Source organism: Glycine soja, chromosome 12 (genome assembly GCF_004193775.1).
Source record: "Glycine soja cultivar W05 chromosome 12, ASM419377v2, whole genome shotgun sequence".
Classification (NCBI taxonomy): domain Eukaryota; kingdom Viridiplantae; phylum Streptophyta; class Magnoliopsida; order Fabales; family Fabaceae; genus Glycine; species Glycine soja.
In genome coordinates, this window is record NC_041013.1 from 38105693 (window position 1) to 38176775 (window position 71083).

The 71083-nt window shown below is 32.0% G+C and overlaps 2 protein-coding genes, 1 long non-coding RNA gene and 1 pseudogene across 3 annotated transcripts; 1 reads left to right on the plus strand and 3 right to left on the minus strand.

Annotated features, from left to right (window-relative positions):
- Positions 1-15570: 15570 nt before the first annotated feature.
- Positions 15571-17634, minus strand: LOC114379150 (transcription factor RAX2-like). The gene is made up of 3 exons (XM_028337748.1): positions 17353-17634; positions 17030-17159; positions 15571-16657 (listed from the first exon to the last, which is right to left on the minus strand). The coding sequence occupies exons 1-3, from the start codon at positions 17486-17488 to the stop codon at positions 15901-15903; spliced, it is 1023 nt and encodes a 340-aa protein (XP_028193549.1). The 5' UTR covers positions 17489-17634; the 3' UTR covers positions 15571-15900.
- Positions 17635-26689: 9055 nt separating this feature from the next.
- LOC114378991 lies at positions 26690-30766 on the plus strand (annotated as a pseudogene).
- A 1724-nt stretch (positions 30767-32490) lies between these two features.
- LOC114377891 (serine carboxypeptidase-like) lies at positions 32491-36153 on the minus strand. The gene is made up of 9 exons (XM_028336356.1): positions 35759-36153; positions 34899-35067; positions 34502-34621; positions 34133-34276; positions 33888-34038; positions 33679-33767; positions 33331-33589; positions 32951-33084; positions 32491-32865 (listed from the first exon to the last, which is right to left on the minus strand). The coding sequence occupies exons 1-9, from the start codon at positions 36082-36084 to the stop codon at positions 32743-32745; spliced, it is 1515 nt and encodes a 504-aa protein (XP_028192157.1). The 5' UTR covers positions 36085-36153; the 3' UTR covers positions 32491-32742.
- A 7428-nt stretch (positions 36154-43581) lies between these two features.
- Positions 43582-45817, minus strand: LOC114378617. Its single transcript, XR_003659382.1, has 3 exons — positions 45687-45817; positions 45520-45588; positions 43582-43942 (listed from the first exon to the last, which is right to left on the minus strand). It is a non-coding gene; the product is annotated as an uncharacterized LOC114378617 (long non-coding RNA).
- Between the last annotated feature and the right edge of the window lie 25266 nt (positions 45818-71083).

A 71083-nucleotide genomic window follows, 5' to 3' on the forward strand; every position in this document is an offset into this window, starting at 1 on the left:
TATTGTATATAATACAATAAAAGGAAAATGGAATACAAAGACTCACTACCTAACACTGGCCCGCTAACAAAAAAAAAGTACATAGAGTCATTGCCCATTAAGGGCAATGAGGAGGAAAAGATGGCCCTCCATTGCCAACAGGGCCACCAAACCCGCCACATTCACGACCAAAGCCACGACCACGTCCACATCGAAGAAACAAACCCCCATAATCACGAGCATCACTAGTCCTATGTGGAATCACATATGGGGGTATGTCCAAGAGTACGCATCATTTCCTCGAATGTCACGATAATTCAAGGGGATGGGTCATCACAACAGTACCATCGGGAACATAACGTATCAAAAGTAACTCGTCATAACAAAAGCCGACACATCAAGAAGAAACATCCATCCTTGCTTAGGGCCTTGGATGGTAGGGCGTAGCTCCACAGAGAAAAGTTCCCGCCATCTGCTCATGTGAACGCCACAATCATTGTAGTCACACACACATACAAACAATGCAAGGATAAGCTAACCAATAGATAAAACATATATATATATAAGAAAAATTCATGCAACATATTAATTTAAGAAATTCTCATATTAAAGAAATAAGAAAACATATTTTTACAAGTCAAACAACAAATACAAGCTTAGTTTTGAAATTCAATAATTATTTAACACCTTTTAATTTTTCCCTCTCACACCAACTTAAATCATTATTGTTTATGGTGGTTAAAGATTTTAACTCTTTCTCTCTCAGAGGAACTTATAAATTATTACATCTTTCATTATAACTTTTTATAAGGACATAAAACAAAGCTTACCCTTTCATAGGGTCAATAGGCAATATTGTACAGTTTTATCCAAAGAAAAACATGTCCTCTCAGGAGGACTTTGTGGATATGCCAAATCAATGGTACCATCGGAGAACGACATGTTCTTTCACAAAACTAGCTCCACTCATCAGGACTCTACGAAGCATCCAGAAAAATGGTTGTTCTGAAGGGCAGCATGTCCTTTGACCAGACAAGGTCTACTCAATAGGACTCTACGAAACACCGACAAGAATTTTGGAGAGCGACATGTCCTTTCATTGTACAAGATCCTCTCACTGGAACTCTACGAAATCCCTAAATGAATTTTCAGAGGGTGACAAGTCCTTTCATAGGACAAGGTCCTCTCAACAAGACTATAGGGAAACCCCACGTCTCTTCAATATCTTAAAATCTTAAAGTTTCAATTTTCACTTCTTCTTATTTATAAGATAATAACATCATCATATACTCATCAAATTCATAACCCATCAACAACATCATAACTTTCATACAATTTACACAATTATTAAGTCAATGATGTATTTTATTCATAAGGACTTATAGTTATGTTAAGTTTATTATGATATCTATTATATTCAGCAAGAACACATTTCAATTTACTCACATACATATATAAATCAAGTTTGAAAATCATTTACATCAAAATACTCAATTCTATTTATAGAACTATGCAAATTCATTTTGAAATTTACTTTGCAATAACAGCTGAAAGGTATTAACATTTTATACCTTAAATAATTTTCATTTAGATCCTGCTATACCTTGATGGAAATATAATTAAGCCTATTTTCAGAATAGAAAAATTTACTTATCAAACAAAAATCTACAAAAATTAGATAGTTTCACAATATTGACAAACAAAAGTTAGATTGTTTCACAATATTGACAAACAAAACAACCAACAAGATTAGTGTATAATTCTAATTCTTTGAAATATTTATGCAACTAATTTTATATCACACTAAAGATAAATGAGTCTAGGTTTTAAATTCTTTGGAATCACTCAAAAACATAAGATACACTATTTTAAACCATTTTTCTTTTATAAATAGTTTGAGAAGTCAATGCAAGCTAAAATCATTTCACATCAAGCATATAAAAATTATATACAATTTAAAACTTATTGAAAATAATCATATTTTATATTTAAAGAAATCTTAAGATGTGTAGTTTTTAAATATAATCAAACTCGTTCCAAAATGCAAATCATGCAACATAACTCAGTCAACATTTTTCCAGCAACAGGACCAACTTGCACAGAGTATAAATCACTCATTTCTCAGTGTTTTAACATGAATATTGAGTCCTTTCAATATTGTTTTGAGTCAACTTTCCAATGAGACAAAAATCAACAAAAAAAGATAACTAGAACTCAAGTTATGCATATTTCTTCAACACATGTTCAGTATGAAAATGCTCAAGTAGCATCACTAGTTATCAACAAGCTTTTGTATCAACTCAAAACTCACCAAAATCACAACTTTTCAGCAAAACTCTAATTTACACAATCATTATCATTCAATCCCAATATAGAACATGACATAAACACAAGAAAAAAAATAGATTTCCTTACCAATCTTTAGCACAACCACAAACAATGAGGTTTTTGAGAACTTTTTCTTCCAAGCTTACACCTTTACCATTTTCCACCACCAAAAATAAATTTTGAACCCACCAAGATTACAAAGTGAGAATAAATTGAAACGAAGAAATGAAAGAAAAAATGAAAAAAATAAAGAAGGAAGGAAAAGTGAAGAAGAAATGGAAAAATAAAAAATGAACCACTTTGACCTTTGCTATGAGTTTTTCTTCCAAAAACTTAGGAAACAAGTAGGAAATGAAAAAAAAAATGAGAGAGGCTTAGACATTACAATGGTTATGAAGTAGCTAATTAGTGTGTGAGTTTTTTTATTATTATTTGACTTGGGTAAGACTTGTAATAGTAAAATAAAAAGATAAGGATAAGTGTAAATACTTTTGTAGGAAAAAGAAAAATAAGTTAGCTTTTCTTCCAAGGAAATGTGATGTACAAGACCAAGCATAAAAAGGAAAATCAGATCCGAATTTGTGGCTTCATATATTTGTGTACTTGCAAAGTCATCATTTACAATTACACTAACATTCGTGATTTTTTAAATGCAATAAATTTTTAGAACGAGAATTGACATTTATTCAACCGTAGGTTTAGAGATCAATGGGCTATAGAATCTGTGAAAGACAATTTCATAGGCCTAAATTTGAAGAAAGTTAAGAAGACCTTTAGTCTGAAGCCCACAAGTAACTTATCGATACTATATATAAATAGATCTAAGGGTTATTCTTCCTGCACCCAACATAACTTCTTCTACTCCCAGCAAATGTAGTGAAAAGATCAAATTACCCTCCAATTAAAAATCAATTAAACCATCCCTCCCCTCACCAATCACTCACGCCATTGGCACCTTCTTCTCCTCTCTATTGCGCTACGACACCAAACACCATTAACGTCTCCTTCCCCTCCCTGCTGTGCCGCAAGTTCATCCCTCCACCCATCGTAATCAACCTACATTCTTCCATTCTATCGTGTGTCCTCACCATGAGTATCCCTGTCCATACATCTTTGTTTTTTATTGCGTTAAATCATACGGATTACCAATCTGTATTTTTGTTAATTTTAAATAATTTTTTTATTTAATAAATTTATTTATTTAAAAGTCAACGTTTAAATTTTTTTGTTATTTAATTATTTTATAAATAACTATTGTTGTTAATTTTAAATATTTTTTATTTAATTAACTATTTTTGTTTATATCAAATAGTTTTTTTATTTAATAATTTTGTTTATTTAAAAATCAATGTATAATTTTTTTTGTTGTTTAATTATTTTATAAATAACAATTTTAATACTTTTATATATTTAAAATATTTATTTATAAAATATTTAAATAACAAAAATTCCAAATTTTTATAATGTATATATTTTAAATTTTAGTTAAAAAAGGTAATATTGTATATGAAATTTTTTTTATTGATATATTTGTGTAATAAATTGATTTATAAATATATAAAATTATTAAAATAATTATTCATAAAATAATTAAAAAATTTATTTATGAATTATTAAATAGTATTTTATAACATTTTTAAAATAAAATTGTAGTTTGATTTTGATGATATATTTTAGTTTGCTAGATTGATCATTTAATGTTAATTGAAATTTTTGTAATTACGTTTGTTAAAATATACTACATTTAATAATATAGTAGGATTTTAGAAGATTTATTTGTGAATTTGTTAGTTAGTTTTTGAGTAATAGTGAAAAAAAAATTGTTATGAAATATGAAACTCAACTATTATTGAACGATCACATTAATTGATATCAATGTGCAAATTTGTAGATTATAGTTAGAATCAGAGGATTGTGTCGGATTTTAGGTAGAGTTTTAGGAAGAGCCTTAGGAAGACATGTTGCTGGTGATAAGGAAGAAGCCCATCAGCGTTGAAGGCCGAGAACATCGGCACGTAGACAATGGGTAGCTACAACTGTTGTTGTGGATGTTGAGCATGTGGATCATGCTGCTGACGAGGTTCATGAGGAGCCTCGGGAGCCAGTTACGAATCATGTAGGTGCTGATACAAAGGGTTTTCTAGGCGGATCCCATGATACATCAATGTTGACGTCATATGTTGATCATGTAATAGCCAAGTTTGGGCACGAGAGATAATTATTTGTTTAATTATATCATATTTGAACAACTATTTATCATTTTAATTTACCTAATTAATTTTAATTATTTGCATAAATGTATTGAGTTGAATTTGACCTTTTATGGGAGGAAGGTAAAGAAATTTGGAAGGTTTGCACCTGAGATTGAAGGAATAATGGCTACTACAGGATTAAGTTATCTGATTACATGTTCGTTGGAGAATGGTGACAAGGGACTTTTATCTACTTTTGTTGAGAGGTGGCACAAGGAAATTAGTAGTTTCCATCTACCGATAGGAGAGCTGACTATAACCCTCGATGATGTGACATCCTTATTATATCTTCCCATTACAAGTGCCTTCCATACCTTTTATGGTATTGATGTAGAGGAAGTTATTGACTTGTTAGTTGAGTTGCTTGAAGTCAGTAGACAAAAAGAAAAAGATGAGATTGAGCAATGTAGAGGGGCATATGTTCGCCTAGCCTGGCTGCGAGACGTTTATCGTAGCAAATGTGACACAAGACAGTGAACCCTAGTATATTTATTGCATCTAGTAGGTTACACACTCTTTGCTAACAAGAGTGTCATACACATCAATGTGGTATTCTTGGACGCATTGCGTGACCTCAGCCAATTTGAAGGCTATTCATGGGGAGTGGCTGCACTAGTCCATATGTATGACAATCTGAATGTTGCGTTCAAGCATATGATAAAACATATTGCAGGATATATCACTCTGTTATAGGTAATTATAATGATTTTTATCATTGTTATATGTTTTAAACTTTTTATGTACTATTGATTAGAATTTTTATTTGTGTGCAGTCTTGGATCTACAAACAGTTCCCTACAATTGTGTCTATTATTTATGATTAGAATTACCATGAGAGGAAATCACGTGTTTGTCACTAGAAGGGTGGAAAGGCATTACCAATGACGACCTATCGTAAGCGCTTGGATAGGTTGACTCCAGATGTTATGTGTTGGATACCTTATGGCGACCATCATGCATTCAGAGAATTTGAGTTCATTTTATTATTTTCTGGACATTGTTTAATCTTTTTTTTTTATTGGATTGACTATGTATATCATCACTATGGTTTTCATTTTCATTTATGTAGTATTTCAATATTATGTTCTTCGGCTAAATAGATTATGTTAAACCCTAAACCCCTAAACCATAAACCCTAAACCCTAAAATAAGTAATTAAAATATTAACTTATAAATTAAAAGTTGTTTAATGTCCTGTATCTATGAATCCTTAATCATACTAGAAAAATACAAATACATTGTTATTTGCTTTTGCTTTGTCTATAAGTCTATTTCTTTATCATACTTTTTTATTAAAAAAAATTGGTACACGTACCATACTTGGTAAGTGATAAAATTGTATTAGTTTTTGCTTGAAAACTTAGAGCACTTACTCTTTCTTTTATCTTTGGTAAACCTTCCTTTTTTTTTTAATATGAATATTTCAACAACTCAATGATACTTCAAAATTAATTATATGAACGTCCATTCAAAGACACATTAATTACCACATTACATGCATTATCCATGTTGTCACAACTATGTAAGTTACAAACATTGTCCAAACAAAAACAAAAGGTTTAATCTTCTCCTAAATCAAGATATTGTGTGGTCAACCTCATGTAATTAGTATACTAGTGCAGACTAATATAAGGAGTAGGCCACTGTTTTGCTTGATAATGACTATGTGTTGACCATAACAAAGCTGTTGGCAGCAATGAACAACCATCTCTTAGAAATACTTGTTAGAAAGATAAATACACATTCAAATCTTCATAACACATGTTATAATAAAAATTTTAACAAATAGGATGGTCATTGTTATACCTAAACAAAATGATTGTCATACACATGACCAATACATGTAATGCGATGAACAAAACTATCCTTGGTGGTTGACTTTTAAGAGAGAAAAACGTCATGCTTTGTTGGAGAGAAAAAGAAACAAGGATGACGTTATACCTTGATGCAATCACATAACCCATATTGGTAATATTCATCCATGGTTACCTACATGTAATAATTTCAATCAGTATTATTAAAAAAAATATTTATCCATGAATATGTAACAAAAAACTTATATACCATGGATAATCCATCAACAAGTAGCAATTGCTTTAACTCCTTTTATTCGTCTATGCCACCAAGCAAGTGTATATACTCATCAGACCATTGTGCAAATTCTTTCAGCAAATGATTACGAACCAAAGACCATGAATCTTTGCCTATACCTAATAAGGCAACAATTACACAATATCCACAATTAGCATCAGTTTTGACATCGACAATGTTTTTAATGAAATCATAAATACATGGATGAAATTGATCCAACATTGGCATCTTCCTCTTCGGTTTTGTTTGTTCAGATGATGATGCAGAATATTTTAGTGTGGAATTGCTATTTTGCATCGAATGTAATGCATCCACATACTCTTAGTATGACAGATCACACTTCGTTGATCTTTGTTGTTTGGTCATATGTTTCTTTTGAGCACCTTTTTCATTTACCTTTTTAGGAGGAGCACACATAGAATTTAGATTAGGGTAGACAATTTCTCGAAGTTTACTCTTTAAAGTCACTTTTCCACATACATCAAGCTATTCAAACCACTTGGATATGACTTCCATCTCTTCAATTATGCAAACTTCGAACTCAGATAAACCTTGGTCTGAAAAACTTAGCCTCCACCAAAACATATGGATTGTGTCAAGTGGTATGCTACCAAGAACATATCTAGCTAGCTCATATACACATGGAAGACCATGAGTAATTCTCATTATACATGCATAACGAGAACTGTTAATGCCAACATGATTCACTCGCACATACTTAACAACAATTTGGTTTAACGTATACTTTGATACCATGCCAATTAGTCTCTTGTATAAGGTGACTTTAAAAATATGTTCGACCACATGTGTGCTTGTCCCAAAAGATGCCTCAATTTCAGTGTGTTGCAGAGTAATCATGTTGTTCATGACTTTCCAAACACTACATAGGTCTTCAAGGCTATTCTGCAGTAGCCTCTTTAAGGGCCAATGCGCAAACTCAACCCTACATTTCAAAAACACAAACAAATATTTTTATCCATTGATGTGTTGTTATTAAAACCAATATACATTTATAATTTTCATACCTGTTAGTTGTTATGCTTCCTAGATGCATCACCTTATTCCCAAGCTTTAACAAATTTTTGCTTATTGGGAATCAATCATGTTTGTTTGACATAATCAACAAATATTGGTCATGGTGAGCAAACAATTTCAAACTTCATAAGCCAGTTATCGAACTCTAGCTCAGAAGGACAATCCACCAAACTATGTCATGCTTCCATGACATAATCTCATGCACTATTTTAACCCACAAGAGTTTTACATTTTGCCTTCACATTTTTATCAATATGAAATCGACACAAGAAGTTAGTTTCCTCAAGGAAAACAATTTTCACTAAATTCATTAATGTTGAATCTTTGTCTGTAACAATAACTTGAGGGATTACATCATGTCTCAGAAAATACCTTGAAACTGTTCTAGAGTCCAAACAACATTATTTATACGTTCTCCATCCAAATAGGCAAATGCAGTTGAAAATGTCATCTCAGTAGGTGTCATACCCATAATGTCAAGTAAAGGCAGTTTGTATTTATTTGTTTTGTAGATACTATTTATGAGAAATACCAAATTACAAGCATTGCTTAATTTCACTGCATCTCGATGAGTTCAAAATGTATCACATACAACATCTTCATCCTTCAGTCTATACCAATGAATATACTGATCGTGTTTAAGAAGTTTCATTAGTTGTTGCATTTCACTATTACTATCTCTTGTAGAAGAACGATATGCATATCTTGCATTGTATACTTGTTTCATTGTTGTAAAACTGTTGACATTGTGCTCCTTCAAAGTGAGAAGAATATTCTTTGGTTTGATCATTGACTTTGTCATATCACCAATAATAATCTTCTCATCTCAGTCAATTGACCAACATATGCATGTCCAATGAATGACTTAACCAATGCATGATTATGAGTCTCACATATTAACGTCACCATCCACCTTTCACCTCCCAAGATTGGTTTCGCTTGCAACTTAAAGGGACACCCACATTTTTTACTATCAGCCATCGTTCGTACTAAACCTTTCTTGTATGCTTTATATTTTTCACTCCTCTCACAACCAATTAAAACAAAGGAGGTCCTTCCTCTCTTTCTAGTATTTGTGTCTGACCTCATTATCACAACCACAAAACCAATATTATACGCAACAAAGTGAGCCTAATGCAAAATATTATCACGGGTAGCAAACACCTACAAAAAGGATAATACATGTTTAGTCTTCAAGGAACATTCATTTACTTTAACTAAATACAAAATCATATCAATACCTGAGAAGCATTGAAGACATTAGAACAATCAATATTTTCAAACACACCAGGTTCCTCTCTACTGTCTTTATTCATATTAACTTCTTCAGACATTATGTTTTCATATATCCACTAATCTTTGTCCATTTTAACAAAACATTAAAAAAAATTCAATGACAAACTAATGACACCAAACATAATTCTAATTATTCATAAATAAATCTATTTATTTTAAAAAACTTCCATGTTAAAATTTATTTTAAAATCTTCTACACTAGATAATTATGTAGATATATCAATAAATATGTTTTTTAACATATACTATCACACAATTTTTTTTTTTACTGCATATACTAATATATTATATTGAAAGTGATAAGCATATATATGAAAATTTATATCTAAATTTTCATATTTTATACACTTGCATAAACTAGTTAATGTAATAATATTCATACAAATATATTAAAAAATATAACTAAATTTATAAAAAAAAACATTAAAAATAGATTTATTTAATTTTTAAAAGTTTTTTAGGTTATACGAATTGACAATTTGTATGTTTATTACGAATTGTCAATCTGTATGTTTATTACAGATTGTCAATCCATAGGTTTATTACGGATTCACACAGATCAAAGTTGAAGTTGTAGGCGAAAAAAACTAACCTCTTTTGCCATTATACTGCAACACACACAGCGACAACCATGAATTACGAACGAACCACTGTGACAGTTCACCTCAACCAAACCGGCCACAACACAGAAGGAGGAGCTCAACCAAAAGGAAATGAAAATGAATGATGTATGAAGAAAAAAAAGAACCAACAAGCGAAGAAGAAGTAACAGGGGTAACTTTAGAATTTTTAAAAAATATTGGGTGTAAAAGAATTATGTATGATGTAAGAAGAAAATCCCTAAATCTGAAACTAGACGAAGAAAAAGGCCCAAAACAAGACCCATAACAATATAGGCTATTGCTTCTTGCACTTCTCAATTGCTTCCTGCACTCTCTTTTTTCCTTTCAGAATAATCAATTTAAAATGTAAAATTATATTTTGGAATGTATTTCCTTTTTGTCTTCCAGAATGATCAATCAGGAAGATAAAAAAAATATTTTTAGAAAGAATGTTGGAAGGAACTTGAGAAGTGAAGGAAACAATAACCAACAATATAACATTAAAGTCACGACCTTAGATTGAAAAATTAAATATCAAAAGAAAAGAAAAAAAAAATAAAAATGAATCAGGCTCAAAATAAAAATTAAAAAGGTCGACCATTGATTGAAAATACTTATTGGAGATTTACCCTTGATTTGTTTGTGTTCAAATTATAAAAAAATAAGAAAAAAATTTCAAAATTTTATGTAAATCTCACACCTTTATTATATTATTTTAATTCGAGAGAATTTTTTTTCCTTTTATTTTATTTCACATGATCAAACTCATTCTTAAAAGGAATTTTTAAAGTGGAATGTTTACACGACTTTTAATGAACAATATGTTTACGGGTTATTTGGAGGTTAAAATAGGATACAACAATTATATTATCTTACTTTATTAAGTTATTTAGTGTATTAACATATAATTACTTTATTTTATAAGTTCTCTTATTATGTTGTGTTAGTGTAATTTTTATACCATGAGAAAAGTTTATTAAGAAGTCACTCATAAAGAGTGCATCAGGTGAGAGTTTTTATTAGAAAGAGTTAGAAGAGCGAGTCATGACTATGAAATTAAGTCATGAAACATTAAGGTTAAAACATAAAAGTTACGTACTTTTTTAAGTGACCATGTGAGTATTAAATATTTTTAATTCTAATTATATCTTGTTAATCAATTTTACTTACGAGTTAGTCCTTGACTCGAGTTAGCTCCACAACAAGATACTATTATATTAACGTTTGCCTAAAACCTAGAGGCTACAGGTTGTGCATTAATTATAGTTTTTGCAATCTCAGGGCAGATCGAATGTGTCTTCTTCTGCATGTTAATCAAAGGAGTCAAGCTAGGTTTTCATTCAACAATACCAACAACAACAGAAAAATAAAAGAGTCGATCAAGGTTTTGTGAGGTGCAGCCAGTCCCGAGAAAAATGATTATGAGAGGTGACAAGTTGAAAATCAAAAGGAACCTTTTGCTCTCAGCTGTGCAGAATCAAAGTCAATCCAACAGCAGCTTGACCAAAAGTTTAATGCTCATAGTTTTTAATATTTTAGATACAGTTTATTGGAATAAATTTTGTCTTTTTGAACAATTTTTTTCCTATAAACATTACTAAAAATCAAACCTCTATTAATATACTAAAAAACCTCAATTATTTAATATGCTGAACTTGTTAATCGTTAAGTGTTCATAATAGTGACAACCTTAAACGAATAATATTACCTAGCTACGTACATTATATACATTTTTATACTTTTTATACACTTAATTATATAATCGTCAATGTTAATCAATATATAGTACTAATTAAGGAATTAACAGTAATTTTTATTAATCATTTCACTGTGATTTTTAAATATGAACACCTAAACATTTTTTTTAATAAAAAAAGTTATTTAATAAATTCTTAATCAGTATTACAAAGCCATTAATTAAAAAGATCTTATATTTTTTAATTTATAGGGAGTGTTTTTTTTATATAAATTTTAATTTTTTTTTGCATATTTTTAAATGTAAGAAATTTAATGTTGTTACAGACTTTCAAATACGAGAGATGTAAAACATAAAACTATACCGTACCTCTTTTCAAAGTCTTATATCTGTCTAATTGATAACTTAACCCTGATATAATATATTTCATTTTTTTATAATTAATCTATTTGTTTTATGCAAATTGGTATATTTAATTAAGCTGACGAAGAAGTTTCTGCAGGCAATATGTGGGCAAATCTGCACAAGCTTAGAAATGTGGTCTAACCTGTCGGCAATAAAACTTTCACAGTAAAAGAAATTAATAAATAAAAGATTAATAATTAGTGAACTGTGAAAGTGAAATTGTTGTGGCTAGCTTTTTTCACCTTTGCGTGTGAACGTAATCAACTTATGAGAATCAAAATACTTAATGCTTTGGTTTACTTTATGCTCAAACTTCTTTTTTATTAATTTTCAATTTATATCGTCAATCAATTCAATGTAAGTGAATGTTTTCCACGAGCAATATGAAAGATGACTAGAATAACCACATGATGATGACTATTCCATGGGTCGCAGACAATGGTCAAAATCAGAAACAGAAGACTCCAACAGCTGGATGGTTATGGCCTAAAATTGTAATTAACATAGAATAGATTCTTAAGATGTCAATCCGTTTAGAAAGAAAAGAAGAAAGTAAAAATAATACTTATATATTTCTTGGCAAAATTCTAATTATATTGGCTCTATCCGTTGATAATTGTTACTTTTTTTGTTAATTATCAAGTGAATCAAATTAATTTGAACAATATTTTAAATAATTATTAGTTTCAACTTTAAATAAATAAAATTAAGATTAAATTCTATTATATTAAAATAAATAAAATAAACTACATTTAAGTAAATAATAAGAGTAACAATCAAAATAAAAAACCCATCATATATGTAAATAACAATGTAACTATAATATTAAAATAAAACTACAATATAAAATAAATAAAATCTAAACTCCTAACTCTTGATTGTAATCCTAATCGTGATGAGGTGATGGTGGTAACTGTAGTTGTTGTACTGCAATTGTTCTTGCATCAAGTGTAATATTTCTAACATTTATTGCTCTCATTAATTGCTCGCTCAACTCTTATGAGTCCTCAACTCAACAATCTTTAAAAGATGATATGGCTAGACCTTGTTATTGATAGAAGGATGATATTCTTAGGTAAAATGATTGGTTTGGCCCAATAGGGGACTACGCTTTATTAAACTGACTAACTCATCATTCGGCTCGCTCCATTTTAACTAGCTAAAAAAAGGCTTGCAACAAGTTAGGGTGGAGGGCAAACTTTTATTTTTTTATGGGTAATTATTAATTGTTAATTTGTTAGTTTTTATTAGTAAGTTAAAATTTATGATGGTCTTTTTCTTCTTCTTTTTTTCTTCTTAATCATCTAACTAATTTTATATCTTCTAGGGTAAAGGGCAAACTAGCTTGCTGAGTTAGATTTTTTTTTCATATATAAAAAATAAACTACATTAAAACAATAGAAAATTAGTGATGATTTTCGTTCCTATATTTCATTTTGATGTAAAAGTGGTTTTATATTCGAGACTTGAAATTTTAAATTAGAAGATGATCAATAAACATAATTGTGTTTCTCTAATAGTTTTTTTTTGTTAATATTTAGACAAATTTATTTAAGGAGTTAGATGGAATAATAACGATTTTTGTAGTGCTTTTACCTCAAATTAACATTATTCAAATATATATATATATATATATATATATATATATATATATATATATATATATATATATATATATGTTGTTAGCTGAGCTTATTTTTATTTATTAGCTCTTTAAAAGAAAATTATTGAGCTGACTTTCATTTAAGCAAAATTTGTTTTTGTGAAGAAATATTGCCTGCTGAAAAGTGAAAACTTTCTAAAAAATACACCTTGTAGTACTTAGTATACAACTTATGGCGTCCGAGAAGGATTATTTTTTTTTTTAATACAGTAAAGGATTATTAGTTCATATAATAATGCAAAAGATGAAGTTTGTAAAAGTATATTGAACATATTGATATTGTATTGGCTGGTATGAATGTGGGGTAGAAATTTATGTCATGCCCACATATATAATGCGTCAATACAATTTTTCCAATCCTGTGTACACTACCACCATGCCATGTTGCCAAGTCCTCCTTGTTTGTTGACAAACTAATAATACCTTCTGAATAAATCCATTTAAAACGTCGGGGTGTTCATATAGAGCCAAACCTTTTGACCTTTACATTTTACTAGAAAAGTAGGCATTTTTCTGATATCATGTCAAAAGAAATTAAAATTTTAGGTTTAGAGTTTATGAAATGTACCATAATTTAACGACTGCCCGGAGGATTGCAATTAATTTTAAAATCAAATACGTTTAAATGAGATATAAGTAAATCAATTTTCCAGTAAAAATATTTTATTTTAATGCTAATTGGAAATTTATGAGAGATATTAAATGATAGCAAATAAATATGAAGAATGTATCTATATATCTTAGAAAGAAAGAGAAATTTCAACTAACGAAGGAATTTTAAAACCAGGTACATGAAGTATCTGTAATTTTTTAAGTTGATCATATATATCTTAAGACTTTTTTCTTTATTGGAGATAAAAATTTGTTATTCTTATTAGGTTAACTTTGAATCTATGCATTTAATATGAATATAGTACACTGTTTCTAATTTCTCTGTAGAAAAGTTGTTTAGCATCCTATTCTAGCATATATTTTGGCGTTTTCTAATGTTTATAGATGAAACTTTTATTTATTTATTTTGAATAATTACTTCTATTAAAAGTCTATATCTTGTTATATTTTTGTTTTATTTTGTACTTATTGACTAGATTAATAATTATTTTTATTAAATATTTTTAATTCAATATATATTAATTAAAACTAACTTCTCGTCTTAGCTTTTAGTTAATTGTCAATTTTCAGTTAACTTATTTTTAAATTTTGTTGCTTTTAAGTTAATTTCTAATTTTTTTTAATTTAAAATTTCTACTTAATTTAATTAATTATTTTGATAAAAATTATTTCAATAACTTACAGTATTTTAATTTTTTTTTTTGAAACGCTGCTTATAACAGTATATCATGATTCTACATGACAAAGAAGCAAATCTACACGCAATATTTTCCAACTAATTCACGTATATATATGTGTTTGTTTGTTCATCCGTTATAATTATCAACAATAGCATATGTTTCCCACAAACTTATATATAAAAGATTCAAGATAAGTTAGATGGTTTTTCCCTTCTTAAAATGATTTAAAAAATGTTGTAAATTAAAATATATGACTGAGATTGTGTTTAATAATTTATGTTATTCTTCCACAGCTTGAATTCTAACTCTTTCACACAAAACAACAAAATTTCGCCACCATCATACTCTTTCTTTTTAGGCCATGATTGCTTTTTTGTTTATTAGTTTAAGATAATGGAGGTTTGTTGTAAACAAGCTTCCATTTTGACTTCCGACCTAGCTAGTATATATACAAAAGATTCTTCATCTGGGTGCTTAACTAAATATATATGTATTTCTGACAAATCACACATTAGTATCAAAATCAATGATAGTGGTACAGAAGTTCGAGTACAACAGTTGAAATTTAATAAGAGGTTTGCAAATTCATAACTCAAAATTAGAGAAAACAAAAATCTTATCAAAAGGGACAATCTCATTCAGTCATTCGAGTCAGTCCAAAACGAATATTAATTTTCACCTTTAACTAATACACAGAACAGAATAGGAATAATAGCATATACTAGTATCAATTAATTTACTTTCAAGTTCAAGAAGTTTGTAATCAATAATGCATGCAAATATCCCCTGGATTGGTACCTTATTATTTTTATTTTTTTTACTTAGTGCTTTGTTAATAAGATGTGTAAACGTAGAGTTTCAATACGAATTCAAATAAAAATTAAGTATTTAATGTTTTAAAAATATTCAAAATAATATTTGAACAAAGTTCTTTTTGAATTTAAATTAAAGCCTTGTTTTCTGGTGTTGATAACATTGATGTCTGATTGGGGGATTGCACTTGCACCGAGAGAATACTTAGAAAAAATCTAACATCATCGTCATCAAATCATCACTTCCTAGGGGATATACACAAAAATATAAAGAAGCTTTTACCATGTACTGTCAAAATAAGAATTATCTCATTTCATTAAAGAACACAACACAGAACTCCACACAACCTCAAAGTCTTTTCTGAATCTTCCCAATCCCATGCTTCTCACTGATCATATCTCTCTGATATCACTTGCAGTAGTCAGTTCATTCATCAGTTGCACTCAGTTCAGTTGCAGTAGTTGTAGTACACACCCTTCTCCTCCGTCTTGTTTTCATCAACACTCAAGTACCCATTATTACTATTACTACTGCTGTTGCTACAAATTAGGTTCTTAATGACCTCAAGATCATAATCCAATGCTGTTTGTTGAGTCTGAAAAATGTACCCGTTTGGCCTCTGTGTCCATTGGTTCACATATTCTTCACCTCCATCATGATTAATGTTCATGAATTTGTTCATGTTCTGATGATCTCCAAACATGAAATTCTGAAACCCCATGTCTTCTTGTTTGATCTCTCTGCCAAGGCTAACCTGACTGCAGCTTCCATCAGAGGAGCTGCAACTTGTTTCACTACCAAACACAAGCATGGAACTGTCTGTGATGGGGTAATACTGCCTGGGACTAACACTGACCAAGGGCTCTTGGTGTTGGTAAAAAGAGAGAGAGTTGGAGGTTGTTGTTGTGTTTGTGTAATTACTTGAAGGAGCAGAAATTGGTTCAAGGCATGTGAAAGATGAGGTTGGTGCTGGGATGTAATAATGATGAGAGGAGTTGTAGTAGTAGTCCCTATATTGTGAAGAGGATAGCGATGAGTGAGAAGGAAATGATGAAGGGTTTTGAGAGGAGAATTGTTGATAGGGTGCTATTCTTTGATGAGATGAAGGAAGCAACCCCATGAGTTTCCTCTTAAGTTTGGTGTTCCAATAGTTCTTGATATCATTGTCAGTCCTGCCTGGCAACTGAGCAGCTATAATTGACCACCTACAATATCATCATGAAAAAAAAATGATTTATAAATCAATGCCTTCATTTACCCAACAACATCTATGAGTGCATGTTGTGGCTAGATCTAAACTTGGCATCCAAGATGAAGACCAGCTTCCCAAATCTAGACAAATTCTAGATGACTACAGAGTTTTCTCAAATTGTCAAATCCCTAATTGTGTGTGTTTTTTTATTTCCTATTTTACTTACCCCTTTTGTGATTGTAGAAACAAGGCAAAAAAGAATGTCCAATATATCTCAATATTCTGGATCTGGAAGGGAATAATTATTTTTAGATTTGTTAAGTACAGTTTCGTGGGTCTAGCTATGCATATATAGTGCACAAAAATGGGTAGCAATAACTAGTACCTGCTTCCAATATTAGCATAAAGGCTGCAAATGATTCTGTCTTCCTCATCGGAGAATTCCCCGTGCTTAATGTTAGGCCTTAGATAGTTCAGCCATCTCAATCTGCAACTTTTTCCACATCTCTTTAGACCTATAATCATATATCAGAGTCAGAGCATAGAGAGAGAGAGAGAGAGAGAGAGAGAGAGAGAGAGAGAGAGAGAGAAGAATACATGCATATATATGAAAGGAAGCCTAGGTTTAAAGTCTAAAATTTCTAGCATTTTTCATAACATGGTATCTTCTTACGTTGAAGGACGAAGACATGTGAATATATTTCTTACCAGCTTTCTGAGGAAGAGCAATCCAATTCCCTCCAGTGCCATGCTTCTCTATGTAATCCTTCAGCTTTGAGTCTTCTTCTGGTGACCATGGTCCTCTCTTCACATTTGCCTTGTCACAACAAGGAGCTCTTCCCATTTTCTCTCTTTCTCTATCAAACAACAACTCTAGAAAACTTCTTAACCTCTCTCACGATCCGAATGAAACTTCTTAACCCTCTCACTTTTCTAATGAAACTCTGGTGGGGACTGCTTGGCCTTATAACAAGAGACCTAGCTTTTCAACAGTTGAAATATTGTTATTTTATTATGTATCAGAGAGAAACAAAACTGAAATGAAAAAGCATGGATAGGACGTTTTGATATGTACGAAATAATTTAATTTATTACTATTATTCTAATGTGGATTCATTCTGATTTCTGAGGGAGAACTTTCTAATCTTCAATCCAGGCCAAGCCATATAACACTACCACTCGTCACAAATTTAATTTCTTCATTTTTCTTCTAAAATAATTAATCACAATTCACAAGACAAAAGTGTCCAAAGTTTATCATATAGAAAGAAACATAACCCAACAGGCTTATTTGTAAGTGATGGTTACAGCTACCAGATTTGTGACTCTATCCAAACAAAAGGACCAAAATGGGGAATTAATTGGCCTGATTTTCTTCGTTATAGTGCGGTGGCTTAATATTTAATTGTTACTTCTTAATTAATGCATTGACACTCTGCCAAAAGTAAAACATTACGAGTATAAAAGACAGGAAGAAAAAACTTGAAAAGGTGCACGCAATTTATAAAAATACTTTGCACTATAGTAGTAGTTTAATTAAATCTCCATCTAACTGGCGGACATGTGTGATAAGGGAGCACCTGAATATTCAAGATATTAATGGACTTAATTATATAGTATCAATGTATTATTTATGTTGTCAGAAAATCATTGTGTAGCAGTAGGTGTATCTTTTGGAACTGCACACGACCACGTCGTTAAACTTTACAGCTAAAGAACCAAAAAAAAAATGAAATATAGCTGGATGTTCATTTGTAGATGCTAAATTACATAACTCTGTTATACATAAGTAGTTGTCTCTGCTTACACTCTTTCCCTAGCTAACAAACATTTGTAGATGCTAAATTAAATAACTTTGTGATGCATAACTGCTGAGGAACTAGTTAGCAATACACTTTTTGAACGCATTTTCTACTTTTAATTGAAATTTGTTAGAAATTAATTATATATTTTGTCAGTTTCATTTCTTTATTTAAAAAGTCGTTTTCTTAATTTTTTTGTTTCTTATAAATTTTAATTAATAATAGCATGTTAAATATTGGTAGTCATTTTCTTATCCACTATGCAAAATTATATCTATAATGGTGAGTGATGAGAATATTGATGACTATGTTTCATATCTGATAGGGTCCTATATATGGATCAGATTCGTTGCCCTTAAATTCATCTGGTCGTGTGTTGTGTTTAGAATGACTAATTAATTAAATCAGTGCAATTGTATAGCTTTTCCAAATTTAATGCTGATACATGATAGTTGTTACCGGCAGCATATATAGTGAAAAATAATTCTCACGAATCTGTGTTGTCACACTATAATAACATTCCTACTATAGGGAGTCTTGTGTTGCTTGACGACATATAAGAATGGAGAAGAGACCTAGGTCTCTCTGCAAAGGTCCTATTCGATTTCGTAGATCATACATGATGATATTCCCATATAGTATATATAGTACTCTTGGTTCTTTTCCTTTTATTTATTACTTCTTCCGATATCTTTTTCTTCGATCTATATCGTAGATGAACATCCCTATATATATGTACTTCGAGGGAGGAAGGAAGCTATTCAATGGCTTTACAATTCGGCTAGCTCTACTTGATATTTGAAAGATTTTGACTTTCGTAATAATATGCGATGAGATTTGTCCTTCCTCAATTTTCAAACGATCAGTGTATGCGAAATTAAATCGTAGTCCTTAAATTTAATATGAGAGAAGTTTAATTATATATGCAAATGGAATTTTATCACATTAATTATGAGTTTTAAGGCTAACAATTTTTTTAATTTTCATCTTATATTTTGAAAACAATTTAAACAAAGCCTACCTATTAATGCTGTTACATAGTTTGATTTATTTAATTAATTCAGTTGTCATTGCTAACGTATGCATGCTTTTGCTGCCAGCTAACTACACAGTATTCGGTTCTCATCATCTCCTTATGGTAATTTTAATATACGGTATTAGCAGCATTAAATAGGTGATGCACCAGTTTTTTTTTTTTTTAAGCACAGGTGATGCACGTGTTTAAGTATTCAATCTGGTTCTATAGATAAATAAGCATAATGATTTCTGTACATGTCTTCTTTTACAACTCTTTATCTCCTCTAATTTTATTTTTTCTTCTATTATCATCATATATTACTCATCTCTCGTGTTTTTGCATCTCTCTCCGTAAGGTTAATAGAGCTTTACAACCATCAATATTTTATATATATAAAAATAACTTAATAAAATGAGTGTTTAAGGCTTATTCTTTAAATACGTATCCAGAGACATGCGTGCCGACTTTTAGTTCTTGATCTCGTTGTCACAGTCTGATTGGTGAGAAAATGAGACATAGAGACCAATTTCTGCTAATTAAAAATCATATATGAGTTAGAAGATTTTTTTACGGTGTATGTGCAGAAGATTTTTTTTTATTGTAATTAAATTTATCTCATTGAGAAAACAAGATTTCAATCATGAATTAAAGTAATGTTAATAGTAATTGTTTCCTCATATATGGGTTTACGTTGTCCCTTTGTGTTAAATTGTTTTAGTTGAACCAATGAATGGAGACAAGGAAAGTCTCTTCGTGTAAAAGAAGAAAATATGTAGTGGCAGCAATAAAGTAAACTTTATACTTTATATTGATTAAAACAAACTAATCTTCGTCGGTAGGCAGGGATCTAGGAAGATACGTTGGCTTTAGTTTATAGTCCACGCTTTTTGTAATTTGCTATAGCTATATATAATACCTGGATCTTTGTTCTCATCACTTTCTGGTTGGATCAATGTACCACTGTATATAGTGCTTAAAACAGTATCACTAATCTTTGACCATTATCTCCATGCGAAAGAAACGTTCCACCATCCAAATAATCAACAACATATACAAAATCCAAAGTCACTCCATTCCCGCGCACACTCAACCCTTTTTCTCTTTTCACTTTTGTTTAACTATTTACTTTTGCACTTGGGCTAAAAAGTTTATCCAATTTTTAAAATGAAAATGTTAAGAAAGAGGGTGATATATATACTTTTATACATAATAGTAATAGACTTATTGATCAGGAAAACATATGTATAGCTATGTCTATGAGATTTAGGGGCTACATGAATATGAATCCGACTAAATCTCTTGCTTGTGTACCCAAAATATTTCAGTAGTCCTGTGATATAATAATGTGATGGTGATGCTGTATAAAGTTGTGACATGCAGTTCCAAAAGCAGCAGCATCAATCTGGTGGCAGGATATGAGACAGAGTAGTATATAGAATAAATATTCTTGAATAAGGTAGCATCGGAACGTTGGATGCATAAGATGATGTGACGAAAAGCCAAGATAGTCAAATTTTATAGTTGCTAATTGTACTTGTAATTTCAAATATTAACTCAAGCTTCAAATTAAAGATTGTATATTTTCAAATGACTGAATGATCAGAATCCGAAATTGTGAATGGAAGGTTTTCTTAGGCAACCGAATATATAGATCTACATGTTTAACATTCGCGGACCAACAGCATTAATAGCTTAGTCTTGGGTAAATAGAGGTAGAAAACTTGCCATAATTAACCACAGCAATTTTAAAAGTTGAACATATTTTCTTGACATGGTATTCAAATCTATTCTTCCACATACCCTTTTGAATTTATCTTTAGACATGAAAATGCAAGCAATTAATTTGCTTCAACAATGCAATGTAATGCTAAACTTCATTGTGCAGTATTCCAGATTGGACCTTTTTCCAGACTCAATCGACCCATGAGTACAAACCCTTAGGTTAATAGGTTATTGATCCGACAAGCTCTAATGACATTTGATCTCGTCAGAGAACCTTTGTGTCGCTAAAGTCATTAAGATCTAGCCTATATATCTTAGACTGCGGTTGATATATATCCTCAACTTTCACTTTGGTTCGCCAAATAAATCTCACGTAAACAAACATTATATATGATTTATGAGAACAATTTAATTGCCTTTAAGAAGTAATTTCTTCTAAGAAATTTCTAAGCATTTTACTCATCACATCTTGCTGAGCCTTATCACACCAAGTATTAGTATTTTAAGATGATAAAATCAATCAGAGTGATTAATCTTGGAATATAGTACTGTATTAGACATCTTACGACTTCCACCAATATATTTTAAACTAATTATGGTTGAAAATGACGGCCAACACATTAAGGTTTGTAATTACCGCAAATCTTAGCCTATAAATATTAGGACTTTCTTCTCATATAAACAAAAATTGACAGTGTCTAATATCATGGTAAAATAATATCATTTACAAGCTGGTACATAAAAGTTGAAGTGTTAGGATTACTTACATTAATATAATCTTTATCCAACAAAAGTTAAACTGTACTGTTACTATAAATTTTGAAGGTCTATAATAACAATATACTCCACATATACTAGCATTTAATATATTCATAGTATATGTATCAATAGTTTGCGCTAGCTGACAGAATTATTTATCAGTGTTTCTTTTGGATCGGCCAAAATATATTATATAAGTAGAAATAAAACTCAGTACAAGTAATACTGATGAGAGAGATCAGAGAACAAAAGGAGATCACCCAACCACTCTGGTTAATCCCTATTTAGTTCAGAACAAAGAAAATATGGATTAACCAGAGCAACAACAAGGCCATCTCCAATCAACAAGTAAATAATATACAAGCTAGTCCCATTAACAGTGTAATATACAGTATTTTTAGTATAAATTCACAATATTAATAGTTCATTTTTCGTTTAAGAAAGACTAGACTAACGTAGACTAATTAAATTTCAAATCATTAATTAGTAAATGATAACTATTTTGTAATCCTCCGATTTAGGGTATTAATTAATTCTATTCTCATGTTAGTATTTTACTAACTCAACGCTTCAATCGTGAAAATGTCTTTTGTATTATTTTATTTTCCACTTTCGAGTTGAAAAACACAATGGGCCATCATCGGTCGAAATCGTTAATGATCAATTAATGATATTGATAAAAAAAAAAATTCAAGCTAATTATTTGAATAATTAAAGGACTGGTGTCATATATATAGTAGTCATTGACTCTCAAATAGCAGATATGCACACCAACTTTTCTCAATGCTTGGCAAACTAAGCTGGGAAAAGGATTTACAGCCTGTGAATTGTGATCGCCTAAATGCATTAATATAGTAATATTAATTAATACCAATTAATGTACAAAATTTAAGTATAACATTTTAGATATATATGACCCTTCAATCAAAATTAGTAGAATTTTTCTTGGTCGATACGAAATTAACATTAAAAGTTAATTAGAATGATTTCAAAAGTTTGCTTTATATTGCGCATACATAATTTGTTCTCAACTAAAAGCATTAATAATGAAACGAAATTAACATTAAAAGTTAATTAGAATGATTTCAAAAGCTAATTACTTGTCTAACTTTTCGTCCACTTGTATCCTCTTGTTGTGTGTCTTTAATTTAAAATACAATGCTGATTGATATTACATTAATTACATAAAGTTAAGGGAATAATATATAGTTAAACATGTGATCTAATTATAAAATTCATTAAATTGAATTTTGTCGGAGGATTTGCATCTTAGCGGCGAAATTTTCGTTTCTATTTATTTGTTATTTTAAAATCTTATTATATCCTTAAAAAAAGTATATGAAATGTCAAAATAATAAATAAGAGAGATAAAAACATATACTAAAAATTACAAATAGATTTTTTTTATAACAGATGAAAGTAAAAAACCAAATACAAAAGTCAAGGATGGAATTCTCAATAAATAAATAAAATTCTTGTAGTTAAAATTAATTTATGAATAATAATTTTTTACTTCTTCCGTTTAATTTTTTAACAAATACCTATAATATTAAGAAATTTTTTGAGAATCTCTCAACATTTTTGTCCTGACAATATAAGTTTATAATTAAAGAAATTTGCAAGCTAAAATCTAAATTAAATTCGCGGCGTAAATGTGTTGAATGATTGAAAAGGATAGAAGAGAAGGGTTTTTCAGAGAAAGAAAAAGACAGAAGAGAAAAGTCAAAACAAGTTCTCCTAAATTAAACTAAACTAAACTAATAAAGATTGAGGGACAGATATGTATATCCCTGCTGGCCCGTGATGATATTAAAACGAAAAAGAGAAATTATTGAACGTATCTATCTATCTATGTCACTTTCACTTTTTGGTTCAAGAGTTTCAAGGCTCGTAATTTTACTGGTAGCTTGAAACGTGGCCATGCCCATAGTGCTGACCCCTGAGGCTGTGGTCCCCACGATATGACACTTCCCCGCACGTGCATGCACGCTCTCAACACATCAATGTCCCAGAGCAATCAATAGTAGAATAGCATAGCTGCGACTGTAGTGTATGGCATTGGCATATATATCATCATAATATATGTGTATGATTGTTGGCACTTGGCTCTGGCTAGTAATGAGTAATGAGTAATGAGTAATGTGTAATGAGCAATGACCATGTTAGTAAAAAGTTAATATTCGTGTGTTGGTCAAACACTCAAACATCAAACATGCGTGTGTGTCCCATGACCTTCTATATATCTGCGTACACCTTTCAGGTGAAGCTAGCCAGTATTGCTTTGCTTCTCTTTCAATTCAATTCTTGTTTGATTTGTTTTATTTTATCTCTGAAGTAACTAATAATATATATATATGACTATGACATGCATAGAGGTTGATAAATAAAGGAGGGGTTGGTTGGTTGGTCATTAGTTGAGACTGAAGAAGAGAGCTTAGACTGGGAGCTATATATAGCTAGTGGTCGTGTGAATTCCCTGAGGCTGTGGCTGTGGCTGTGGCAATGGTCTAAGATATAGGGAAAGGAAAAAAGGACCAATCAATCAGTCACCTCATGCATATCTACAACAATTTGCAAATTGCTAAGATAGTTTCAAACCTCATTATCTATTCTCTTGACATATATTTCTTTACTAGTTTCCCTGTTTGACCTACAGTATTATTATAACTTGTGATAGATAGATTAAAGTTAATTAATTAACAAAGCTACCATGCATTTTACTGCTTGATTATAAAGATTTCCATTTGTTTGATGAGGTTGGTAAAGATGGGTTATGCAACATTGAATTTGAAACTAGCTTGCGAGCTAGCTACCCGGTGGTTAAGCATATAAGTGATGGATTAATTGGTTAATTAATTTAATAAGCACCATGGCTAACAAACACATACATAGTAGTCACATTAATGTAATAATTAGAGTTGTACAGCAATTTCGTGGTCATCAAATCAGTTTCCTGTTCGCTCTCTCTCGTTGTTCTCGTGACCTGACGTCATTCATCTTCTATGGGCACATTCAGCAATTTCATGATTATACATCAGTGTCTCTAATTTGCATTAGAGTTAGGTACTTTGGCGTTTCCCAGAAGCACAGTCCAATGAAAAGAGTCAAATTTTTATATGCTGTATTAATTAATGAGTATACAGTTAAACAATTAGAAGTAATCTTAAAATATTCAGCAAACAAAAAAAAAAGTAATCTTAAAATGTGATTTTTTAAAATAATTATTATAAAACTTAATAAATTTATAATGACAATCTATATGATTGAAGTTGGACTTACTAAGGACGTAGAAAATTATTTGTAATTATATTTTTTTTATAGATGATATAATTTGGATTGAAGAAATAAGAATCGGTTAACTCTAATTTTGGAGATAGACTTCAGAAAGAAACAAGGAGTTTTTTTTTTTTTTTCATTTGAGAAGAAATAAGATATCAGTTTTTTTAATCAAACACATCACAGTTTAAAAGAAAAGAAAAATAACTTAAAAATAAAGATGGAAGAAGATGTTGTATCATAAGTTTCATATATTAAATATCCGAGATTAATATTACAAAATAACGGAAAAATTAAAAAAGATGCTATACACATACAAATAAGGAGGTTAAAATTGAGGAGAGAAAAAACATAAAAAGATATTTGTAATCACAAAGTATTTATCAAATTCAAACAATTTTTTTTATTATATTGTTATATGTCTATCCTAGTAAATGTTTGAACTTTAAAGGGACTTCAAGAGAATAGAATGAGAGTGAAAAGAAAAGAAAAATATTTAAATAGATATATGACTACACAATATAAAGGACAAACCAAAAATAATTATATAAGAAGATATATTAATTTGATACGAAAAAAGGTAAGCAGTTATTTTGGACATTTACAATGAATGTCACTCAAATCACAAATGAGAAGTTCAGGTTGCATGATTTTTAATTTTGTGCAAAAGGAGAGAGAGAAAGAGAGATTATTAGAAGAAATTGTTAAAAAAAGATCTCACGGTGTATAATATTTATAAGTATCTCACCTAATAGATCAGAATTTTGTTGTTGTATGATTGAGTGAGTATTAAATATTTTTTATCCAATTTTTTTCCCAATTAAATTTTATAAAAAAAATTCCATTTTTGTTATTCTTAATTTTATTAAATGAAATTTCATCTAAAGATGTGGTATGGAGTATGGACTAATTGGATCTAGTCGGTAAATTTATTCAAAAGAGATTTTTTTTTTCAATTTTTTTATTATTTCATAATACCAAAATGTAAAAATTTCATTAAAAGAGAAGTAAACTTATCTCTATTCATCAAATCATAGTAAAAATCACGTTTTCGAGCAAGGATACAGGCCCAAGTCTGACAACCCTTGATCTGGAAAGTTAAGGTCCTGTGGCCGTTGGACTGTTGTTAGCTGCTAACAAAAAATTGTGTTTCCTAGTCGGTATTTTGTTGGCCCAGTCAACAACTTACAGCATGTTTGGATACCACCAAAATCATACACGACCCAATGAAACCGCGGTGAGGCAACGTGGTTTTACAATCGAATTTGATTCACCGCACGGCAAATTTACGTGGGAGGGTTGGTTTTAGAAACTTTTTACTGAATAGGGTCTGATTTATAAGAAATTAGGGGGGGTTTGTTTTCTACGTGGGTGCCGCCATTGACACCGGCGGGAAGCTTGAACCGTCAGTGGCAATGGCGGGATAGGGGCTGACTAGGAGAGAGGGGGAGGGGTGCCGCCAGCAGCAATGGCGGGATGGGGTAAAACAGGAGAGAGAGAGGTCCCGCCCTTGGAGCTGGCGGGACAGGTGAGAGCGGTACTGCCAACAGTGGTTGCGGGACAGGGGGAGAGAGGATCCCGCCAACAGTGGTTGCGGGATAGGCTTGGTCTGCACAAAACCAGCTATCTTCACGTGATATTTGAAGATACTATGATATTTGAAGATTCAAAAGACTTATTAACTCACTCTTTTCACTTTTAAATAGTAAAGACAACCTCTCTCTCCCCCTGATATTTACACACGTATACTATGATATTTTGCATCTTTACTATTTAAAAGTGAAAAGAGTGAGTTAATAAGTCTTTTGAATATTCAAATATCATAGTATCTTCAAATATCACGTGAAGATAGCTGGTTTTGTGCAGACCAAGCCTATCCCGCAACCACTGTTGGCGGGATCCTCTCTCCCCCTGTCCCGCAACCACTGTTGGCGGTACCGCTCTCACCTGTCCCGCCAGCTCCAAGGGCGGGACCTCTCTCTCTCCGGTTTTACCCCATCCCGCCATTGCTGCTGGCGGCACCCCTCCCCCTCTCTCCTAGTCAGCCCCTATCCCGCCATTGCCACTGGCGGTTCAAGCTTCCCGCCGGTGTCAATGACGGCACCCACGTAGAAAACAAACCCCCCCCGTAATTTCTTATAAATCAGACCCTATTCAGTAAAAAGTTTCTAAAACCAACCCTCCCACGTAAATTTGCCTCACCGCACCGCCGTTCCAAACATACCATTAATTTGCGTAGTCCAACCACAAAACACAACCAACCAACCAGAACAATTACTGTACAACAAGAGTTTGAGATTTTGGTGCAAATCCAACAATCCCGGGACCAAAATCTCAACTTGCACGCTACCCAATTTCCCAATTCAAATTCTCCTTCTGGGTCCCTGCATCTTGTCCCCAGAAGCCCCCACCTCTTCCAATTTTACCCCTCCCAACGACCTTCCAGCTCCAATGGCAACTGGGTGGCATGGCCCTCTTCTTCCACTTCGGCACCAACACCTTCACCGACTCAGAGTGGGGCACCGGCCACTCCAACCCCACTAAGCTCAACGCATCGCAGTGGATAAGGGTCGCAAAAGATTCAGGCTTTTCGCTAGTGATCCTCACTGTGAAACATCACGATGGGTTTTTCTTGTGGCCCTTGATTACACCAATTATTCGGTGCGTTCCAGCAACTGGAGGAACGGGAATGGCGGCGTCGTCGCCGAGCTCGCCTCCGCCGCCAAGGACGCCGGCGTTGGCCTCGGATTTTACCTTTCGCGGTGGGATCGCCACGAAGCATGCTATGGTGACACTTTGCGCTATAACGAGTTCTACTTGGCCCAAATGACTGAGCTACTCACTAGGTAACTAAATGAAGTAATTGTACCAACATGGCCTGACATGGTTGGTGGATAACTTTGTTTCATGACGTGCCATGGTTGGTAGATAATTTTGTTCCTTAAACATGGGATAATGGTTCAGTCCTTGGTCTGTGAATATGGAAAAACAAATGTTGGGAAAGTTCAACCCCTCAAATGGATCTTAGTAGCTCGGGGATTAGTCCTTAGCTTTCGGCTGAAGGATAACCTGATTCACCACAAAAATTAATTAGTTGTTGTTTTTATAATGTAAGGGGAAATGGGTTAAGAGTTTAATTTAATGTAAACTATCTTATAATTATTATTATAAAAGTTAATAAATTTAATATAGAAGTCAATCTCTGATCGAATAACATTGTAAAATGCCTTCACATTGTTAGTACATGGAGTATTTATTGATGTTAAATTGTTTTTGTACATATCCTAATTATGCTGGACTGGACAGCTTATAAGCTATTTTGATAAGCTTTTTCAAGCGTTTACATAACTGCATAAAATATGTTTAAATAAGCTCTTCCAAACATATCTTATTATGGCTTTGTGGTTTATCTTTCTATGTTAATAAGAATTTGAAATGGGTCTTCTCTGATTGTTGCAGTTACTGAATCTTATTTTCTTGAGTTCAAAGCTTCCACCTTATGTCCATAGTTAGGTTTGTTAATGTTCTACTATCTAGTTTGTTATGCAATGCACCTGTGATGGGTTAGCTGTTGATCTTACAACTAAAATTTATTGCAAACCTGTAATTTCTAGATTTTATAGGAAACAAACACACCTTCTGTAAAGTAAGATTGTATCTAAAGGGGATTAGGATCCTCTGCAGTTTGAAAATAAACTGCAGAGGGTGGGTGCAATTCTTGATCTTACCTGAGATCTCATGCAGTTTTTGGAAAACTGCAGAAGATCCATTTCTGTTGTTTCTCTACAGTATGAAGTTTAGTGTGTATCCAGTATGCACCCGTAATTTAATCTATGCTATAATCTTTATATCGTAACGTTTACTTGTTGATTGTTTCAAGGTTGGATTATCCTTGCACTCTTTAGAACCAAGCTTACTTCAGCAGAGCCTTTTTTTTCTCCTTAACACAAACAACTTGATCATTTTTTTTACTATCAAGAGTTTGATATTTATGAAGGATTTGAATAATTTTTTTGTTTTGCAATTAGCTGCCAATATTCATTTCATTTTTTATTTAATAATTAGTGCATTCAAACCAGATATGGAGAGATAAAGGACATTTTTCTGGATGGCACAAAAGGAGACGGAGAGACAGAAATGAATTATCTCTTTGATAGCTGGATTTCTCTGATTCATCAGCTCCAACCAGGGGCCACTAATTTTTCTGATTTGGGTCCGGACACAAGGTGGATCGGTAATGAATATGGTGCTGCTGGATCCACCTGCTGGTCTCTATACAACAAGACGGGCTGTGAAATTGGTTATATTGATAGCCAGTGAGTTCTATTTCGTACAAACACTACTATAGTTTCCCTTTTGAATGATGTTTGGTTTAAATGTTTATTTTATTGTCACCCAGCATCGCATAGATTATAATTACTGCTAATTGCATGGTGTATGAGCAGTGCTAAGCTTTTTTATAGAGCAATTTTGGAAGTCATGGAATTGGGTCTTTCTATTATTCATAGATGGGTATTCAGAGGATTGAGCTTACTCTGATTCAGCTGATTGATTGGTTTTAAATGAAGTTGAAGAATGTAAATTTCAGTCATTAGTTGTTTGTTGCATGTATCCATGGCAAGGCTTGAAAGTGTGGATGATCATGTAATGTAGACGTTTACCATTTTTTTGGTCATCTGACAGATACAATAGCGAGGGAGACCAATTTTGTCCTGATTGGATACCTGCTACATGTGATGTCTCTATAAGACCCAGTTGGTTTTGGCACGCATCAGAACAACCAAAGTCTGCAAGGAGTTTACTTGAGATATAGTAAAAATCAGTTGGAAGAAACTGTCAGCTGTTATTGAATGTGACACCAAACTCCTCAGGTCTTATTTCAGATGAGGATATTCAAATTCTTCAAGAGTTCACCGAACTTAGGAGGTCCATATTTTCTCACAATTTGGCTATAAATTCTGTTATTAATGGCAGAGCATAAGAGGGGGAATTCAAGAGACTCACTTTAGTCCCTACAATGTTCTTGAAGAAGGTATATACACATATTGGGCTCCCGGGGAGAACCAAACTAAGTGGATATTGTACATAGATCTCCAAGAACTAGTATCCTTCAATATTTTGCAATTACAAGAGCCTATTAACATGGGACAGAGGGTGATAGAGTTTCATCTTGAGGCTTTGAGCCTAGATGGTGTGTGGATGAGAGTTGTATATGGCACCACCATTGGATATCAGAGGCTGTTGCGGTTTCCAAAACTGAAGTCTCAGTATTTGAAGCTAGTTGTGGACAAGTTGCGCAGACCCGTTGATATCTTTGGAATCTACATGGATCCTGTTACCGTTTTGAGTGACCTTTCTGATAGAAAATCAGGAGCCTGTTTCAATGGAGGTCAAGTTCTTCAAACCACTAGAAACAGCAGTTACCTAAGTGCTACAATGTAAACTGTTTGTAATTGTAAAATTTGAAAACACTTTACATGGAAAATATACGTTTAATTTTCTTAGTTCCTTTGTAATTCATGAAATGTTGAGATTTTTTTTATCAGTCATGATGTTTTGAGATAAGCAGAAGAGAGATCTATCTCAATGAATTTGTATCTTCTTTTGCACTTTCCCCCTCTTTCTCCTTTTTCCTGAGTAGACATACCAAACAATACTGAGAAATGTTGAATTTATTTTCTAATACACTTATTATTATTGAGTGAAATTAATATGAAATGATATAGGTCGCATCTTCGCATAGCGAAGAGTCTCTGGGCAATATAGGTCGCATCTTTTATTCAATGAGTTTCATTTATTATTTAATAGGTTTCACATAAATTTTACTCAATAGCCTTTAGAAAGATTGTGATAAGAAGTGTATTTATTATTACCTTCTTTTATAAGGAGAATGCGAAAAAAATATGAAGTGCAAAATTTAATATTATCCTTGTATTTTCATTATTTAAAAGGAATTATATCTTAATTCATTTCTTTACAGCACTGCTGAACACAACCTTAATATTTTTTATATTTTTTAATTTAATTTATTTTAAAATGGTTTGTAACGGTATAAAACAACCAAAATATGTAAAAAGTTATGAAAATTTCACATCTAACTTTTTATTTTCCTTCTTTAAAACCAGTAGAATATGTAAAAAAAAAAAAAAGACCACCCAACCATATAAGTCAAAATATTTTGGTGGTTTAGAATAATAAGAAACCGTTTTTTCAAAAAAAAAATAAAAATTAACCATTAAAAATCATTACAAATTAATAAAATCATGAACACATTGAACAAAGAGAAACTAAAAATAATTTTTTGAAAATTTAAGGAACTAGTAAATACATTATTTTTTTAAAAATTAAAAATATGTTTAAGTAAAAAAAAAATCAAAACCTGTGTATTATGATTTAATGACGATATTTAACCCCAAAAATAAAAGAAAACTTAAATTTTAACTTATAATTTTTTTAGTTTTTATAATTTTCTTTTAATTTCTATAATTTAGTTATAGATTACCTTTTAGTCTTTACTAAAAAAAATATAAAAATAATTAATTATAAATTAGTTATAAATTATCAATTATTTTTTTTATTATAAATTATCTTGCAAAAAATTAGTTTTGTTAATATTTGTGTAGTTAATTTTAATTGATAATATTACTCATATTTTAATAATAAGAACTAAAAGAAAAATAAAATATAAAATATAATAACTAAAAACATCATGTTCAAGAATTAAAAGAAAATTAAAATATAAATTATAAAAACTAAAAAAATTACTTTCAAATTATAAAAAAAATTAAAATATAAAACTAAAAAATCGTACAGGAATAATTAGACCTAAGAAATAATTGAAAAGAAAGAAGGGATTATCTTCTTTCCATTCCCGCGAATTTTGAAGTGCGAGATGGGAGAAGAAGGAAGCCCACGAAGAGTAACGTGCTCGATTTTATCCATAGACCACACCGATATGTTTTACAGAGTCTGCGCCGTTTGCGAGAGAACTATTTCCAGCCCCACTTTCATCTGCCACCTATGCTCTTTTTCTTCTTTTTCTTTCTTCTGTAGATGTCTGTTACCACAGACACACAGCTCCTGCAATTCACCTTTTGAAACAAATGCTACGAAACACCAAATCGTTCCAAGTTTAGTCACCACATGTCTTTACTTTGGTTTAATTGTCTCCATATTGATGTTTCCTTTTTTCATTATTGTAATTTGTAATCGAACCTCATTTTCTAAGGTCATTGTTTTTTTTTTTTTTTTTGCCAATAGTGCTGCATATACTTGTTCAAGAATTGAAATTTGCTTTGATTGAAATCAGGTTACAAGTGTAAAGTTGTGCGTGATTTGGTGACAATGATAGATGATTAGTTCCAAATCCCTCAATGGTCAGGGATAAGAGAAACTAGAGAAAGAAAAAAAAAAGAAAAAAGAAAAAGAATTACATTCCACCCTCCCAGTATACACAAGGAAATGACATCAATATCTATGCAGCAATAGAGGGATGGTTTTGGTTTTTGTGCTGTGAGTGCATCATTTAGGAGAGACATTATCTCCACTCTTTGTCATTGTCAGTTTCCCTTGCATCCAGCTTCTTAGCATCTCAAGTGCAGCTTTTGGTTGATCCATAGGGACCATGTGACCAGCCTCGTATACCTGTTTTGTTTAGTCAAAAAATAATGTCACCAAAAAGTGAATTTAACAATGTCAGGATTAGCAATAGATGCCCTTGAACACACACCTTGAGGAAAGAGAGAGGTCCATGGCTTTTCAGCGTTCCTGCTTCTGCACCATCAACTAAAAATGGGACTGTACCAGACGCCCCAAATTGTTTTTGACCAGACCACTCCATTGCATTAACCCACCTTGAATTCCCTGCCCAATCACAAACACATTAAGAATGCTAAATGACCTCTCACTCTCAATCTTTGATGAAAACTTATTACATGGTCTTAAACTATCATGTCTCAGTCAATCTTCACGTAACATTCAAGTCTTATGTCATGTGAAAATTGACTGAGATCATGACTACTTGATGATCTAGAACTATGTAATAATTTCTCTTCTTTGACATGTCATTTTGGTTCCAATTCCAAATTAATTGAGTAGCTGCTGGTTTACCGAGCCAGTTGCATATGAGATCTTCTTCTCCAGCATACACAAGCACCTTGATTCCTTCCTCAAGGAGTGTGGGAATACCAACTTCCAGATTTCTCATCCAGTCTTGCATCATAGCACTATACACTGTGCTACTGCATGAAACGAAGTCCAAGTCCCCAACACCTAAAGCATCTCTCACTGTCTTCTTGTTTAAGAAATCCTCCATCACAGAGAAGTCATAACACAGATCTCCCACACATTTCTTTCTAATGTCATAGTACTGCAGTTAGAATAACAAAATGTGTTAGTAAACTCAAACTGCATTATTTTCATTCATCTTGGTCATACTAATGTTTTTCTATATCTTACATTTACATCGTCAGCGATGGTCATGATCCGATTGAATATCTTATTGCAAACATATAATGAAGATACGCATGTTTCTCCACCTTCAGTGCCTGACAAATGGAATGCAAATTAAGAGTGTCAGTGAACACAATTAATATCTGTCTAGCGCAATAAATTGGTAAATTTTTGTCCTGGTGAAAAGGGAAAAGAATTGAGGAAGTTATTCATACCGCAAGCTTCTATGGCCTGCTTGCATGGTGGGATCAACTTGTTGATGCTGTCATAATCAGCCTTTTTAATTAGTCCCCTGTCTAATGCGTAATCTGTATATGCCTGGTACTGAATTTCAGGATTGGTTAACCCATTGCCAATAGCAAAACCCTGTTTATATATGGGATCAACGGAATCAATACAATGAAGAAAAAAAACAATTAACCTTTCATAGTTATACTAAAAGTTATGAGATAGTAAAGACCTTTAGATTTATATGAATTCCTTCTTTTGCTTTGTTTCCTTGGTGAACCCTGGATGCAAGAGCTGGAATGTAGTGTCCAGCATATGACTCTCCAGTAATATAAAAGTCATTCTTAGTGAGCTGAGGGTGCTCCTTGAAAAATGCCTGTCATTATTGTAAAATTAAATGGATCCTATGATGCACAACGGCAGAGTCTAACATATAACTTGAAATTTAGATAGTATGTACACCATCCTGCATTTTTAATAACTAACCAAAGGTGAATCAAGTTTAACCACTCAATATGAGTAATTATATAACATACATAAATGAATGAGTTTGATTTTATTATGAAATACTTTTATTTTATCAGTTATCAAATAGAATTACCTGCAAGAAGTCATACAAATCATTGCTAACACCCTCTTCATCATGGCGAATGTCACTCTCATCAGAAGTATAGCTGAAACCCGTCCCAGTGGGTTGGTCTACAAATATAATATTTGATGCCTACAAAATGAGAAAACACCGTATTGATGCCAACAAGAAAACAAGCAGTGTATCAACTTTATTCTTTGAGCTAGTTAAAGTCTATAGTATAAGAGTAGACAGGAATATACATAATATCAGTTTGTTTGTTTGTGTTTTTTCCTTGTAGACACTCTGCATGGAATGAGCATAGCGAAGCACAAAAAATTTGACAGGATTTGTCACATGATTGTTATATGTGACTATGTGAGTGAGAAGTAAAGTGAGAAAAGGACAAGGGGAATTAATAGCTACGTACCTTGTCCCAGCCATAGTCATTCCACACAAGAGACAAGTTCTTGGTAAGCTGAAAAGGACCATTTTCGTAAAACAAAGCTAGTTCACTGCTGCATCCTGGTCCTCCAGTCAGCCATATGACAACAGGATCATTCTTACTGCTTCGAGATTCAAAGAAGAAGTAGAACATCCTGCAGATGATAAAGAGAAAAAAAAAAAAAGATTATTCAATTCAAAGTAGGACCACACATTAGCTATCTCCTAATTAATTATTTACTAAAAGATAAACATTTACTAATAAGCAACCTAAGAGGCTTCTGCATTATTAACTAACCTAAACCAGTACTATAGCTATGTGATGATAAATTTAGGCTGATTGAAATCCAACCAGAATATATAAAAATTATATTAGGTGTGCCTGTGATGTAGGCATGCATGTGTGACGCGCCAAAAAACTATGTAGGACAAGTTTTATGTTCATTCAATATTACTCTCTGTAGTCACTTAAAAATCAAATGTGAATAATTTTTAATTGAGTTAGCCAAGATTCCAATAACATGCAACTGCTTTTGTAAAACTGAATTAAGGGGAGGAAGTTGAACAACCGAACAACTATTTAAGTTAACCTTAATCAATCTTTTGTTGCACATTATTTGTTTCACATGGCATGGCTTCAATTATAGCTTACAAGAACTTTAACTTAGGTTACTTTTAACCAAAATATCCCTCTTCCTACTGGCACTTTACTTTTCCCACCTAACCGAATAAAGCTCTACGCAAGCTAAACAACCCCTTAAAATCACAGAAAAGAATTCTCTACCAAACTACCATACTTCTGATTTTGATAACAACCATTTTCTGAACATGAGTTTGCATCTTTACCTTGCAGCTTTGGAACGAGGAAGGCGATAATAGCCTGCATGGTGACCAAGTTCTTCAACAGAAGATTCTGAAGAAGCAGCAAGACTAGGGAAAGTGAAGCTCTTCTCCACAATGCTTCCTGACACAAAAAGAGGGTCATTCTCGAGTGTGTTAATGGGGTCTTTCGGGAACAGGTTAAGCCCTCTTATGAGTTTTTCTGCTGTTGAAGAAAAACGAAGGTCGTTGCTTGTGGGGTGAATTGGAGAGGAGAAAGAAGGTGGAATTGAGATGAGGAAGAGCAACACAAAAGACAGAGACATTTTGAGGAACCTTGACGATGATGCCATGTTGTTGTTGGAAAAAGTTTATGGCAATGGCTATGAATTTATAGTGCTCGCTACCTATGCAAACTGCTTTGGTTGTTACAAGTCTAGGGAAAAAAGTTGAGTATGGGAGGGTTAGCGGTTTCCTGCACTTTTCAAGTTCCTATTTTCTAAAATAAGTCTACATGCAAATAACTACTAGAGGTTTTAACTTTAGCATGAGAAAAGGAAGAAAAAAAAAAGTCTTTCAACCTTAAAATATTTAGTTCTCAAAATTTTTAAGAATAAATAATATATGTGTTAATATTATAAAGATTATTTATATTATTATTTAATTACAAATTAATTATCATATATAATAAATTTTTAAATATTATAATAACTATATTAAAATTTATATTAAAGATATATAATTTCTAATAGAGTTTAGTTAAACTTAATTATATGTATTAAAATCAAATTTTAATCCCAATTCTTCCTTGATTCTGAGCATATTTTTAGTATAATTTTTCATTGTATTCAAAGTTTATTGCTAATGGAAAGAATCTTATTATGATGTTAATGGAAATAATCTTAATGTGATAGCTGGTTCAAAGAATCGAGACTTGTGAGAATAATTTGGTGTATGATTGAGGAGTTTAAGATCATAATTACGTTGATATCGAATTAAAAAGAATTTATTATTAACCAAAGAATCTGATTCTGTAGCTATAACAACAAATGATCCTAAACATGCTAATAAATACATTGATTATATAAGAAATTAATATGAAAAAATTATCCAAAAGAAATATGTATATATTTGTTATATAAAGTATATAAAAATGACTGAAAACTCTTTCTACTTAAAAATAAGTTACATTTCAACGCAAAGATAATTTTCATTAAGTGACATTTTAGGTTTACAATGAAACATTAAATTTTTATTTCAATTTTCCCCAAATAAAAAATAAATAATAAAAATAGTTCAATAAAAAATTTTCACCCGTGAAGTTATTTATTTATTTTCTTAATTATTGTGAAAAAAACCTTAAATGTTACTTGATTTAAAATGGAAAGAGTAAATTTTTAATTAAGAGTATTTAATAAACTCAATTGAATATTCCTTAATATTTTTTTAGGGAAAAATATTCCTTAATCTATATCATTAGAACATTGGGAATTTTACTACCCTCTTGATTTAGATATTTTGTAAAATTAACTTCGATATAATTAATTTTAAATCGGTATACACAGTTGATAGTTGTATTTAAATTGATTTTAGTTACAGATCTTATATTAAAATGTATGTTGGGAAATTAAGTTTGACCTTGAAGCTTTTTTTTTTATGCTAAGTTTGACCCTGAAGCTGTAACGCTAATGGGAACTTTAATCTTATTTCAAAACATAATATATATATATATATATATATATATATATATATATATATATATATATATATATATATATATATATATATAAAATGGTGACAAATTAGTTTTCGAAAGATAAAAAATTTAAATTTAATCTTAAATTTATAAAAAATATGAGAAATATAGTCTTACAAATAATTTAATGACAAATTGATCTCTAAAATTAATAATTTAATATTAAATTAATTCTCAAAAAATATAACTTATTATCAAATTGATCATTCAATATTATAACTTAATAACAAATAATCTATCTAAAAGAAGGGAAGAAATTAGTTTATCATACGTTTTACACATTGAGGGACTAAATTTTTATTTTTTATCTTTTATAAATCAATTTGTCATCATATCATATCTTTCATAACAAATTTAATTGTTTATTTTATATATAAGGTTTTATTTTATATAGAGTTTTTTTAAATATATGATAAAAAAAATTGGTTTAATAATAGTTTTTGCCATTAAAAAAACCTATATAAAATAAAATCTTGTCAAATGCTCTGATAATGCAAAGAAAAGATTCATCGTTAATTGTAATGAACTTTTATTCTTTAAATTATGCTTTAAAAAATAGATGACATTTATTTTACCCTCAAATATATATCCAGTATTGAGATTGTAAAATGATTTCATGTTACCAGATTTCATATAGATAATTATTGGTATTTTTTCACGATGATATACCCTTATTGACATTTATATTTATATAACTAAACTTTTAAACTGATACTTAGATTAAATTTAATGTTCATAAAACATATTTAATAAAATAAGTATATCAGAACTTGTTCTTGAAGTATGTAGAATTATAGATATCTTTTCAGACACATTAATAACTTTAATCAAATCAATGAACAGCTATTTTTCATTGCTAAAGCCTAAAAGTAAGGGACTGATGACCCAGTTAGCATGTCTTGCAAGTGTGGCCTTCTTTCAGTACATTTTTCATATTGTATGACGAATAATGATAAATAATGGAACGGGTTCTGTCTAATCTATAATAATTGTTGGAAGAAACAATTATATAATTTCTTCATGTTTTATTCCAAGGCTTTTATAATTGTTGGAATAAACAGTTATGGGGCTAAAAGATCAACAATGTTTCTTGAAATACCTTTTATTCGGGCTAAACTACTTATCGTGTGCCTCATCTGTCATGAAATTATGTCAACACGCACAGGTCAATTAGAAAAAAAATAGAAGTATGATCCTAAGTATGGAGATTAATATCCACACAACACAATTCTTGTAAGACTCAATCCTGTATTTGTGAAGCTCGTAAAGGAGCTTGGAAAGTGTAGCGTGTAAGATATGATATAGTGGTGACTTAAATACATGCACACGCAATATTGACTAAATATGAAGAAAAAAAAAACGAAGAGTGTGCTCAACAGTCACCTTTCATGAACAGCACTTTCATTTTTATTTTTTTTTTCCAATTGATTATGCTATAATATAATTGAGTGGCGTACAAGACTATCAACGTCTTTAGAATAAAAATAGACCGGGATACCTACCCTATTAAATATTCATCCTTGTGTGTGAATTATCAACATATACGCTTTGTAAAAATAAAAAGGCAGTGAATTTTTTTAGCTAAATTTAAACAGTGTTTGACTCTTATGCAAGATGCCATTTTGATATAACAGGTTGGAGAAGCGTCTTAACTAACTCATCCCCACTTTTTGAAGTGTTTCCATTTTTTTATGAAATAATTAGGGATGATAAAGTGTATTTGGATTTTATGGATATTCGTAAAAATATTTGTGAATAGGATAAATATTTACTTATAATATTGGGGTTGTGTACAAGATGAACATATACTTATAAATTTAAGCATATATGAATATGAGTACGGATATTATAAAACCAGATATATATATATATATATATATATATATATATATATATATATATATATATATATATAATTTTTTGTAAAAAATAATTATATTTTTATGATTAATACGTTAAGTCTCTAATTCCTAATAATATCACTATCAAAGAGTAAAAAACATTAAATTTTTAATTAGAGTTTTTATTAAGCGATTTGAACATGACCTTTAACAATCGTTGGATAATTATCTTTATAATTTTGTTTATTTAAAACTTGAGTTTGAACAAACCAGTATTATATTTGCTTATTTTTTAATATTATATGTGTATGCTTTTAATACCACGTTTAAATTATTTAAGAACGAATTTTTACTATAATTGTAGTAATTTTTTTAATTAATTTTTTTATTGATTTATTATTATTAACCTTATACACAAGTAAAGTGTGGATCGTAGGGTGCAAATATGAGTATATATGTACTCAATGGGTATGGGTATGAGAATTAAAATTATTACTCGCATGAATATAAAACCAGGTAAGAGTATTGTTTTTAAAACGCAAGTATGAAGATAAATATTATAAGACTCTATCGAGACTTTATCCATTATCATTCCTAGACGTACTATCTCTTTATCTCTCTCTATATTAACTAAGAGAGATTCACTTACGCCAAAAGAAACTTTTTTTAAATTTACTTTTCATCTCATCATTCATTTTCTTGGTATCTAATGAGTGTAAGAATTTAACTAGTTATTCCTTGTAACCTACATTTATTTTCACCACTTAGGCCTACTGCTATTATAAAGACTTTTCAGCCTCATTATGATTATTGGGTCACTAGTTGCAAGAGTTGCATGATTGATGTAAGGGCATTGTTGTTCTTATTACCAAAATTGTTATTAGCACAGTCAACCATAACAATTTGATTATTTACCTTTTTTCTACATCCCAAATCCTTTTCTTTTCCTCTCTCACTTTCCTTTTCCTATTTCACAACACCCTTAACCCTTTTCCCTTCCTCTCTCATTTCTCCATCATTTCTCCACCTCTTCTCTATTCTCTGTCAAACCATCCAACTTGGTAAAAATAAAATTTACACGACAGAATATGATTTTGTTGTGTTAAACAGATAGCAGAATCGTGATTTTATTTTATTTTTTTTTAATTTTTCAAACACACAATGAACTTATGATTTTATTGTGTCGAATTTCAGACAATGGAATCATGATTCTATTATTGTCTGAAATTCGATATATAACAAAATCATGATTTGTTGTAAAAATAAGGGTGGTAAAAAAATAATACAACAACATCACACTTACGTTGTATAACTACCAATATACAACGGAAAAATGTTTCGTTTTACAAATAAGGGTCAAAAGATAATAATGAAATCATAATTCTATTATACACTTAATGAAAACATGATTTCGTTGTTAATATCTTTTTCACCCCATTTGAAAAATGGAAATTTCATGCCAGGAACAATTTAGAAATACCATAAAAAGACACCCACCTAACTAGTACCGATAGCAATTCCCTTGATATTCTAGCAGAAGCCTCAAACTGCTAAATTTACATGTGAAGAGCACACAAAAATGATTACAAAGATGTTAATATCTTTACGAAGTACAAACTAATGTCACGTTGGACCCTACCATGCCTCGTTGTCATGAACCAATCCTTGCATTAGGTAGTTGAAGACCGTTTTCTTGTTGACAACAAGAGAAAATATGGCAAGATATATTGAGTCAAGTTGGTCTTCCTTTGTTAGTGTATTAAGAAAGAATTTTTGTTTTGCAAAAATTATAGTATTTATAACAAAAATATTATTTATATAACAAATTTTAAACAGAGAGATAAACAGAAAAAGAAAGAGGAAAGAGATAAGTATGAAATATAATTATGTGATAGAGAGCTATAAAGAAAAAAATATTATTGCATAAATTGTTGGAAGAATAACACGTACAACTTAGCTTATAACATGATATTAATAGTCAAAAATAACTCAGGTGCACTTATGTTACTTTTTTATGTAATATATTATGTCACTTAGAAAGTTATAATTCTATTTATTATATTTTCTAGAAAAATTATAATTTTATTTATTATTATCTCATTTAATATCAATCATCAAGTGTATAGATCAACTAACACAAGATTGTCAAGGAGGTTTAGCTCACTTAATTGAGTGAAATGCATGACTTATTTAAACTCTCTGAAAGTCTATGATTTTCACTTATAAAAAAATTAAAGTAGAATTATTCCATCTTAATTAATAATGTTGAATATTCATATTATGAGCATATAATTACATTAAATACTATCTCTATCAAAAAGTATCATCTTATTATTCAACCCTAAATTTTAGAAGTAACTTTCACTACTAAAAAAATGTTTTTCACGATTGTTTTGAGAGACTTTTTATAACAATTTTCAATCGTCTTTGAAGTTGCAGTTGTAGAAAGTTAAGACTTTTCACGACAGTTCTGAAATCGTCTTAGAAGGTCAATTTTCTAACACGATTCTTGATAAAGTCGTCTTAGAAATTGTTTTCTAAAAAAAAGATGTTTCTAAGACGGTTTTTGGGAAAACTATCTTAGATTTTTTAAAAAAAAAATTAAAAATTGAGAATTTTAAGACAATTTTTGAAAAAACCATTTTAGAATGTTTTTTTTAAAAAATTAAAAAAAAACTAACAATTCTAGGACGGTTTTACTAAAAAAAATTGTCTTAGAATGCAAACTTTCTAAGACAATTTTTCAAATAATCGTCTTAAAATATTTTTTTTAAAAAAAATTAAAAAAATTGAGAATTCTAAGACAGATTTTTGAAAACCGTCTTAGGGAGACAGTAGAATTTCTAAGACAATTTTTTCCAAAGAACTGTCTTAGAATTTCTTTTAAAAAAAATAAAATAGCTGCAAGTAGATAAAACAAATAGCCGCAATTTTGACTTGATGAATCTACATTTCGGATTTTGCATAGAATAATTCTTTGAACATCTTTAATGTTTTCTCACCAATTCTTAAAAAAAGTACTAATAATAAGTATCCAACATTATTGGAAAAGTAAAATCCCAAGAGTTTTTAATATAATATTAAATTAATCATTATGAAATTTCAACAACATAAAGGATAACAATAACCAAGAAACATGAATAGCATATCAATGCATGACATAGTGAATGGTCATGATCTTTAAGTCAGGTGCAATCTCTTATTCTTAACTTTCTTAGGAGATTCAAATATCCAAGATATTTAGGAGTGATGTATCTACAATATAAGAACAAATAATCATCAAGTTTTCACTGGAACCATTCCAACAAAAATCATTTAAGACCACAATTAAGAAAGAAATTTCACTTTTGTTACTTTGTATGCAGTATCATTGCAATTTTGCAATATATGATTTCCTAACATACATTCACAAAGCCTGGAAATTCTAAATTCATTGTGTATACTCTGCTAAAGGCCCATAAATTTTGGGAATGACAAGAAACCAAACTTGAGTTTCCAAAAAGAGCATAGTAGCACACAAACAAAAGTCTTACAAATACCATATGGTTCCCAGAATATAACAATGACCACATTGCTATTTTGTATGCATGTTAGGATTTTAATGTACAAAGGTTGCTTAATCTTTTCATTCCATTTAATTATTTAAATAAACATACAGGAAAAAAAAAGTATGGAAAGGTGCGGGCAAAGAGTAATTCGAGTTGAAAAACTGTCTTGTGTATGACTTATGCAACTTGCATAACAAGGATTAACTTGAACCTATCAACTTCTATGTCTGATATTTATTAAACCAGTTATCACAAAGGGTGAGCAGGGCACCACTAGAACATAAATAATAGGAAAATTGAAGAACTTGTATAATTTTTAGGTGATAAACTTTTTGGAAGTTTTAAATCATAACAGAATTCAACATCTCTCTTGTAGCTATACCCATCAATGTCCATATATGAAATAGCACCAATAGGTATGGCTTTGTAACAACATCAATCAACATAATTATAGAGAGAATACTACTTATTTGGATTTTGTCATTTTGGCTTATGGTTTGTTGGAAAGAGTGAACTAGTGCATAGAACTATAAACATGTTGACCATAGGCAGAAAAAAAATCAGTTAACTTGCAATCCCAGAGGAATTGAAAATCCATGTACTAGAGTGGAGGAGGAAGGAGGAAGGTTTGGTACCAAGTAATCAACTTACTTGACAAAGATAAATCTAGGTATTCCCTCTTCCTCCTAACATTCCTTCATGAGATTCTCCTAACAGTCAATTTTGTGTGGCTGTCACAGTAGCAATTAACTCAGAAACTCAATGATAATGTATTGAACTAAAGGAAACATTTAATAGTAAATTGATCTTATTAGCCAACATTGATCTGCTTATTTTGTGTTTGCAAATTATTAACATTGTTCAGTTCCTAACCAGAGGAAAAATGGTTCACATACAAGGTAATAGTGGTCTCAAGGAGAAATGTTTAAACATTTCAAGGTCAGAACAAATGCAAATGAAACTACAAACCAATCCTCCTACAACTAGATGATCAAGCATTCATATGGACTCCACAGGTGTTTCTGCTATCCATCTCAACATAGCCATTCATATGGACTCCATAAGCCTAATCTTTGAAGAGAAAAAAACTGGTTAACAATGTTATAACCAATAAGAGCTTTAGGATATCAAAATACAGGTTAAAGATGAAAAGTTATTAAAAAAAACATGAGCTTTAGGATATGAACTAGACTACCAACTAGAAAGCCTATTGAAAAACAAATAATGTGTGCTTGTGCCAAATTTTCTTGAAGACAAATAATCATTGTGGCTAAAAATGATTTTCTACCAAAACAATAAATTGTGGCTAAACATGCTTTAGAAGAGAAGATGTGAGTACAAAATATGATAACAACACAAGACCTGGGTAGAATTCACAGTGTCACAATGCTTGCATGGTGGACCATTGACTTCAATAAGGAAATCACGGACTTGAACCAAATAGGACACGCATTATGTGCAATTAAATGGGAAACTAACTACTTTATCAAAGCACACACTCAGCCTAATGTTCTTTGGGAACAGGTAAGCAAGTGCAATAGACAGAGATTGAGTTCTTTTGGTTGGTCACCAATTTTCATCTGCTTAAGTTAATTATTATATATAGTTCTATACACATGTTTCCTAATTAAGACCATATTAAGTTCTTCATTATTATTTGACAACATTGCCATTATTTATCATTATTATTCTATTTCAAATCTACAAGTATCATTTGGTTTGACAAACTACTTTCATGTGAGGAAATCAATAAACTTTTTGATAAGTATATATACAAGAAAAAAGATAAAATGAACTAAACTTCCCCCATAAGTTAAAACTAATTTATACACATCAATTTTTATAAAAAAAAAAAAATTCATGTAACTTCAAAAATGGAAGTGTGTATGTTGATTTTAAATTATGAAAGAAGTTTGATTTATAATTGAAAAGGTTATCCTAACAAAACCTTCAAAAGTATTATTACTCTAGTATTGAATGTTAAGCATGCTTATGGTAATGTAAGATATTTCTTTGCTATAAGAAATTTCAAGTGGGAGATGGAGTTTCTGATCATTACTGCTAGGAGCGTGCTAAAGACATGACAACTTCAAGAGGTGCTACAAAATTGATGAACAACACCCTGGCTCAGATTTGGTAGGTGAAATTGCTACTACATTAATTGTTGTAGCTATAGCTTTCAGGTCCTACAACTCTTCTTACTCTAATCTCGTGCTAGTTCATGCAAAACAGGTGAGCAATCACATTCATAGCACTTGAAAGGAATAATAAATGAAAACTAGAGCAAATACTAAATGCCCCAAAATAATATTAAAACAGTTGTAAAATAAGTTTGACCTTACATATCTTTGTTCAGTTAGAGCTTGCAGGCACAATTTATTTCTATTTCATAGTTAACACTATTTCATCTATTTAAACACTAGCTATATTGCATTATATTTTGAGTCTAGTGTTAATCCAATGGATTAGGACTTTCTACAAACTACTAAGCCCACATATATGACCCAACAATCATTCCAAGGCTGACCCATGCATATAACCCAGACCATAAAAATAAAGAGTACAAATTAGTAAATCAACCCTGAAACATAGAGGAAACTAAAAAAATCATTAAATATAGAGACAGAGGGGGAGAGAAAATACATCATGCGAAAAGATCTTAGGCCAGCTAGGGGGTGTCCTTTTGTAGGGCAAAGCAGAAGAGGATATACCCTAATTGGAATCAATAATAGGAAAAATCAAATGTTAGTTTTAAATAATAATGAGAATGAAGAGAATGGATTTGATGATAGAGATGAAAGAATGAATACAAATCTACGGCTATGCATACGACCCATGGTTGGTGGTTGTCACTCGCTTGAAGTTGCGCTTCTTTTGATTAGGTTGCGACTACGAAACTCTCTTCTACCCACTCCACCACTCTAAAACCCTAGATTGTGTTCACTTCTATTTATTTATTTATAAAAGAAACAAACACTTTGTTATAAGACGATTTCCATAAAATTGTCGTATAATAGTAGTTTTTAAGACGGGTTTTTGCAAAACCCTCATAATTGGTTGTATTTATTTACAAAAATGTTACTGTATTTTTTTAAGACGATTTTTTATTAATCAATGTAAAATCAACGTCTTAAAAACTCATTTTTCCAATAGTGTTTAAATGAGTGATCACCAATTAAAAAAAAATATTTTCATCATAAAAAATCTAATCTTTACTCTTAAATACCTTAAAGAATATATAAAATTATATTTTATTTTTATACTCATTTCATATTTTATCATAGAGACGATTACATGTATTGTTCTTTTGGTGGATTATAGTGAGACAATCTGGTATGTATTGCATTTTTGTTCTATTGGAGATATAACTCTGATTGTTATATATACTTGTAATTTGCACAACTTGTGCTTTATGAAATAAAATGTCTTATTGGTGATAAAAATAAATAAACTTAAAAATAATAATAAAAAAGTAATTTAATTACAGAAATCAGACCAATATAAACAAGTTAAACTCGAGTTTCTTATTTTCAAACAAGCTAAATCTTATATTTCAAACTTGGCTTGCATAAATAAACTAAAGAATGAAGCTTAAACCGTAGTCTTAACACAAATCAACCTGAATTTTAGGTATCTATCTTGACTAGCCAGAGACTCGTTTGTAACCGTTAAAAGAATTGGACTTTTCATTTTGCTAAACATGCTTGACCTTGTGTTATCATTGCTTGTTTTCAACTTCACGAATTCTAGGAGCATATGTTCCATGAGTTGCTGGTTAATTTAAATAAATAAATAAAAAAAAGCCCCTCTAGGCTCTAGCTACCCCCTTTTTTCTCGAGGGAATAATAAAAGAAATAAGCTAATATTTTGCTTCATCCAATTCTGGAATACATAAGAACAAATATGGATAAAGTAACTTCTACACTTAACCTCACATACTTTAAAACTCTAGTACTTCAAGATCTTCAGAGTAATTTAAGATACTGCTCATCCTAGTATCATCTTTCCCAGTACTAATCTAAATATGACAAGAAGAATACTAACCTGCCAATATCTTTCTAATAAATACACTAGGCCCAAGCCCAGGGCACAAGATAGAGAGGTTGCAAATAAGAAAGTCTAAAATGGAATACTAACCTATTAATATCTCTCTAATATTAATTACACCGTGGGTTTTTTTAACACAGTGGTTAATTTAACTGCAAGGTAAAAAGATCCCTACTACAAGGAAATGAATTAAAATACAAATACCTCTTCTGTGGATCCAACCCTTTATAATTTACCCTTTCTTTCCTGATAGCTTCTGTAAGCTGTGAAGCTGTCTCACAACTGTTGCAGTTATTTTTATCGTCCAATGTTTATTGTTAACTTTTTTTGTAGCAGTGAAGACGTATCAACTTCTATCTCTTCTATGTCTTCAAAATCAATTGCCATGTCAACAACATCATTTACTACTTCCTCAATCTCTCTTGCCTGAAGAAGACGTATGAAAAATATAAATTAGATAAATGCATTCTCAAAATCCAAAACTGAAACACATAGTTAAACGTTTTAAACACGTGAAATACTCTAAAAAAAAAAAAACTTCGTACCCCATTGTCCAGAGGCTCTTCGCTATGCGAAGGTATGGGGGATGGATGTTGTACGCAGCCTTACCCTTGCATATGCAAAGAGGCTGTTTCCGGATTCGCTATGCGAAGGTATGGGGGTGGGATGTTGTACGCAGCCTTACCCTTGCATATGCAAAGAGGCTGTTTCCGGATTCGAACCCATGACCAACAAGTCACCAAGGCACAACTTAACCGCTGCACCAGGGCTCGCCCTCTTCGTGAAATACTCTCATTTGATCAAAATTAGTAGACCCAAAATACTGAAAGTTGAAACTGAGGTCACCAAAACAGAAAGATAAAGATTCAGTTTTAGTTCGATGCCATTATATTCTGGTATTTATAGTGAATTAAATAGTAAAAAGATTGGCATCATTTATATCAGTTCTATATTTATATGTAGTCATATGCTTTTATAAGTTGGTACCACTTTTATATGTTCTATTCACAAATTATGGTTCTGTATGCTTGAAAAATTAAAGATGGTTTAAAACAAAAGCTCGGGACTTCGTCATTCTTTAAACGTCACACACAATCAAACCATCCATTCTCAAAGCATTACTAATTAATAATGCCAGCTCATTTTTACAGAAGGTGGTCTAAACTCTAAAATGTAATGAAGCTTAGGCCTCTTGCAGTTCTTCATTTTTGTAATCGTGCTGCTCTATAAGCCTGATATATTTATCACATACCCAAAAATGTATCATTTTTCGTTGGTCTTATGTGTCTGTTCTGTGCATTTTGGATTAGCTATTAGTTTGAGCCCAAAAACACATATAGCTAGTTTTTTTTTTCCACCATGGATCTTAATAAGATGAAGGTCTTCTTTGAGAGAGTGAAGAACAAAGAGAAGCTTGTTTTTAAGCATATATTTATATTTCGTCTAGTACTACTCCTTTAATTTTCCTATTCAATACACTTTTCTTCTAGTTACTTTGTTTCTCTCTCTGTTCGAAATCCATCCTAGGAAGGTGTCCTTGTTCCAAAACTTCAAGCTTATTCTTTGTTAGAAAGTTAGGGAGAGTTCATAAAAAAATAAATATAATAGTATCATAGTCTTGTTTTCTCCTAAGCTAGTTGTGTTGTTAGGGTTGATTTAAGATGTGAGATAGCTTGCAAAGGTTACTTTAGAAACAATTTTTCACAGAAAACTTCGTCAACAATTTTCTACGTAAATATCTATTGGTAATTTTTCACGAAAAAAATTATCAATAATTTCTCATGAAAATATTTGTCGGTAATATTTCATGGAAATATCTATGAATAATTTTAATGAAAAAAAAATGCCAGTAAACATAATATTTTCCTTAAATTTTGTTTGTTGGAAATTTGTCAGCGATTATCGACGAACAAGACAATTTTGTCCATAATAATTGCCTACAAACTAATTCTGGATGGATTTTTGTATGTGGGTAATACGATGGTAAAATTGCATTATGGACGCATTTTTAGAGTTAATTATCCTCGGGTTCTGTCCGTCAATAGTTTGGGGGTTGTATGGATATTATGCTTAGAAATATATTTACAAATTATTCACCAAAGACCTCATATATTGAAAAAAGGAATCAAATTCATGTCTGATGGGATCAGATTGTTCCCTACCAACGGAACCAACTTATTGATTGATTAATGAAAATATTACGGATCAAAGTATGAAAATTGAGTGTAGCCCAAGAATTATTTGAATGAATCATTATAAAAACTTTGTGCGTTCAATTCTCTCTCTACTCTCTCTATCCTTTATTTGTGACAATTGTTTTCAACTCAGCAGTCAGTAGCTTTTGTTAGAATATGGGACGTGGTTATGTCTTTTTTCTATGGAAGGATATGGTAGAAATATATAATAGAAATGATGGGAGTAAGAAGATGATGAGTTTTCAGAAAATTGACACCTTAACTTGAATTGTGCTTATTAACTTCTTGACTTACATTACATAACTTGCTACAACTTATGTCTTTATATAGGTTACATAGGTGATTTCTACACACTTCTATACTACTTAGCCCTAGAGTCTTCTAGACTCATCTATCATCTGCTATCCATCTCTATAATGTTCTAGTTGCTTCTATGACTTTAGATAATAAGATATTTTTCTACATCCATCAAGAAGTTTCTACACACTACAACATCTCCATAGGTGTAGAACTCTCTAGATAATGGATCACCAATTATACATCTACACTTTTCTAGATTAATCTTCAACACTCCCCCTTAATCTAGAAAAGTCTTGAACTCTAAGCATGTCTCTGAATTTGATGAACTTCTCTGTTGCAATTGGCTTGGTGAAGATGTCCGCTAATTGTTTTTCAGTCTTGCAGAACTCCATTTTTATTTCTCCACGTTCCACGAGCTCTCTGATGAAGTGGTATCTAATCTCAATGTGCTTTGTACAACTGTGGAATACTAGATTCTTAGTCATTGCAATAGCTGACATATTATCACAATGAATAACTGTTGGAGTCTTGTTGTACGTCTTGCAGAATTTTTTTGAGCAATGTCGCTTCACACGCAACGCTTGTTGCGGCCATGTATTCTGCTTCTGCTGATGATAGAGCAACTGTCGTTTGCTTCTTTGACGCCCATGATATTGCTTTGTTGCCTAGAAGAAACACATATCCACTTGTGCTTTTTCTATCATTTGTGCTTCCTACCCAGTCGCTATCTGTATGACCTGTCAAGTTAAAGTCTCTATCTGCCTCGTACAAAATGCCAAAATCCTTTGTGCCTTTAACATATCTTAGGATTCTCTTGGCTGCTGCAAAGTGTGCTTTGCTTGGGTTACTCATGAATCTAGACATGATGCTAACTGCATGTACGATGTCTGGCCCTTAGTTGGTTAAGTAGATTAGCGAACCGACTAGGCTTCTATAAATTGTTGCATCAACTTTGTTTTGCCCATCATTTTTTGAAAGCTTCTCGTTCATCGCCATAGGTGTGGCAAGTGGTTTGTAATCTTGCATGTTGAACTTCTTCAATAAGTCATCCACATATTTTTCTTGCGAGATAAATATTTGTCCAGGTCTTTGCTTGACTTGCATGCCGAGAAAATATCTCATGAGTCCAAGATCGGTCATTTCATACTCTTGCATCATAGCCTTTTTTAATTCTTCCATCATCTGTGAGTTGTTGCCGGTGTAGATTAAATCATCTACGTATAGGCACAAAATCAAGAAATGATTACCTTGCATCTTCACATATAGTGATGGCTCACTTGGACTTTTGAGGAATCTATGCTCGAGAGATATTTGTCTATTTTGTTGTTCCATACTCGAGGAGCTTGTTTGAGACCATAAAGCGCCTTTTTCAAGCGATATACTTTGTCTTCTTCTCTTTGAACTTTGTATCCTTGTGGTTGCTCCACGTAGACTTCTTCTTCAATCTCTCCATTCAAGAAAGATGATTTTACATCTAGCTAGTAGACTTGTAGCTTCAACTGTACAACTAAGGCTAGTACAATTCTGATTGTTTCCATGCACACAACGGGAGCAAATGTCTCATTGAAATCAACTCCTGGCAGTTGTGAATAGCCTTTAGCGACAAGTCGTGCTTTGTGTTTCTAGATTGTTCCATCCTCATTATATTTAATTTTGTAAACCCATTTCAGGCCAATGATCTCCTTATCTTCTAGTTTTTGCATGAGCTCCCATGTATGATTTTTCTCTATTATTTTGATTTCCTCGTCCATGGCTTTTCTCCAAACTTCTTCTTTCGATGCTTCCTCAAACTTTTGAGGTTCACAGGCAAAAAATCCAACATTTGCATACTTTGGATTCGGTTTGTGTAGCCTTCCTGATATTCGAAGTTGTTGTTGTGGGACTTCTTCTACTTCTTCTTGCTGGTGTTGTTGGTCATGCTATGTTGGTGATGGTGGCAGTGTGCACGGGCTTGGATTGGTTACTTCTTGTGTCTCATTGACTTCAGTACTCCATTGCCAGCTTGCTCCTTCGTCAAAGATGACATATCTTGAAATGATCAGCTGCTTTGAATCTGGTTTGAATAATCAGTAACCTTTAGATTTGTCACTATAGCCGACAAAGATGCACATTTCTCCTTTTTCATCGAGCATTTCTCGGTTCTCCTTTGGAATGGGTGAATAAGCAACACATCCAAAAACTTTAAAATGATCAATTGTTGGTTTTCTGTTGAACCATGCTTCATATGGCGTCATATTTAAGACTGCTTTAGTTGGAGAACGGTTGAGGATGTATACTGTTGTGCTAATAGCTTCCGCCCATAGATTCTTTGGCAGGTTCTTGTGTTGTAGCATTGATCGAGCCATTTCCACAATGGTTCTGTTTTTCCTTTCAGCGACACCATTCTGTTGTGAAGTGTGACAAACAGTCAGCTCCTTCTTGATGCCATGATCATTGCAAAAATTGATGAATATGTGCCCATTGAATTCTACCCCGCGATCTGTTCTCAAGATTTTGAGGGAATGCCCACTTTGCTTTTTCCTTAGGGTCTTGAACTCCTTGAAGCAAGAGAATGCATCGGATTTTTGTTGGATGAAGTACACCCACATCATTCGAGTGTAGTCATCAACGAAGAGGAGAAAATATCTTCTTCCACCAAAGCTGGGGGTACTTGATGGTCCCCAGATATCAGCATGCACCAATTAAAGTGAAGCTTTAGCTCTCCAAGATGTTTTTGGAAATGGTAACCTGTGCATCTTGCCATAAATGCAGCCTTCACAAACTTTAAGGTTAGATGAAATAAAAGGAAGCCCAAGCACCATATTTTTTTGTTTTAATAGTTTGAGGCCATTAAAGTTTAGATAACCATACCTCAAGTGCCACAGTATGGACTCATCCATATTCTCACATTTCAATGCATTGTTTTGCCCAAATGGCATAAATAGAGGAAATACTTTATTAAGAGCCATTTTGATAGAAATAATTTGGCCCTTTCTTTTATCAATGATATTACATTTATCATCATCAAAGATGACTTTATAATTTTTATGAATAAGTTGACCAACACTTAGAAGATTTTGAGTAAGACCTGGCACATAAAAAACAACATTGATATATTTTTGGCTACCATTTTGAGTTTTAACAGCAATGGTGCCTTTTCCTTCAACTGTTTGAACATTTCCATCACCAAGTGTAACTTTGGATTTTATTGTCTCATCTAGTTGCACAAAGCAACTTTAGTTTTTTGTCATGTGGTTTGAACAACCACTATCAACATACCATACATCCCTTGATTCTTGAGAAGATAAAGCGGAGTACAAAGTATGATCAAGGAATTCTTTATTTTCTAGAAAATTTGCTTCTTCTTTTTGTCGATAAAAACAATCTTTTTCATAGTGTAGGTGCCTTTTGCACTTTTTGCATTTGTACCGACAATCATTTGTATCATGATTATTTTTCTTGCATAATTTGCAATAGGAGCTTGAAGCATTATTACTCCATTGCTTTCCACTCCTTTTACCATGATTAGTAAATGCTCCTCCTCTTTTTTGAGGAAATTTTCCGTGGTTATTTTTCTTATCTCCATCATTTTTAGAGATATTAATTTTAGATTGGAATGCTTGCTCTAGTGGCTGCTCAAATCTTTTCATTCTAGCTCCATGAGCTTCTAAAGAGCCCATTAATTCTACTAGAGTGAGTTTAGATAAATCTTTTGATTCTTCTATGGCAGCCGCAATATGATCATATTTTACGGGAAGACTTCTTAATATTTTTAGTATTATTTTCTTGTCTTCAATCGTGTCCCCGTAACTTCTAATTTGATTGAAGATATTAGAGACACGAGAGAAGAAAGATTGTATTGATTCATCTTCCTGCATTATTAATGTATCAAAATCCTTCCACAAAGATTGAAGTTTAATAGACATTACCTTGTTTGTGCCTTTAAATTCATTTTTCAGAGTCTCCCACGTCTCCTTTGCATTTTTTGCTTGCATGATTCTTGGAAAGATCTCTCTACTAACTCCTTGTTGGATGAATAGCAAAGTCTTAGCATCATGTTGCTTATTTTGCTTGTACTCCTTTTGCTTTGTTATTGTCCACGTAGCCAATTCTTCTTGGCTTTCTGGGACTAGATAGTCATTCTCTATAACATCCCAAAAGTCTTGTGAGATGAATAGAGTTTGCATTTGGATGCTCCAATAATCATATGCTTCCCCATTAAATATGGGAACTAAGGTTTGGTTATAGTTGAAGGTTGGTGGGCTAGGTGATGTAACAAAGGCCATAGGATCAACATTGCTTTTATGCCACTGTTAGGATATAGGACGTGGTTATGCCTTTTTTCTATGAAAGGATATGCTAGAAATGTATGATAGAAATGATGGGAGTAGGAAGAGGATGAGTTTTCAAAAAATTGACACCTTAACTTGAATTGTGCTTATTAGCTTCTTGACTTACATTACATGGCTTGCTACAACTTATGCCTTTATATGGGTTACATAGGTAATTTCTACACACTTCTATACTACTTAGTCCTAGAGTCTTCTAGACTCATCTATCATCTACCATTCATCTCTATAATGTTCTAGGTACTTCTATGACTTTAGATAATAAGATATTTTTCTACATCCATCAAGAAGTTTCTACACACTACAACATCTTCATAGGTGTAAAACTCTCTAGATAATGGACTACCAATTATTCATCTACACTTTTTTAGATTAATCTTCAGCACCTTTGCCCTCAAGATTGTAAAAAATGATTTATGACTTTCAACTACCAAAACTGTAACTTACCCATGAAATCAATAATTAAATTCGTAATAATTTCATAATTTACTAATGAGTTTAATTTTGATATTGTTAGTATAAATATTTTCTCAAACCAATTAGAAACCACTCTGGATATATGACTTTTAAAATAATTGTTATAAAATTAATCATTTTTAGTTATATGTCAAGTTAAATTAAATGGTAACATAAAAAATCTTTAGATCATCGGTGCATTTCAATTTTTTTATGTATATATTATTATAATATTAATAGTTAATATTTTTAATAAAGCTTATCGTATAGTTTATGTTTAAAGCTTACGATCATTTTTTATTATTATAAAAAAGTTATATCCTAACGTGATACACATTTTATCAAATTATTCGTTATTTATTTTCCTCGTATCTCATCATTTAAGCAAGATATGTTTCTTTAATTTCATAAAAATATATTATGTTAAAAATATGTTTTATTCAAACAAAATTATTATTTAAAAATAATTTTTAAAATATTAAACTAAAAAACACAATTCATTTTTTTTCAAATTAAATTATATTAAAATTTAAATCATTTTTTTTATCTTCCACAAAGCCCTACTACTTAGTTTACGATACCCATGCAGCATGTCAAAATCTAATTATCTAAAAAATATCGGGCAGTGGTCAGCTACATTTACAATATGGATTATAAATAGAGGCCTGTTGTTTGAGTCTTCTGGATTTTACAATTTTGCTAGTTTTTACACTAAACGAGCCCATTCACCTAGGGGTATTGTTATGTACACCCAGCGAAATGGGTATTGTTATGTACACCCAGCGAAATTACTGCTGCATGGTACATCTAATAATTTTACAATTTTTTCATTTTATCCTTTCGTAAAAGGAATATAGATCAGTTAATTCGTAAGTCTCATATGGATCAGCTGCTATCTGTAAGTGTTTTATTTAAAAAAAAATCAAAAATATATTTTACAAATTAATTTAAAATTAAATGGCCCAAACAAGAGTCGAGCATGACACTCTAAGCAACTGAGCCAATAAGCCAGTTATATTATAAAATAAATAATATTGTTATATATAATATTAAAATTTTTAATATATATTTAATGCACATATAAATTTAAATAATAAATTTTGTCACAATTAATTTTGACATAATTCATATGAATTATTTATTCCGTATATTATTTTATAAATAAAAATATATTTAGTATTAAAAAAATTAATTTATTAATAAATCAAAAAAACATATTTTAAAAAAAAATTAAAAAAATACTTACGGATCACATAATTTATGAGTTAACTCATGTGAATTACGTGATCCGTATGAGTCATACGAATTAACTGATATGAATAATATAATCCACAAAAATAAAAAATACTTAAGGGCATTTTTGGAATTTTATTTTAATACTAAGTGCACAAGCAATATACCTTGGTGCACCTAGCAAAGCCCTTCACCTAGTCACCTCCTTCAAAACTTATAATTTATTTCCTTTAAAAAAACTAATAATTTATTTTTTGTGATGCGTACAAAAATTATAATTAAGCATAAGACTTTTAATTAAGCATTATTATGGGCATATATATAGTGATCTTGGATTCAAATCCGTCGCTTTCTCTATAGAATGGCGATAATCTGTAGTCACACAATGTCGACAAAATATAAAGATGCTATTTTAGATAAGCTAAAATTAATATGAATTGATCGTACAATAATTCATACCTGATCTCCATGGTTTAGAATTTGAAATAGCAAATGGGGCCATGAGAACCCAATAGCCCTCCAACTTCTTAATCAACTTCTGCAATTATTTTTATTTTTCTTATCTTACTCATTACATAATTAGCAAACCCCCTATGCTTCAACTAAAATAATGCATTCATAGTGGTAGGAAATTAATATTCATTAAAACCAAATTATGATATGCTTGAATTATAGGAAATGCAGTAATGGATTAAGGTGTTCAGAGAGGGCAACTAGTTACATGAATGTTTTTCTGCTACACTGCACTTAAACACAACATTATATTATACGTTTAATATTGCCCAAAATAATTTTTTAATCCTCGTATGTTCTTATTATATAGTCTCAAACAAGTTTTTTTTAAGGAGTATCAAACAGGTTTTGCTAAGGCTTTTTTTTGTAAAGAACAATTGTTTGCAAGAGTTTTTGCGGCAAGTATCAATGTGGAAAAAGAAAAAAAAAAACGAATGAAAGAGTAAAACAGAACTATTGTTCTTTACTCATTGTTGCGTGACACAGGGAGTAGTAATTTTCAACTAATTCTTACATTGTATTATGAAATAGCTAAATATTAGATTTTAATGAGCTGAACTCTACTTCAAGCTTTGAGTTATATATATATATATATATATATATATATATATATATATATATATATATATATATATATATATATATATAGAGAGAGAGAGAGAGAGAGAGAGAGAGAGAGAGAGAGAGAGTTTTGAGTTTTATATAAACATTTAAACAATCGTCGATTTTTATGAACTTTTCCCCCTTTTGGTTGAAAGTTATGTCCGAAATCCCTTAAGTTTGAAAATCACACTTTAATTTTAGTGTCTTTAGGATTTCAGTTTTTTTTTTATGAGTTCTTTAGAATTTGATTTTGTAAACGTATTAGTTTGTGCATGGTATAAAATAAATGTTTATTTTTATACAATTAAACTTAAAACTCATAATAAATTAGTATTTTAGGTATATGAAATGTATAAGATAAATGTTTATTTTCTATAACTAAAATTTATAATAAATAAATATTTTTATCATATAAATTATATTTAAATTTGTGATAAATAATTTATATTGTGATACATCTTACAAGATTATTTTTTAACTATCGATGCTTTTTTTAAAAAAAAAATATTGAAATTAAGTTTAGAAATATAAATATGAAAATATACGTTAGAAGAGATAAGATGTTAAAAGAAAAAAAAAATCCTATAAATACTCTTGTGGAAGAAAAACTCCTATAATCCAATCCTCCAATGTTCTCATTAAAAAAAATGACTCCTAGCAATGCTCTCATTAAATATGAGTGTTTTTAAAATTGCTTATCGTTGAGTCGGATCCTAACTAATCTCATATATTAAACATTAAATTTAATTTTGTATTTAAAATACGTTTCTTAATTTTAATTTGATTTATCAATTAGTTCAAAAATCATCAATGTTGTCACCACATGACACCAATAATAATAATCGCCAAATAATTAACAATGATAACAACATTGATAATAATGAAGGAATTGCAAAAATAATAACAATTATAGTGATAGTGGGAAGGAGAGATTATTTTATCATCTTTTCTAATTCTCTCCCATCTTAGGATTAGAAATACATTACACTAACAAATAAGATTCGGACTCGGATTTCTTGATCCTGCAATTGAAAAGCAACTATAGAGTCTTGTAGCTAGTTAACATCTAATGACCCAAAGTTTTTTTGAGTCATATTTTCTTTATTTAATATGTATAATTTGTTTTCAATGGTCAGAATTTCACGCTGTCACAAAGTGATCGCAGAAGATTCATTTTCGTAGGATAGACAGTAGAATAAGGAAATCATATGCTATTGATGTATCGGACAACTTTTTATAACACTGACACAATTATTATCTTGTGATATCCGGACACCAAAGGGATCCCATATATGAGTGAAGGGCATTTCCTAGTAATTAATTACTTTTGTAAAAAAAAAAATATTAACAAAACGCATACTATATAGTAGCGTAAGCTTGTTTCCCACCCTTTGTTTCTTGGTCTAATATATATGTATGTCACAACAAATAAAACAAAGATAATTACAAGATATAATCGTTATCTTGTGGCCTCTTTGATATCATCTTTGTCATTACGGAAATGAAATCCGAACCCTAACTTTGAAGGCTTTTTATGGCGGCACGACTGGATTGGATAAAGCATGTTGTTCATGAAACGAAAAGGCTAGCCTACAATTGTGCAAGTTGAAGCTGTGCTAGCTCAGTGCAACCTAATCGTCTTAATAAATTCGTCTATAATTGTACTAATCTATTTTAAAAATTGGGTTTAAAGGATAAGACTTAATATGATTCGCGGATATAGAAGTAGAATATTAAACAAAAAAGAACTGGAAAGGCATTCAAACGAATAACACTTATAATTTAAATAAAATAAAATCTCTATGTCGATCAACTCTAAAAGATTGGTATATTAATTGATATAGTTTTGGGGCATAATTACACTGAATATTCATGATATTGTTTAGAAGTTCTAACTTTGCTTTCTATATATATATATATATATATATATATTTAAAGAAATGAAATTTCTCTTTAAGTGAATATATGCGAAAGACTCCGTAAATCGAATTTGGCATTGAACGAATATTTTTTTTTCCATCAGTGGAACGAATATTTAAAAATAATGTTGATGGGACAACGATTTAAAATATTCTTTATTCGTCAACATGCAAACAAAATGGTTATAATCTTCCTAATAATGTATAAACCAATTATTTATTTGTGACCATGGGCCTTTTGTTTTGAATTTGAGCAACTCCTGGAGTATTTCCACTTAGTTTCAGCTATTGAAGATTTACAGAAAGTGCAACTCATTCGTGGTAATTGACTTCGCCATGTAGAAAGCTCACGCGGGGGTCAATTTTACGTTGTTTGCGGGTTAGGAGATTTGAAAAGCACCTCACATGGCCCCTAAAATTATTTACATGAAATGCTCCATCCCATGAATTTAAAGGTCCCATTGTCTCACTGTTTGGTTTTGAGTTTTGATTGTACAGAATAACGCGTTACATGAACTTTGCTACAGCTCTTCTTGTTTTCTGACCAGAAGCACACCGCACTAAAGCCATGGTGTTGTAGGGCACACCCACCAACAAACATGTATGTGGTCTATAAGGGACTCACTTTGTACAAGTAATTGACGATTGATATTATTGATTTTAAATATATTTTTTAAATTAGTTGTTGCCGACTGATTGATAGTATTTAATAAAATGACAATAAAAGGGATTTAAAATAGAATGCATACTCATTTAGCGAAAATAATTGTTAATTGGATTTTATTTATCGAACTTTAGATTAGGAAGAGTTTATTTTGTATGAAAAACCTGAGGATTAAGACAAGAATAATAGAATGCAAATTCACTTTGTTTGGTACTATGTAAAAGAGCGGAAGGAAAATTAAGGATAAAAAGGAATACAAGCTCATCAAAACAATTTCTCCTTTGATATAGAAGAAAACAACGGCGGAAAGAAAAACAATGGTGGATATCACACCAAAATCTATTCCTTTTAATTTGGAAAGAAAACTCCAATAAATTAAAAAGAGTAAAGATTAAAAATATTATTGTATCCTTAATGATTAGAATATATAAAAACTAAATTATTATATCTTATTCTTATTTAAGAATATTTATATCATTTTATAAATATACTACTTTATTTAACTGACTAGCTTCTTTGTTCCCACTAACTCAATCATCCACCACTAGCTACTCCGGAGCACGGACGAAACCAGAAAATTTTATTAGAGGGAGCGAAAAATTAACACAGATGATAAGCAAAATCAATACTGATCTATGGGTAAAATTAATTTTACTCATAAATTAATTTATCTGCAAAATTAAAAGTAATTTAAAATCTAACATATAATACTTAAGTGATTAGACAAACTGGTTAAATGTGTTAAAATTTAAATAGAATTTTGTAGTACTCGAGTTTGATCCTTAACACTAAAAATAATTTTTTGTTAAACTTTATTTATTTTTCAACCGAATTTTAGATTAATCAAAATTCATTTTTTTTATGAACCGGTGAGTTAAGACAAAAAAAAAATCTAACATATAATTGAGAAAACATAGTTGGAAGCAATTCATTTATAATTGCTAAAATTATACAGTAAATGAAATAGTTAGTGTTGATGTATATAAGTTGAAATTACATGAGCTAAGACAAATAAAAATAATTTAAATAGCAAATAACATAAAATAAATATAGTTAGAGCTAAGAAAAACAATTGTAGAAAATAACATATTTTATTTACCTAATTTATAAAATTACTGATTATATCTCAATGTGTTGGGGGGCACATGTATAATGTTAATGTTAACATTGGTGTTGAGGAAGTGCCCCTATCCCCTCTAACCTAGTTCTGTCCCTGCTCGGGAGGAAGAAAAGATGTAATGATTTGGGAAGAAGTCCTATTAAATTAGATAAACATAGTCATGTTAACTTAATAAGAATTTACGTAACTAGAATACCTTCTTGTATCATAAATCGTGGAAGGAAACAGAGCTGCGAAACACAACGGAGATGTATTTCTATTTCCTTTGTAGATGAGAAAGAACGTGGACAGCCACTTGCGTAGAAAAATTGTTTTCTTACAATTTTTGTAAACTAACTAAAGTCCATAAATACGCAGGGTTGCTTTCACTAACACGATGAGAGGGAGGGGTCGTAGATTCGAATCCTCGTCCTAACATTCTAATCAAATTAATATGCAAGCAAACAAATTGGCTGCTAGGTACTTTAATCTTTTGGAATTGCATCCTAATCCTATCCATTATCCACTAAGGATTGCTTTTGTTCTTGCCACAATAAAACAGCTTGAGGTCTAATCTTGTCACCTCTGCTACTGTTATACTTAGAAAAAATTTTCATCAATCTTTCAATCTCAAACGATGTTATTTGTCAAAAAAATAACAAGGTACGAGCAATCCTTACTTTATGGACCAAGAACTTTCTGTATTAAATAAATTAATTAAAACCACTTTCTGTGACTAATTGGAGAGTCTGCCAAAATCACAAAAAACTTCAGATTAAAAAATGGCACTATATATATGGTAGTTTGTCAACGCTCTTTGTTAGTACGCTGGTAGTTGATCAATTATGCAATCACATATAACTTAACCTCCGCATTTTGCTAACTACTATGAGACAAATTTCTCTTGAACTTCATAAACCAACCATAACTTCTATTACTAAAGATCTAAGTTGTTGAGATTTGATATTGTTGCTTTCTATGATCAGCAAAAGATCAAGGCCAGTCAGAAAAGAAAAAAGCACCCATAGTTTTAGATGGAATCAACCGAATCATGAAAGGTTTCCAAGGTTATTGATGCTGCAGACACAGTTGTGAAGTCATAGAATTAAACTGTAAGAATAGAAGAAAAGTTAAGACGCTTCAAGTGGATATTCCCAATATCAAAATAGTCAAAACATGCTAAATATAATAGGTCTTGGTGGTTATAAGTTCCTATCTAAGTTGCTCAGTAACAGTAAGTGTTGATTAGAAACAAGTCCTCCAATTATTAAACCCATTATACTTTACTAGTCTGCTGCAAATACGCATTAAAAGTTTATGTATGTGATTTTACATAAAATAACAGAGTTTGCATGTGTAATACTATTCATAAAAAAATATATATATAACAATTTATACTCAAGGGATGGTAATAGGAAGAAAAGATAGGAAAATTGTGATAAATGAGTGATGTAAAAAAAGAGATTGGGTGGGATAAGTTATCGTGCGCCTTGTCAATATAGGGATGAGAGAGAGATAGAGAGAGAAACAGGGAGAGAGAGTGGGGGGGGGGGGTGGTGAGAGAGAGAGAGTGGGTGAGAGTAGGATCCCGACGGAACCATGCCAGAAATGGATATGGCCAACAGGTGGAAAGGCGAAAAACAAATTGGAGGGATGCATCTGATATTCATTCCTTCTTTTTCACAAGATTCCCTGAGGAGATGAATGAATCAGACTTATGGTATGAGCTTACCAAATATGGCTTCGTGTGATTCAAGGAGGTGAAAGATGTAACAAGGTTGGAGAGAAAACTGGATAGCCTGGTAGTAGGGGGATTAAAAATGCATGTCAATACACCAAAGCATGAAAGAGAGAGGGTGACAATGGAAGAAGTCAGTCAAGGAGGACGAGAGAAAAAGGGACAAGAAGAAGCTAACGTGAAAGACAAGCACAAGATGGAAGGCAACCATGTGGATACAAAGACGAAACAATTCCAACAAAAGAGAGAGACAACCTCGTATTCAAAGATCCTGATGGCGGAAGGAAGAAACACGGCACCGGGAAGATTTCTCAAAAACCCGAGCCTATCTGGTGTTGTATCTCACTCATCAGTGCAGCTGAACATAAATGTGGAAGAAAAGACATGATTAAGAAACACATGGTTGGGAAGACTGAAGAACCTTGCGCTATTTGATAGAATGGAAGACGATCTCATGTGGAATGGAGGTGAAGACGTCACACCAAAATATATTAGTGATGACATGATATTGCTAATGGGACTTACAGAGACCATAGCTACACAAATGGCTAAAGAAGCAAATGAGCAAGGCTCATCCGTGTTCTACTCACTAGAAAAGTGGGCCCCTCAGTTGAGAATTGGCTATCACCTAGTCTGGCTATTGTGCTGGAGTATACCTCTGCATGCCTGGGATTTGGAGCATATTAGACAGATTATGACATTGGTAGGAGAAGTTGTAACACCCTCTACCCCGACATATATATATATATAAACAAAATATATAAAAATATTGGTAACCAAATTCACACGGGTAAAAGGTTCACATTCACTTCACTATTATTAATTAAAACTTGTAAAAAAAAAAATATATTCGGCTCGAAACAAGGCTGTCAAAATTTACAAAAAATGTTTTGTTAAATCAGTGAGATAAAATAAAATAGACTAACATCATGCAATTAATATAAAACTTATGCCCCACTGTCACATCCTATCAGAGCATTGTGTCCCGACGTCCTTCAGCACAAGGTTCCTTTAAGCACTTCACCTAGCCATCTGCTCCCCCGAACACAAGGTTCAAGATCATCACAGGATCCAAACACAAACAACAAACCGGGAGTGAGTTATCACATTCCTAACTACTAGAGAGGAACAAAACAACATATAGTAGCCAAATACAATTTACTAAGCATATCTCACATTATTTCATCACTTTGTCATTCAAAATTCACTTTTCAATCATCAATCAAACCTTTCAATCATCAATCACAATACACAAGAATCACACACTCCAATCAAGACATAATAGCACATCAATTTCATAATGAACAATGAGCAAGCGCATGAGACAGTTATGCTAAGACTCAAGCCTATATGCAATGTGGTACCATGTCAGTGAAAAACCACCCTGGGGCGCTTAGGAGTACATAACAAGACACACCACACAATGGGTTTGTCAGGTTACTCTCACTAAGTAAGATCATAGGGAGACCAGTCAGGGTCACGATGTTTTGCGAGAATGCTCCAACCATATGGGATCAGCATAGGCTTAAAGGAGCACTCAAACCCGGTGACCCCCAAGGCCTACACTCCGAAGAGTCCGTCAGGGTCTCTCCCTCCTGATTCAGGTCCAACCCCTAAAATCATTTTAACACACAGACACTGCTAGTGAATTATACAATACCCACGACCTCACACTCGTCTCTTAAGCACGTACAACATATTGCACTACAATTTAACACTGGTTCCTAAATAGGAACCTACACTTTCTCTTTAACACTGGTTCCTAAATAGGAAACCTACACTTTCTCTTTAACACTGCGCATTTACACTTTTCTCAAGATAACACTGGTCGGGTTATTGTACAATTCACAGCTTACAACACAAATAATGTCACATCAAGAGTTAATCACACACTTATTCACAACCAAAACTCATTCACAATTTCACATCTCATAATGTCACAATCCACCATCACATGTTTTCACATATCTCACAATTCAACACCTGTTCTACTTTACACTTTTACTCAATCTCAATAACAATATTATAATCTCAAGGCAACATATCATTCCACAATTCATCACATATTTCATTTATAAGCACTGCTCATGAATTATACAATACCACGACCTCACACTCATGTTTCAAACATGTTTAACACAATTGCGCTACAATTTAACATTGATTCCTAACTAGGAACCTACACTTTCTCTTTAACACTGGTCGGGTTATTGTATAATTCATAGTTCACGATATAATTAATGTAACATCAAATGTTAACACATCCACTTATTCACAATCGAATATCATGTCCACACTTTAACATCTCATAACATCACATCAACCATCTCATAACATTCCCAATGATATTCATAAGGTACAACATACACATGTTCATAAAATTTAACCATAATATTCTCAAACTCCAACACTTAATAATTTTTTGGAATCATACTATAACACTCTACAATATTATTTACATAAATTATTAATATAAATAACTACCTCTATATATATAAACTAGCATACATCATATTAAATCTCAAATTTTAAAGTAAGCTTTCAATGCACAAATTCTAAATAATTATATGAACACTTTGGTCAGTTTCAATTATGATATTAATTTTTTAAATTATATATAAAAACCTAAACAGCAAGAAAAAGAGAAAAATATAAAATCAATATCTCTCTAAATTTCTCCTTACTTTATTTTATCAATTCATATTAATTAGAAAAAGTACTCAATTTATAGGGTTCACGCTCAACATAATAGCATATCAATTTCACAACAATTGGTCTGTCAAACATATATAATTCATTGTAATAATTATAAGGATAAAATGAAATTGCAAAAACACCCAAAAACTCATTCCAATTGATATCTCTAAGGATCCCTACACATGTTCTCAATATTTTCCAATTGTGAATAATTCATCTCTTACCTCTAAGCGGACTCACGTGTCTTCCGACAATGATAGCGGCATCTATAGCGGTTCCTTGAAATTCCTCAAGTTTTTCCTCCGACTGCTATGATAGAATTCTCGAATGTCAGAGAGACAAAGAAGAGATTGAAGCCTCCGCTTGTACTGTCTTCATGCAATTCCTTTTTCTCCCACCACGAACATTATCTCACAAATCCCAACGGTGAGAGTGTGCCAAATTGAACTTCGAGCAACATATCCAAATTTCATGAAAATCCAACGGTTAACGAAACCGGGATTGTAGTTTTACCGAGACAATTTTGGGTTTCAGCGGGAAAATAAAAAGCTACAATGCGAAGGGTTTTCCTCTAAGCCCAGACATGATTTTGCAATTCCCAACGGTGAGAATGCTTGAAATTGGGTTTCAAACGTGGTGCTCCAATTTCACGACGATCCAACGGTGAATGAGTCCGCGATCATCGTTTTTTTCTGAGACAGGTTTTGTTGCCTGCGGGAAAAAAGAAATGGTTTTGAGAGGAGAAGGGGAAAAACGAAAATGAGAGGCAGAGGAGGCTGAGGAGTCTGTCTGAAAAACCTAGCATGTTGCTATTTATAACTAGGGGCATTTACGACCTATTATTTACTCTATTTATTTATTTTTTTATTATTTTTACTAAAAAATTCTTAAATTTATTTATGAAAAAAATGGGATGTTACAGAAGTGGTGGAGGTCGATGACGAAATGGATTAACTCCATAGGCTAGACAAGACGCAGATATTAGTGAAGACACCATGGCAGCCATTAATTCAGCACAAGGTCTCCGCATGGATTAATGGGGTTGAATACACTGTGCATATAGCTGAAGAAACATGTTACAATCTGGATAGATGCAAATGTCGCGGAAGAAGCTTCATAGGCTCGTCAGAGGAAATAAGTTCTGATGATAGTGAGAGTGAAATAGGGACGCAAATGGCGATCAAAGGTATAACGCTAGAAACAGACCCATCGGAGGAGGACATTCCTCCGAGCACAGACGGTGATGAGCAGAGTCGACGAGACACGAAGGAGTGATGGACTGAAGGTCAAAATTGCCACAAAGAACCACAGGTTAATAACCAAGAGTCACTGACATGAGCTCAGGAATGGGTCACATCCCATACCTACAGCGGACAAAAATAAGTTGACCGAAGCAACCAAAGGCCTGATAAAAGTGAACAAACACAAGCACAAAGAACAAAAACTGAGCCTAACCACAACCCCATCTACCGAAAAGAAAAATAGGACAAAAGCAACAAAAAGAGGTCAGAAGAGGAGTCAATAAAGGAGATACAAAATTTGGCTGCAGAAATTACAGAAAATAAGCATGCACAGGAACAAGAAAATAGCATAGAGGACAGAGACAAAGAGGTGGGCCCAATGACACAAGAAAATTTTGAATTTGTGAGCACAAAGCCACGTGACGGGATAAATAATATAGGGTGTGATGGGCCCTTAATGGTCCTCTCAAAAAAACACCTTTCATGACAAAAATGAAGGTGCAGAAGGCAATGTAAAATGTGAACAAAAAGGCCCAAAACATGTGGAGAAGGTATACTCCAGAAGCAAAGGGTGTAGAAAGCAAATGGAGCATGGGCACACTGCTGGGCTTCTAAAAAAAGCAAACATAAAGGCCCACAAAGAGGTCAGCAACGTAATTGACATACGTGATGAGTACTCACTGGAAATGAAAGGCACTGGGATGAAAAAATTGGCAGAGATAACAAAAATGGACAAAGTGGAACATCCAACACAGGATCCACTACAAACTAATAGTCTAGAAATGTGTGATCAAACAATGAAAGCAACATCATAATGGAACATGACGCAGAATATGGGAGTTACAAGTAGGCAAGGAGATGCATCAATACTCACAAAGTTACTGTGTATAGAGGAAAGGGATAAGAGGAGGTCGACAAAATAGAAGATAGGGGAGCTGGATAATGAAAATCATTACATATAATACAAGGGGGTTAGGAAGGGGGGTAAAATGGGCAGTAATTAGAAGAATGGTACAAAAGGAAAGAGTTGACATGTTATGTATACAAGAAACTAAGAAGGAGTAGTTAGATAAATATGTCTGGCATGCATTGTGGGGAGATACAGAAGTTAAGTGGGAATTGCAACTAGCCATCAATAGAGCAGGAGAACTACTATGTTTGTGGAATGAAAACTCTTTCATACTGGACAGGAAGACAAGTGGTCAAGGCTTTACCTGATAGGCAGAAGGTGTCTATTGTCAACAATATGCACCATGCGACATGACGCAGAAGAGAAACCTATGGGAGCAAATCAGACAGCTGCGAGATTTAAGGCCAGAAGTGTTGTGGTGCATACTTAGAGATTTCAACAATATCAGGAGACCAGAGGAAAGAGTAGGACTGTCTCAAAAGGGGGAAATTGATAGTAATATGGACGATTTCAATGAATGGATAGAGGAGCTTCAACTTGAAGATGTACCTAGTGTGGGGAGGAAATTCACATGGTACAAACCTAATGGGACAACAAAGAACAAGTTGGACAGATTTCTTGTATGTGCTGAATGGCTTCGGAAATGGCAGGGTACCACATAATTTATTTTGGAAAGAAATTTCTCGGATCATTGCCCAGTTATGCTGAAATCTGAAGTTGTTAACTGGGGACCCCGACCTTTCAAGATTTTAAATTGTTGGTTCCATGATAAATCATTTCGAAGGGTTATCCAAGAATCCTGGCTGAATAATACTGTAAGAGGTTGGGGGGTTTTGTGCTCAAAGAAAAGATAAAAGGAGTCAAGGCTAGGCTCAAAATCTGGAATAAGGAGCAATTTGGAGATGCCCATTAGAAGGTAGCAACTATTGAGAAAAAGCTAAATAGACTTAAATTTGAAGATGGTGATAAACAATTATCTGACCAAGAGTTGCTGGTTTAGAAAAAAGCTTCGAGAGGAGCTATGGGCAGCCGCATAATCGCAAGAGTCCCTATTGAAGCAGAAAGCAAAAGCAAGATGGATCAAAGAAGGGGACTATAATTCAAAGTTTTTCCATAGAGTTGTAAACTCAAATCGTAGATCCAACACTTTGAGTGGAGTGTTTATAAATAGTGTTTGGATTGATGAACCTAGAAAGGTGAAGGAGGAGACATGTTTGTTCTTCAAGAAAAGATTTCAGGAGGAAGAGTGGGTGAGACCCAAACTAGATGGGGTCAGTTTTAAAGCCATTGGACAACATCAGAATGACAAACTATCGAAGCCTTTCACTAAAAAGGAAATTAAGGATGCTGTGTGGGAGTGTGGGAGTGACAAGACCCCTGGCCCAGATAGACTTAACTTCAAATTCATTTAAGAATTTTGGGAAATTATCAAGGCTGATGTGCTTTGCTTCATGGATGAATTTTTTTTTCATGGAACTCCCCCGAAGGGCTACAATGCTTTCTTCATTGTGCTCATTCCCAAGGTATATGATCCACAAAATTTAAATGAATATAGGCCTATTTCTCTAATAGGTAGCATATGCAAAATTGTGTCAAAGGTACTAGCATGGAGGTTGAAGGAGGTGCTGCCAACACTAATAGATGAGAGACAAACAACATTCATAGAAGGCCGTCATTTGCTACACAACACCCTCATTGCAAATGAAGTAATCCATGAAGCAAAGTCAATAAATAGGTCGTGTTTGGTTTTTAAAGCAGATTTTGAAAAGGCTTACGATTCAGTCTCTTGAGATTTTCTGCTATATATGTTGAAGAGGATGGGTTTTTGTGAAAATGGATATTATGGATTGAGGGCTGCCTAAAATCAGCTTCTATCTCCATATTGATTAATGGCAGCCCTTCATCCGAGTTCACCCACAAAGAGGCCTAAGAAAAGGGGACCCACTAGCTCCGCTATTACTCAACGTTGTTGCGAAAGGACTAAATAGACTGATGAGAGAGGCGACGAAGAAAAATTTGTTTCAAGGCTTCTTAGTGGGTAGAAATGAGGTGCAGGTTAGCATATTACAATATGCAGATGATACACTCTTTTTTGGGAAAGCATCCATGGAAAATGTTAAAACGATCAAGGTGATTTTGAGAAGGTTCGAACTTGTCTCAGGCCTCAAAATTAATTTCTCAAAGAGTAGTTTTTGGATAATTGGGATGTCAGAGAGTTAGAAGGAGGATGCTGCTAGGTATTTAAATTACAGGTTATTGGCCATACCATTTCTATATCTTGGCCTCCCGATTGAGGCAAATCCAAGGCGGTCCGACACATGGGATCCTATAGTCAAGAAATGTGAGAGAAAATTGGCAAAATGGAAGCAAAAGCTATTATCTTTTGGGGGAAAGGTAACACTCATAAAGTTTGTCCTAAATTCTATTCCTATATTCTTTTTTTCTTTTTTCAGGGCTCCAAATAAAATTCTGGACAAATTGGTGTGGATTCAAAGATGATTTCTTTGGGGCGGAGGTGTGGAAGAGAAGAACATAGCATGAGTAAAGTGGGAGTCGATGTGCCTACCAAAGGATAAAGGTGGAATAGGGATCAGGGAGTTAAGGAAGCTTAACTATGCGCTCCTTGGAAAGTGGAAATGGAACTTTTTTCATAACAAAGGAGAATTATGGGCTAGAATATTGAACTCAAAATATGGCAATTGGAGAAATTTGGAGGAAGCAACAAAGGGCAGTAGAGTATCAACATGGTGGAAGGATATATATATATATATCACAGATCCTTCAGGTGCAGAAGGCAGCATTTTCAATAAAGGGATAAAATGGAAAGTGGGGTGTGGAGAAAAGGCCAAATTTTGGGAGGATGGACGAAAAGAGGATGGAGTACCATTTAAGTTGAAATACCCCACACTTTTCTCTATTTCTAAACAACAACAACATCTCGTAAAGATGATGGGCAATTTCACAACTACAAGTTGGGAATGGGACTTTAAATGGAGAAGGCAACTTTTCGATGATGAGATGGAGATGGATGTACAATTTTTACAAGATCTAGAAGATATCAGCATCCACCCGGACCGAGAAAACAAGTGGATTTGGAAGGAAGATGCACCGGGTGTCTATTCAGCAGGGAGCGGGTACAAGAAGCTTATGTCAGCCCAAATTGATGAAAATCAGGATAGTGTTTTTACCAAGTTATGGAAGGTCAAGGCTCCTAGCAAAGCTGCGTTCTTCGCGTGGAGACTACTCAAGGACAGATTACCAACAAAAATGAACCTGCACAGGAGAAATGTGGAAATAAATGATCCTACATGTCCATTCTGCAAATATAAAGATGAGGATGCAACACATTTATTCTTTAGTTACAGTAAAATACTGTCACTCTAGTGGGAATCAGTATCATGGACAAACAATTCAAGACCACTTCCACAAATCCCTAGAATGCATTTCCTCCATCATGTGGTTTGGAATCAAAATGGCTCTAGTTCTCAGATTTGGAAATGTTGGTGGATCTCCTTGACTTGAAGTATTTGGCAGCATCGAAATAACATTGTTTTTGAAGGGGATAGTTTTAATGATAGTAAGATACTAGAGGATGCAGTTTTTCTTTGCTGGACTTGGCAAAAAAATCTGAATAAGGACTTTGACGTATCGTTTCATCACTGGTCCAACAATATGAAGGAGACATTTATGTGATTAGGGTGAGACTCTATATGTATGTTGGGTAAATGTGGGCCAAGCAAACTATCAGAATTATGGTTTTCTGAATTCAATTTAGATACTCTATATTAGGGAATCATAGTCTTACTAAATTTGACCCAATGTGTAATTTCAGCAGTATAACTTATACTGATTAACATATAATACAATATTATTTTTACTGACTAAAAAAAATATAAAAAAGATAAAGATAAGAGATAAAGATAAAAATTATCTGAAAAGTTGTTGTGAAAGTCAATAGTAAGAATACTATATTACTCATTTCATATTTGTAAGAATACTATTACTCCAATTAGCATAACAACTTTATTGTACAGTAGCAAGAAAATGTTAATTGAATGAAAGTGTGAAAGTACCCCAAAGAAAGTTCTCATTGATGAGTCATTATGAAGGTATATATATAACTATCGTATCCCAATTCCCATCACATCCCCCGAAACATAAGTTCCGGACGTTTTTCTCTTTTATCATATACCTTGTCCAAGTGTTGTATGATAACATTTAAAGCTTTTGATAAGGTGAACCCTTCGTGTCTAAAGCTCTCTCT

What these genes read in the sequence shown, in the direction of transcription:
- LOC114379150 (XM_028337748.1), bottom strand. Translation starts at nt 17,488, where the DNA reads ATGGGAAGAGCTCCTTGTTGTGACAAGGCAAATGTGAAGAGAGGACCA. An exon ending in TGCTCTTCCTCAGAAAGCTG is followed by an intron (nt 17,160 to 17,352) that starts GTAAGAAATATA and finishes ATATGATTATAG; the next exon opens with GTCTAAAGAGATGTGGAAAA. An exon ending in TATGCTAATATTGGAAGCAG is followed by an intron (nt 16,658 to 17,029) that starts GTACTAGTTATT and finishes ATGATATTGTAG; the next exon opens with GTGGTCAATTATAGCTGCTC.
- LOC114377891 (XM_028336356.1), bottom strand. Translation starts at nt 36,084, where the DNA reads ATGGCATCATCGTCAAGGTTCCTCAAAATGTCTCTGTCTTTTGTGTTG. An exon ending in CCTCGTTCCAAAGCTGCAAG is followed by an intron (nt 35,068 to 35,758) that starts GTAAAGATGCAA and finishes TATCATCTGCAG; the next exon opens with GATGTTCTACTTCTTCTTTG. An exon ending in ATGACTATGGCTGGGACAAG is followed by an intron (nt 34,622 to 34,898) that starts GTACGTAGCTAT and finishes CTCATTTTGTAG; the next exon opens with GCATCAAATATTATATTTGT.